This window comes from Salmo salar, chromosome 28 (genome assembly GCF_965601325.2).
Source record: "Salmo salar chromosome 28, fSalSal1, whole genome shotgun sequence".
Taxonomy (NCBI): Eukaryota; Metazoa; Chordata; class Actinopteri; order Salmoniformes; family Salmonidae; genus Salmo; species Salmo salar.
In genome coordinates, this window is record NC_138318.1 from 43,589,807 (window position 1) to 43,661,895 (window position 72,089).

Consider the following 72,089-nt stretch of genomic DNA (forward strand, 5'->3'; position numbering starts at 1 on the left):
GTGTTGAGGTCCATAAAAGAGGTTAGGAGCCCAATGGTTATAGGTTCAGAGTCCTAGAGTCCAGTACTTATAGGTTCAGAGCCCTTATAGCCCAGTGGTTATAGGTTCAGAGTCCTCAGAGTCCAGTGGTTATAGGTTCAGAGTCCAGTGTTGAGGTCCATAAAAGAGGTTAGGAGCCCAATGGTTATAGGTTCAGAGCCCTTATAGCCCAGTGGTTATAGGTTCAGAGCCCTTATAGCCCAGTGGTTATAGGTTCAGAGTCCTCAGAGCCCAGTGGTTATAGGTTCAGAGCCCTTATAGCCCAGTGGTTATAGGTTCAGAGTCCTCAGAGTCCAGTGGTTATAGGTTCAGAGTCCTCAGAGTCCAGTGGTTATAGGTTCAGAGTCCTCAGAGTCCAGTGGTTATAGGTTCAGAGTCCTCAGAGTCCAGTGGTTATAGGTTCAGAGTCCTTATAGCCCAGTGGTTATAGGTTCAGAGCCCTTATAGCCCAGTGGTTATAGGTTCAGAGTCCTTATAGCCCAGTGGTTATAGGTTCAGAGTCCTCAGAGTCCAGTGGTTATAGGTTCAGAGTTCTCAGAGCCCAGTGGTTATAGGTTCAGAGTCCTTATAGCCCAGTGGTTATAGGTTCAGAGCCCTTATAGCCCAGTGGTTATAGGTTCAGAGTCCTCAGAGTCCAGTGGTTATAGGTTCAGAGTCCAGTGTTGAGGTCCATAAAAGAGGTTAGGAGCCCAATGGTTATAGGTTCAGAGCCCTTATAGCCCAGTGGTTATAGGTTCAGAGTCCTCAGAGTCCAGTGGTTATAGGTTCAGAGTCCTCAGAGCCCAGTGGTTATAGGTTCAGAGTCCTTATAGCCCAGTGGTTATAGGTTCAGAGTCCTCAGAGTCCAGTGGTTATAGGTTCAGAGTCCTCAGAGCCCAGTGGTTATAGGTTCAGAGCCCTCAGAGTCCAGTGGTTATAGGTTCAGAGCCCTTAGAGCCCAGCTATAATCCATCAGAGACCCGAGAGCTGCTTCTCTCTCATGTTAATAATCCAACAGTCGTGGATATGTCTTTAAGCTGGTGAGAAATACCTAAATATCCCAGTGATGATCCACATAGCAGTCAGACTGAATCAGAGATGGTGTCTTAATGGTCAGAGCCTTTAGTCAGACGCCATTTTATCCTTGTTTGAAGCTCCACTCACGACCACATCAAAAGAAAAGCTATTCCTGGTGAAAAACAAGTCCCAACGGATTGTTGTCATCCTCTAAAAAATATAGTTCTCCCCGAAAAGCCAATCATATTGTGTGTGTGTCTCCCTCTGTCTGTCTGTCTGTCTGTCTGTCTGTCTGTCTGTCTGTCTGTCTGTCTGTCTGTCTGTCTGTCTGTCTGTCTGTCTGTCTGTCTGTCTGTCTGTCTGTCTGTCTGTCTGTCTGTCTGTCTGTCTGTCTGTCTGTCTGTCTGTCTGTCTGTCTGTCTGTCTGTCTGTCTGTCTGTGGTGGGTTGTAGGGAATCCTTTGAATGCAGCGAGTGTCCTCCTCAGATCCGCGGGCCGGTGTGTTTGTAATAGAAAAGGTGTGTGTGTTTTCTGTGTGTGTGTGTGTCTCTCAGCTGTCTAGGTGGCTGTTTCTCACTGAGTCTCTCTGCCCCCAGGTAGTTTCATGGTCGCGGTGCCGCTCTCTCTCCTCCTGTCAGGATGTTACAACGGACCGGTAGCTCCTCTGTCTTCTAAGTCCTCAGCATAGTCTGGACTGTCTGCCACATCTCTGCTAGACTGCCTCTCCTCTCTATCTGCTCTGACTGACTCCTTTGGTTGTTTGTCCTTCTCTTCCTTTTCTTTCTCCTGCTGCTGCTCCTATAAAGGCACAAGCTGAGTGACGCTGACACCCGGTAGACCACAGCTGCAGAAAGAGAGGGAAGGAGGGAGGAGAGAGAGACTGAACACGTATCCAGGAGCAGGGAGGGAAGAAGAACCAGCATTGTGCAGCTTCAGTGAATGGTGCTCTCTCTCTCTTTCTCAGATAAAATTGAATAAAATGGTATTTGTCACATCCACCGACTACAACAGGTGTAGACTTTACTGTGAAATGCTTGCTTACAAGCGCTTCCCAACGACCAGAGTTAAAAATAACAATATAAAGACAAATAGTAAACATGAGGAATAAAATACACAAGAATGGAACTATTTACACACCAGGAAGTACCAGAGCACTATGGAGATATATACAGGGAGTACCAGATCAATGTGGAGCTATATACAGGGAGTACCAGTACCAGAGCACTATGGAGCACTATGGAGATATATACAGGAAGTACCAGATCAATGTGGAGCTATATACAGGGAGTACCAGTACCAGAGCACTATGGAGCACTATGGAGATATATACAGGAAGTACCAGAGCACTATGGAGATATATACAGGAAGTACCAGAACACTATGGAGCACGTATATACAGGAAGTACCAGATCACTATGGAGATATATACAGGAAGTACCAGATCACTATGGAGCTACTGAATATACAGGAAGTACCAGATCACTGTGGAGCTACTGAATATACAGGGAGTACCAGATCAATGTGGAGCTATATACAGGGAGTACCAGATCAATATGGAGCTATATACAGGGAGTACCAGATCAATATGGAGCTATATACAGGGAGTACCAGATCAATATGGAGATATATACAGGGAGTACCAGTACCAGATCAATATGGAGCTATATACAGGGAGTATCAGATCAATGTGGAGCTATATACAGGGAGTACCAAATCAATATGGAGCTATATACAGGGAGTACCAGATCAATATGGAGCTATATACAGGGAGTACCAGATCAATATGGAGCTATATACAGGGAGTACCAGATCAATGTGGAGCTATATACAGGGAGTACCAGATCAATGTGGAGCTATATACAGGGAGTACCAGATCAATGTGGAGCTATATACAGGAAGTACCAGTACCAGATCAATGTGGAGCTATATACACGGAGTACCAGATCAATGTGGCGCTATATACAGGGAGTACCAGATCAATGTGGAGCTATATACAGGAAGTACCAGAACAATGTGGAGCTATATACAGGGAGTACCAGATCAATGTGGAGCTATATACAGGAAGTACCAGTACCAGATCAATGTGGAGCTATATACAGGAAGTACTATATCAATGTGGCGCTATATACAGGGAGTACCAGTACCAGATCAATGTGGAGCTATATACAGGAAGTACCAGATCAATGTGGAGCTATATACAGGGAGTACCAGATCAATGTGGCGCTATATACAGGAAGTACCAGTACCATATCAATGTAGAGCTATCTACAGTACAGGAAGTACTATATCAATGTGGAGCTATCTACAGTAAAGTAAATACCAGATCAATGAGAAGCTACAATGTATACTGTATACAGGAAGTAACATATCAATGTGGAACTATATACATGAATTACCAGGTCAATATGGAGCAATATACAGAAAGTACCAGATCAATGTGGATGTATATACACAGGAAGTACCAGTTCCAGGGCAACGGGGAGCTCTATACAGTGTGTACCAGCACCAGATCACTATGGAGTTATAGACTGAAAGTACCAGTACCAGATCAATGGAGCGCTATCTACAGTACAGGAAGTACCAGATCAATGTGGCACTATTTACAGGAAGTACTAGTACCAGATCAATGTGGCGCTATCTACAGTACAGGAAGTACAGATCAATGTGGCGCTATCTACAGTACAGGAAGTACCAGATCAATATGGAGATATATACAGGGAGTACCAGTACCAGATCAATATGGAGCTATATACAGGGAGTACCAGATCAATGTGGAGCTATATACAGGGAGTATCAGATCAATGTGGAGCTATATACAGGGAGTACCAAATCAATATGGAGCTATATACAGGGAGTACCAGATCAATATGGAGCTATATACAGGGAGTACCAGATCAATATGGAGCTATATACAGGGAGTACCAGATCAATGTGGAGCTATATACAGGGAGTACCAGATCAATGTGGAGCTATATACAGGAAGTACCAGTACCAGATCAATGTGGAGCTATATACAGGGAGTACCAGATCAATGTGGCGCTATATACAGGGAGTACCAGTACCAGATCAATGTGGAGCTATATACAGGAAGTACCAGATCAATGTGGAGCTATATACAGGGAGTACCAGATCAATGTGGAGCTATATACAGGAAGTACCAGTACCAGATCAATGTGGAGCTATATACAGGAAGTACTATATCAATGTGGCGCTATATACAGGGAGTACCAGTACCAGATCAATGTGGAGCTATATACAGGAAGTACCAGATCAATGTGGAGCTATATACAGGGAGTACCAGATCAATGTGGCGCTATATACAGGAAGTACCAGTACCATATCAATGTAGAGCTATCTACAGCACAGGAAGTACTATATCAATGTGGAGCTATCTACAGTAAAGTAAATACCAGATCAATGAGAAGCTACAATGTATACTGTATACAGGAAGTAACATATCAATGTGGAACTATATACAGGAATTACCAGGTCAATATGGAGCAATATACAGAAAGTACCAGATCAATGTGGATGTATATACACAGGAAGTACCAGTTCCAGGGCAACGGGGAGCTCTATACAGTGTGTACCAGCACCAGATCACTATGGAGTTATAGACTGAAAGTACCAGTACCAGATCAATGGAGCGCTATCTACAGTACAGGAAGTACCAGATCAATGTGGCACTATTTACAGGAAGTACTAGTACCAGATCAATGTGGCGCTATCTACAGTACAGGAAGTACAGATCAATGTGGCGCTATCTACAGTACAGGAAGTACGCAGGGCGCCAGTCGGAAGTCCCGCTGGAGCTATCTACAGTACAGGAAGTACCAGATCAATGTGTAGCTACAGTGTACACTGTATACAGGAAGTAACATATCATTGTGGAACAATATACAGGAATTACCAGGTCAATATGCTGCTATATACAGGAAGTACCAGATCAATGTGGCATTATTTACAGGAAGTACTAGTACCAGATCAATGTGGATGTATATACACAGGAAGTACCAGTTCCAGAGCAACGGGGAGCTCTATACAGTGAGTACCAGTACCAGATCAATGTGGAGCTATAAACAGGAAGTACCAGATCAATGTAGAGCCATACACAGGAAATACCAGTACCAGATCAATGTGGAGGTACAGCGTATACTGTATACAGGAAGTACCATATCCATGTGGAACTATACTATAACCTTTGAAACTGGAGCAGCAGCACGGCCAGGTGGACTGGGGACAGCAAGGAGTCATCAAGCCAGGTAGTCCTGAGGCATGGTCCTAGGGCTCAGGTCCTCCGAGAGAAAGACAGAAAGAGAGAAAGAGAGAATTAGAGAGAGCATATTTAAATTCACACAGGACACTGGATAAGACAAGAGAAATACTCCAGATGTAACAGACTGACCCTAGCCCCCCGACACATAAACTACTGCAGCATAAATACTGGAGGCTGAGACAGGAGGGATCAGAAGACACTGTGGCCCCATCCGGTGATACCCCCGGACAGGGCCAAACAGGCAGGATATAACCCCTCCCACCCCACCCATATAGCCCATCTGTAAATGGCCCATCCAACTACCTCATCACCATACAGTATTTATTTATTTATCTTGCTCCTTTGCACCCAATATCTCTACTTACGCATTCATCTTCTGCACATTTTCCTGTTTAATTGCTATATTGTAATTACTTTGCCACCATGGCCTATTTATTGCCTTACCTCCCTTATCTTACCACATTTGCACATATGTATTTTTTTCATACTGTATTATTGACTGTATGTTTTGTTTATTCCATGTGTAACTGTGTGTTGTTGTATGTGTCGAACTGCTTTGCTTTATCTTGGCCAGGTTGCAGTTGTAATGAGAACTTGTTCTCAACTAGCCTACCTGTTTAAATCAAGGACTTGTACTCAACTAGCCTACCTGGTTAAATAAAGGACTTGTCTCACTAGCCTCCTGGTTAAATAAAGACTTGTCTCAACTAGCCTACCTGGTTAAATAAAGGACTTGTTCTCAACTAGCCTACCTGGTGTAATAAATAAAAAATCATCAAATTTGTCAACAAGTCTGCCATGTGTTGGATCTTTGTCTACAACAATATTAGCATCTTAGATCTTATTGTGCCCCTCCACCCACGTTTTAAGTGAGAATAGGCATTGATCTGAACCTGTAAAATAAAGCAAATTCACATGAGCATCACAATGCCTACTCCACCCATGCTCTACCAAGGTTTCAAATCAAATCAAAGTTTATTTGTCACGTGCGCCGAATACAAGAGGTGTAGACTTTACAGTGAAGCTGAATACAACAGGCTCTAACCAATAGTGCAAAAAAGGTGTTAGGGGAACAATAGGTAGGTAAAGAAATAAAACAACAGTAAAAAGACAGGCTATATACAGTAGAGAGGCTATATACAGTAGAGAGGCTATATACAGTAGAGAGGCTATATACAGTAGAGAGGGTATATACAGTAGAGAGGTTATATACAGTAGAGAGGCTATATACAGTAGAGAGGCTATTTACAGTAGAGGGGCTATATACAGTAGAGGCTATATACAGTAGGGGTTATATACAGTAGAGAGGCTATATACAGTAGAGAGGCTATATACAGTAGAGGGGCTATATACAGTAGAGGCTATATACAGTAGAGAGGCTATATACAGTAGAGGCTATATACAGTAGAGAGGCTATATATAGTAGAGAGGCTATATACAGTAGAGAGGCTATATATACAGTAGAGAGGCTATATACAGTAGAGGCTATATACAGTAGAGAGGCTATATACAGTAGCAAGGCTATATACAGTAGAGAGGCTATATACAGTAGTGAGGCTATATACAGTAGAGAGGCTATATACAGTAGAGAGGCTATATATACAGTAGAGAGGCTATATACAGTAGAGAGACTATAACAGTAGAGAGACTATATACAGTAGAGAGGCTATATACAGTAGAGAGGCTATATAAAGTAGCGAGGCTACATACAGACACCGGTTAGTCAGGCTGATTGAGGTAGTATGTACATGTAGATATGGTTAAAGTGACTATGCATATATGATGAACAGAGAGTAGCAGTAGCGTAAAAGAGGGGTTGGCGGGTGGTGGGACACAATGCAGATAGCCCGGTTAGCCAATGTGCGGAAGCACTGGTTGGTCGGGCCAATTGAGGTAGTATGTACATGAATGTATAGTTAAAGTGACTATGCATATAAGATAAACAGAGAGTAGCAGCAGCATAAAAAGAGGGGTTGGGGGGCACACAATGCAAATAGTCTGGGTAACCATTTGGTGACCAACCATTTGGTTACCTGTTCAGGAGTCTTATGGCTTGGGGGTAAAAACTGTTGAGAAGCCTTTTTGTCCTAGACTTGGCACTTTGGTACCGCTTGCCATGCGGTAGTAGAGAGAACAGTCCATGACTGGGGTGGCTGGGGTCTTTGACAATTTTTAGGGCCTTCCTCTGACACCGCCTGGTGTAGAGGTCCTGGATGCAGGCATCTTAGCCCCAGTGATGTACTGGGCCGTACGCACTACCCTCTGAAGTGCCTTGCGGTCAGAGGCCGAGCAGTTGCCATACCAGGCAGTGATGCAACCAGTCAGGATGCTCTCGATGTTGCAGCTGTAGACCTTTTTGAGGATCTGGGGACCCATGCCAAATCTATTATAGTTTCCTGAGGGGGGAAAGGCTTTGTCGTGCCCTCTTCACAACTGTCTTGGTGTGTTTGGACCATTCTAGTTTGCTGTTGATGTGGACACCAAGGAACTTGAAGCTCTCAACCTGCTCCACTACAGCCCAGTCGATGAGAATGGGGCATGCTTGGTCCTCCTTTTCCTGTAGTCCACAATCATCTCCTTAGTCTTGTTACGTTGAGGGACAGCATGTTATTCTAGCACCACAATGCCTACTCCACCCATGCTCTACCAAGGTTTTCCAGAACACAGCTTTGACCTACAACAGTGGCTACTGTAATCAAATCAAATCAAATTGAATTGGTCACATACACATGGTTAGCAGATGTTACTGCTAGTGTAGCGAAATGCTTGTAATGCTTGTAGCTTCCCTGTGGCTCATTTGGTAGAGCATGGTGTTTGCAACGCCAGCATGGTGTTTGCAATGCCAGGGTTGTGGGTTCGATTCCCATGGGGGGCCAGTATGAGAAAAAATATATATAATGTATGAAATGTATGCATTCACTACTGTAAGTTGCTCTGGATAAGAGTGTCTGCTAAATGACTGAAATGTAAAATATGCTGCATGTTGGTATTGTACTTCAGACTATGTGTGGGCAGGTTGCTTAGGATTCAAACCTTCTCGAACAGCCTGTCTAGTAGTGACTAGGCATCAGGACAGATAACAATAAGTGTAAATTAACAAACAGAGGAGCAAATGATGTGTGTGTCTTTTCACTGTACCCTGCAATCACACCTGCAGCCCAGTACATGTGACTATAAACACTGACTCTGAATGTGTGAGTGATTTGTGTGGCAGTGTAGTATGTATATTATGTCTAGTGAGTATGCGTAGGGTCAGTGCACATAGTTTGGGTACCATTAATTGACTATTTAGCAGTCTTATTGCTGTCTCAGAACCTGCTGTCTCAGAGCCTCCAGTACTATTTCTCCCCACCCTGCCCTTGCTCTGCTTCCCCCTTTCTCCCCCTTCTTCCCCTGTGTTTCATCACCACCTTCCCCTGCATCTCTCTGCTTCCCCCTTTCTCCCCCTTCTTCCCCTGTGTTTCATCACCACCTTCCCCTGCATCTCTCTGCTTCCCCCTTTCTCCCCCTTCTTCCCCTGTGTTTCATCACCACCTTCCCCTGCATCTCTCTGCTTCCCCCTTTCTCCCCCTTCTTCCCCTGTGTTTCATCACCACCTTCCCCTGCATCTCTCTGCTTCCCCCTTTCTCCCCCTTCTTCCCCTGTGTTTCATCACCACCTTCCCCTGCATCTCTCTGCTTCCCCCTTTCTCCCCCTTCTTCCCCTGTGTTTCATCACCACCTTCCCCTGCATCTCTCTGCTTCCCCCTTTCTCCCCCTTCTTCCCCTGTGTTTCATCACCACCTTCCCCTGCATCTCTCTGCTTCCCCCTTTCTCCCCCTTCTTCCCCTGTGTTTCATCACCACCTTCCCCTGCATCTCTCTGCTTCCCCCTTTCTCCCCCTTCTTCCCCTGTGTTTCATCACCACCTTCCCCTGCATCTCTCTGCTTCCCCCTTTCTCCCCCTTCTTCCCCTGTGTTTCATCACCACCTTCCCCTGCATCTCTCTGCTTCCCCCTTTCTCCCCCTTCTTCCCCTGTGTTTCATCACCACCTTCCCCTGCATCTCTCTGCTTCCCCCTTTCTCCCCCTTCTTCCCCTGTGTTTCATCACCACCTTCCCCTGCATCTCTCTGCTTCCCCCTTTCTCCCCCTTCTTCCCCTGTGTTTCATCACCACCTTCCCCTGCATCTCTCTGCCTCCACCTTTTCTCCCCCTTCTTCCCCTGTGTTTCATCACCACCTTCCCCTGCATCTCTCTGCTTCCCCCTTTCTCCCCCTTCTTCCCCTGTGTTTCATCACCACCTTCCCCTGCATCTCTCTGCCTCCACCTTTTCTCCCCCTTCTTCCCCTGTGTTTCATCACCACCTTCCCCTGCATCTCTCTGCCTCCACCTTTTCTCCCCTTCCTCCCCCTCCCCTCTAATCCCTCTTCCCCTCATTGTGTATTATGAAGCCAAGCTCAATGATATAAAGAATAATGGAAAACATTTTTGGAGTACTTTAAATGGATTTATCGGCAGAAAGACACATTCAACTCTATCTTTCATCAAATCAGATGGCTTATTCATCATAAACCCATTTAATGTTGCCAATTATTTTAATGATTACTTCATTGGCAAAGTGGGCAAACTCAGGCAGGAAATGTCAACAACGAACAGTGTATTCATGCATAAAAAAAAATTATGAAAGAAAAGCATAGCAAGTTTGAATTTTGTGAAGTTAATGTGGGAGAGGTGGGGAAATTATTGTTATTGATCAACAATGACAAACCTCCTGGCATTGACAACTTAGATGGAGAGCTACTGAGGATGGTATCTGACTCTATAGCCACTCCTATCTGTCATATCTTTAATCTGAGCCTAGAGGAAAGTCTTTGTCCACCGGCCTGGAGGGAAGCCAAAGTCATTCTGCTACCCAAGAGTGGTAAAGAGGCCTTTACTGGTTCTAACAGCAGGCCTATCAGCTTGTTACCAGCTCTTAGCAAACTGTTGGAAAAAATCGTGTTTGACAAAATACAATGCTATTTCTCTGTAAACAAATTAACAACAGACTTTCAGCATGCTTATAAAGAAGGGGACTCAACATGTACTGCACTGACGCAAATGACTGATGATTGGTTGAAATAAATTGATAGTAAGATCAAGATTGTGGGAGCTGTACTGTTAGATTTCAGTGCAGCCTTTGATATTATTGACCATAACCTGTTGTTGAAAAAATGTATGTGTTATGGCTTTTCAACCTCTGCCATATCGTGGATTCAGAGCTAACTATCTAATAGAATTCAAAGGGTTTTCTTTAATGGAAGCTTCTCCAATGTCAAACATGTAAAGTGTGGTGCACCTCAGGGCAGCTCTCTAGGTCCTCTATTTTTAACAAAGACCTGCCATTGGCATTAAACAAAGCATGTTTGTTCATGTATGCTGATGATTCATCCATATACGCATCAGCAACCACAGCTAATGAAGTCACTCAAACCCTTAACAAAGGGTTGCAGTCTGTTTTAGAATGGGTGGCCAGTAATAAACTAGTCCTGAACATCTCTAAAACTAAGAGCATTGTATTTGGCAGAAATCATTCTGTAAGTTCTAGGCCTCAGGTGAATCTGGTAATGAACGGTGGGGCTGTTGAACAAGTTGAACGAAATGCTCTTCAACCGATCGCTGCCCACACCTGCCCACCCGTCCAGCATCACAACTCTGGACGCATCTGACTTAGACTATGTGGACAACTGTTGAACAAGTTGAGGAGACTAAATTACTTGGCGTTACCTTAGATTGTAAACTGTCATGGTCAAAACATATAGATTCAGTGGTTGTGAAGATGGGGAGAGGTCTGGCCGTAAGAGATGCTCTGCTTTTTTGACACCACACTCCAAAAAGAAAGTGCTGCAGGCTCTAGTTTTGTCTTATCTGTCCAGTTGTGTGGTCAAGTGCTGCAAGGAAAGACCTAGTTAAGCTGCAGCTGGTCCAGAACAGAGCGGCACGTCTTGCTCTTCATTGTAATTGGCTGATATAAATACTATGCATGCCAGTCTCTCTTGGCTAAGAGTTGAGGAGAAACTGACTGTATCACTTCTTCTTTGTTTGCATAGTCAACCTACACACAACTCTGACACAAACACTTACCCCACCAGACATGCCACCAGGGTTCTTTTCATGGTCCCCAAATCCAGAACAAATTCAAGAAAGTGTACAGTATTATATAGAGCCATTATTGCATGGGACTCCGTTCCATCTCTTATTGCTAAAATGAACAGCAAACCTGGTTTAAAAAAACTGAAAGCAACACCTCATGGCATAACGCCTCTCCCTTATTTTATGTAACCTTTATTTAACTAGGCAAGCCAGTTAAGAACAAATTCTTATTTACAATGACGTCCTACCCAGGCTCAGGGTCTGTCAAGACGCCTCTAGCACTGAGATGCAGTGTCTTAGACCGCTGTGCCACTCAGGAGCCCTATTTGACCTCGATAGTTTGTGTGAATTGTAGCAGGCTCAAGGGTTTCCACGTCACCAAGTTCAATAACCAAACACACACAGGGAGCGCAACTAGAATGCAAATGGGGAATTTATTAGGGATATTTGCACACGGTGGGGAAGGGGGGGATCCAGCAACCAGTTCACAAGGGGTAATCGTACAGATAATTTTCCCGCTTCTCACACTCTCCATAACACGCGTTTCCCTCTCGGTCCTCTCCCCCTTTGTGCAGTCCGCTTCCTCTTTTATTCTTCAAAGGGGGAGACACTCCAGACCCAAACTGCTACAGACCTATATCTATCCTACCCTGCCTTTCTAAGGTCTTCGAAAGCCAAGTAAACAAACAGATCGCCGACCATTTGGAATCCCACCGTACCTTTTCCGCTATGCAATATGGTTTCCGAGCTGGTCATGGGTGCACCTCAGCCGAGCTCAAGGTCCTAAACGATATCATAACCGCCATCGATAAGAGACAATACTGTGCAGCTGTATTCATTGACCTGGCCAAGGCTTTCGACTCTTGTCAATCACCATATTCTTATCAGCAGACTCAACAGCCTTGGTTTCTCAAATTACTGCCTCGCCTGGTTCACCAACTACTTCTCTGACAGAGTTCAGTGTGTCAAATCGGAGGGCCTGTTGTCCGGACCTCTGGCAGTCTCTATGGGGTGCCACAGGGTTCAATCCTCGGGCTGACTCTTTTCTCTGTATATATCAATGATGTCGCTCTTGCTGCTGGTGATTCTCTGATCCACCTCTACGCAGACAACACCATTCTGAATACTTCTGGCCCTTCTTTGGACACTGTGTTAACTAACCTCCAGACGAGCTTCAATGCCATACAACTCTCCTTCCGTGGCCTCCAACTGCTCTTAAATAAAGCAAAATGAAATGCATGCTCTTCAACCAATCGCTGCACGCACCTGCCCGCCCGTCCAGCATCACTACTCTGGACGGTTCTGACTTAGAATATGTGGACAACTACAAATACCTAGGTGTCTGGTTAGACTGTAAACTCTCCTTCCAGACTCACATTAAGCATCTCCAATCCAAAATTAAATCTAGAATCGGCATCCTATTTCGCAACAAAGAATCCTTCACTCATGCTGCCAAACATACCCTCGTAAAACTGACTATCCTACCGATCCTTGACTTCAGCGATGTAATTTACAAAATAGCCTCCAACACTCTACTCAGCAAATTGGATGCAGTCTATCACAGTGCCATCCGTTTTGTCACCAAAGCCCCATATACAGTCTTGGACAAAAGTTTTGAGCATGACACAAATTGTAATTTCCACAAAGTTTGCTGCTTCAGTGTCTTTAGATATTGTTGTCAGATGTTACTATGGAATAGTGAAGTATAATTACAAGCATTTCATAAGTGTCAAAGGCTTTTATTGACAATTACATGAAGTTGATGCAAAGAGTCAATATTTGCAGTGTTGACTCTTCTTTTTCAAGACCTCTGCAATCCGCCCTGGCAGGCTGTCAATTAACTTCTGGGCCACATCCTGACTGATGGCAGCCCATTCTTGCATAATCAATGCTTGGAGTTTGTCAGAATTTGTGGGTTTTTGTCTGTCCACCCGCCTCTTGAGGATTGACCACAAGTTCTCAATGGGATTAAGGTCTGGGGAGTTTCCTGGCCATGGAACCAAAATATAGATGTTTTGTTCCCCGAGCCACTTAGTTATCACTTTGGCCTTATGGCAAGGTGCTCTGTCATGCTGGAAAAGGCATTGTTCATCACCAAACTGTTCCTGGATGGTTGGGAGAAGTTGCTCTCGGAGGATGTGTTGGTACCATTCTTTATTCATGGCTGTGTTCTTAGGCAAAATTGTGAGTGAGCCCACTCCCTTGGCTGAGAAGCAACCCCACACATGAATGGTCTCAGGATGCTTTACTGTTGGCATGACACAGGACTGATGGTAGAGCTCACCTTGTCTTCTCCGGACAAGCTTTTTTCCGGATGCCCCAAACAATCAGAAAGGGGATTCATCAGAGAAAATGACTTTACCCCAGTCCTCAGCAGTCCAATCCCTGTACCTTTTGCAGAATATCAGTCTGTCCCTGATGTTTTTCCTGGAGAGAAGTGGCTTCTTTGCTGCCCTTCTTGACACCAGGCCATCCTCCAAAAGTCTTCGCCTCACTGTGCATGCAGATGCACTCACACCTGCCTGCTGCCATTCCTGAGCAAGCTCTGTACTGGTGGTGCCCCGATCCCGCAGCTGAATCAACTTTAGGAGACGGTCTTGGCGCTTGCTGGACTTTCTTGGGCGCCCTGAAGCCTTCTTCACAACAATTTATCTGCTCTCCTTGAAGTTCTTGATGATCCGATAAATGGTTGATTTTACTGGCAGAAATAACCTTGCCTGTGAAGCCCTTTTTGTGCAAAGCAATGATGACGGCACATGTTTCCTTGCAGGTAACCATGGTTGACAGAGGAAGAACAATGATTCCAAGCGCCACCGTCCTTTTGAAGCTTCCAGTCTGTTATTCAAACTCAATCAGCATGACAGAGTGATCACCAGCCTTGTCCTCATCATCACTCACACCTGTGTTAACGAGAGAATCACTGACATGTCAGCTTGTCTTTTTGTGGCAGGGCTGAAATGTAGTGGAAATGTTTTTGGGGGATTCAGTTTATTTGCATGGCAAAGAGGGACTTTGCAATTCATTGCAACTCATCTGATCACTCTTCATAACATTCTGGAGTATATGCAAATTGCCATCATACAAACTGAGGCAGCAGACTGTGAAAATTAATATTTGTGTCATTCTCAAAACTTTTGGCCACGACTGTACTACCCACCACTGCAACCTGTATGCTCTCGTTGGCTGGTCCTTGCTTCATATTTGTCGTCAAACCCACTGGCTCCAGGTCATCTATAAGTCGTTGCTAGGTAAAGCCCCGCCTTATCTCAGCTCACTGGTCACCATAGCAGCACCCACCCGTAGCACTCGCTCCAGCAGATATATTTCACTGGTCACCCCCAAAGCCAATTCCTCCTTCGGCCGCCTTTCCTTCCAGTTCTCTGCTGCCAATGACTGGAACGAACTGCAAAAATCCCTGAAGCTGGAGACCCATATCTCCCTCAGTAGCTTTAAGCACCAGCTGTCAGAACAGCTCACAGATCACTGCACCTGTACATAGCCAATCTGTAAACAGCCCATCCAACTACCTCATCACCATATTGTTATTTGTTTTATTTATTTTTGCTCCTTTGCACCCCAGTATCTCTACTTGCACATTCATCTTCTGCACATCTATCACCCCAGTGTTTAATTTGCCATACAATTTTGCCACTATGGCCTATTTATTGCCTCACCCCCCTTATCCTACCTCATTTGCACACACTTTATATAGACTTTCTTTATTGTATTATTGACTGTATGTTTGTTTATTCCATGTGTAACTCTGTGTTGTTTGTGTCGCACTGCTTTGCTTTATCTTGGCCAGGTCGCAGTTGTAAATGAGAACTTGTTCTCATCTAGCCTACCTGGTTAAATAAAGGTGAAATATATATATATATATATATAATATATATATATATATATATATATATAATATATACTGCTCAAAAAAATAAAGGGAACACTTAAACAACACATCCTAGATCTGAATGGAATAAATAATCTTATTAAATACTTTTTTATTTACATAGTTGAATGTGCTGACAACAAAATCACACAAAAATAATCAATGGAAATCCAATTTAACAACCCATGGAGGTCTGGATTTGGAGTCACACTCAAAATTAAAGTGGAAAACCACACTACAGGCTGATCCAACTTTGATGGAATGTCCTTAAAACAAGTCAAAATGAGGCTCAGTAGTGTGTGTGGTCTCCACGTGCCTGTATGACCTCCCTACAACGCCTGGGCATGCTCCTGAGGAGGTGGCGGATGGTCTCCTGAGGGATCTCCTCCCAGACCTGGACTAAAGCATCCGCCAACTCCTGGACAGTCTGTGGTGCAACGTGGCGTTGGTGGATGGAGCGAGACATGATGTCCCAGATGTGCTCAACTGGATTCAGGTCTGGGGAACGGGCGGGCCAGTCCATAGCATCAATGCCTTCCTCTTGCAGGAACTGCTGACACACTCCAGCCACATGAGGTCTAGCATTGTCTTGCATTAGGAGGAACCCAGGGCCAACCGCACCAGCATATGGTCTCACAAGGGGTCTGAGGATCTCATCTCGGTACCTAATGGCAGTCAGGCTACCTCTGGCGAGCACATGGAGGGCTGTGCGGCTCCCCAAAGAAATGCCACCCCACACCATGACTGACCCACCGCCAAACCGGTCATGCTGGAGGATGTTGCAGGCAGCAGAACGTTCTCCACGGCGTCTCCAGACTCTGTCACATCTGTCACATGTGCTCAGTGTGAACCTGCTTTCATCTGTGAAGAGCACAGGGCGCCCGTGGCGAATTTGCCAATGTTGGTGTTCTCTGGCAAATGCCAAACGTCCTGCACGGTGTTGGGCTGTAAGCACAACCCCCACCTGTGGACGTCGGGCCCTCATACCACCCTCATGGAGTCTGTTTCTGACGGTTTGAGCAGACACATGCACATTTGTGGCCTGCTGGAGGTCATTAATCGGGGCTCCGGCAGTGCTTCTCCTGCTCCTCCTTGCACAAAGGCGGAGGTAGCGGTCCTGCTGCTGGGTTGTTGCCCTCCTACGGCCTCCTCCACGTCTCCTGATGTACTGGCCTGTCTCCTGGTAGCGCCTCCATGCTCTGGACACTTCGCTGACAGACACAGCAAACCTTCTTGCCACAGCTCACATTGATGTGCCATCCTGGATGAGCTGCACTACCTGAGCCACTTGTGTGGGTTGTAGACTCCGTCTCATGCTACCACTAGAGTGAAAGCACCGGCAGCATTCAAAAGTGACCAAAACATCAGCCAGGAAGCATAGGAACTGAGAAGTGGTCTGTGGTCCCCACCTGCAGCACCACTCCTTTATTGGGGGTGTCTTGCTAATTGCCTATAATTTCCACCTGTTGTCTATTCCATTTGCACAACAGCATGTGAAATGTATTGTCAATCAGTGTTGCTTCCTAAGTGGACAGTTTGATTTCACAGAAGTGTGATTGACTTGGAGTTACATTGTGCTGTTTAAGTGTTCACTTTATTTTTTTGAGCAGTGTATATATTTTTTTTAAATCCCAAAGCACTCAATGGCTTAATGATCCACCGGCTTGCCTCGTTGGGGCAGGAAGTCCATATAAGGCTCGGGGGTGGAGCCAACGGACTGCAAGATATCTTCCTTCAATCACCACTCCCCTCATCTCTCCCTGCCATCTGCCACAGTGTATGTATTGATATGTAGGCTATGTGTGCCTTTAAACATATTTTTATGTAGTTCTGATCTTGAGCTGTTGTTGTCTGTTAATGTTCTGTATTATGTCTCATGTCTCATGGAAGAGTAGCTGCTGCTTTTGCAACAGCTAATGGGGATCCTAATAAAATACCAAATACCATCAACTCCTTGGTGAACCTACATCACAGCCACTGACAAAGCACATGCCTGTAATTTCTACATTGTAGAGCAGCAAGAGAGAGTGGTTGCATCACTGTATCACATTCAAAGATCAATTTATAGCCATTAATCTAAAATAATTAATAGATTTTAAACAAAAAACACTTTCGTTTGTCATAGACAGACAAATCAAATCAAATGTATTTATATAGCCCCTATTACATCAGCTGATATATCAAAGTGCTTATACAGAAAGCCAGCCTAAAACCCCAAACAGCAAACAATGCAGGTGTAGAAGCACGGTGGCTAAGAAAAACTCCCTAGAAATGCCAAAACCTCGGAAGAAACCTAGAGAGGAACCAGGCTATGAGGGGTGGAGATTATAACAGAACATGGCCAAGATGTTCAAATGTTCATAAATGACCAGCATGGTCAAATAATAGTAATCACAGTGAACATGTCAGGGTTCCATAGCCGCAGGCAGAACAGTTGAAACTGGAGCATCAGCACGGCCAGGTGGACTGGGGACAACAAGGAGTCATCATACCAGGTAGTCCTGAGGCATGGTCCTAGGGCTCAGGTCCTCCGAGAGAAAGACAGAAAGAGAGAAAGAGAGAATTAGAGAGAGCATATTTAAATTCACACAGGACACCGGATAAGACAGGAGAAATACTCCAGATGTAACAGACTGACCCTAGCCCCCCGACACATAAACTACTGCAGCATAAATACTGGAGGCTGAGACAGGAGGGGTCAGGAGACACTGTGGCCCCATCCGATGATACCCCCGGACAGGGCCAAACAGGCAGGATATAACCCCACCCACTTTGCCAATGCACAGCCCCCACACCATTAGAGGGATATCTTCAACCCCCAACTTCATCCACCAACTGTTATATCTGGAGTATTTCTCCTGTCTTATCCGGTGTCCTGTATGAATTTAAGTATGCTCTCTCTAGTTTTCTCTTTCTTTCTCTCTCTCGGAGGACCTGAGCCCTAGGACCATGCCTCAGGACTACCTGGCATGATGACTGGTCCCGTCTGGCTCAGTTGGTAGAGCATGGTGTTTGCAATGCCAGGGTTGTGGGTTTGATTCCCATGGGGGACCAGTACGGAGAAAAAAATTATGAAATGTATGCATTCACTACTGTAAGTCGCTCTGGATAAGAGCGTCTGCTAAATGACTTAAATGTAAATGTAAACTTACCATCCTGAGACAAGGCTGACTATAGCGCACAAAGATCTCTGCCAGTTGTTTAGATAGACTGCTCAGTGCATTCAACATGTCAATACCTCTCATAAATAAAAGTAGTGATGAAGTCAATCTCTCCTCCACTTTGAACCAGGAGAGATTGACATGCATATTATGAATATTAGCTCTCTGTGTACAAGGGCCAGCAGCCATGCTGCCCTGTTCTGATCCAATTGCAAGTCTTTTTTTTTGTGGCACCTGACCACATGACTGAACAGTAGTCCAGGTGCTACAAAACTAGGGCCTGTAGGACCTGCCTTGTTGATAGTGTTGTTAAGAAGGCAGAGTAGCGCTTTATTATGGACATACTTCTCCCCATCTTAGCTACTATTGTATCAATATGTTTTGACCATGACAGTTTACAATCCAGGGTTACTCCAAGCAGTTTAGTCATCTCAACTTGCTCAATTTCCACATTATTTATTAGAAGGTGTAGTTGAGGTTTAGGGTTTAGTGAATGATTTGTCCCAAATACAATGCTTTTAGTTTAGAAATATTTAGGGCTAACCTATTCCTTGCCACCCACTCTGAAACTAACTGCAGATCTTTGTTAAGTGTTGCAGTCATTTCAGTCGCTGTAGTAGCTGACGTGTATAGTGTTGGGTCATCCTCATACATAGACACTCTGGCTTTACTCAAAGCCAGTTGCATGTGGTTAGTAAAAATTGAAAAAAGCAAGGGCCTAAACAAGGAATTCCTGATTCTACCTGGATTATGTTGTAGAGGCTTCCATTGAAGAACACCATCTGTGTTCTGTTAGACAAGTAACTCTTTATCCACATTATAGCAGGGGGTGTAAAGCCATAACACAGATGTTTTTTCAGCAGCAGACTGTGATCGATAATGTCAAAAGCTGCACTGAAGTCTAACAAGACAGCCCCCACAAGCATTTATCATCAATTTCTCTCAGCCTATCATCAGTAATTTGTGTAAGTGCTGTGCTTGTTGAGTATTCTTCCCTATTAGCATGTTGAAAGTCTTCTGACAATATGTTTACTGTGAAATAGCATTGTATCTGGTCAAACACAATTTTTTCCAGAAGTTTACTAAGGGTTGGTAACAGGCTGATTGGTGGGCTATTTGAGCCAGTAAAGGGAGCTCCACTATTCTTAGCTAGTGGAATGACTTTAGCTTCCCTCCAGGCCTGAGGGTCTAGTAGGCTTAAGTGGAAGATGTGGCACTATCGTCTGCTATTATCCTCAGTAATTTTCCATCCAGATTGTCAGACCCTGGTGGCTTGTCATTATTGATACACAACAATAATTCTTTCACCTCTTCCACCCTGACTTTACGTAATTCAAAAGTATAATTCTTGTCTTTCCTAATTTGGTCAGATCTACTTGGATGTGTAGTGTCAGTGTTTGTTGCTGGCATGTCATCCCCAAGTTTTCTTATCTTGCCAATGAAAAAGTCATTAAAGTAGTTTGCAATACCAGTGTGCTTTGTGATGAGTGAGCCATCTGATTCAATGAATGATGGAGCCCAGTTGGCTTTTTTACCCAAAATTCCATTTCAAGCTTTTTACTATCATTCTTTATATAATTTATCTTTGATTCATAGTATAGTTACTTTTTATTTTTATTTAGTTTAGTCACATGATTTCTGAATTTGCAGTACGTTTGCCCTCAACCATACAATTAATCAATTCCTCATCAATCCAAGGGGCTTTAACAGTTTTTAAAGTCATTTTCTTAATGGGCGCTTATTAGTAACTGGAATAAGTAGTTTCATAAATGCGTCTGGTTGCTCCTCATTACACACCACAGACCAGCAAATATTCTTTACATAATCAACATAAGAATCACTACAAAACGTACTGTATGACCTCTTATACACTATATTAGGCCCAGCCTTTGGAACTTGGGTTTTCCTAGATATGGCTACTATATTGTGATCACTACATCCTATGTATTTGGATACTGCTTTAAAGCAAATATTTGCAGCGTTAGTAAAAATATGATTAATACATGTTGATGATTTAATTCCAGCGCTGTTTGTAACTACCCTGGTAGGTTGACTGATAACCTGAACCAGGTTCCAGGCACTGCTTACAGTTTGAAGTGTTTTCCTGAGTGGGCAGCTTGATGAAAGCCAGTCAATATTTAAATCACCCAGAAAATATTGATATCACATACATTATCAAGCATTTCACACATGTTATCCAGATACTGACTGTTAGCACTTGGTGGTCTATAGCAGCTTCCCACCAGAATGGGCTTTAGGTGAGGCAGATGAACCTGTAGCCATATTACTTCAACAATATTTAACATTAGATCGTCTCTAAGCTTGACAGGAATGTGGTTCTGAATATAGACCATAACACCGCCTCCGTTGGCATTTCTTTTCTGTAGATGTTATAACCATGTATTGCTACCACTGTATCATCAAAGGTATTATCTAAGTGAGTTTCAGAGATATTCAGAATATGAATGTCATCTGTTACAAGCAAGTTATTGACTTCATGGACCTTGTTTCTCTGGCTGCATATGTTAATATGGGCAATTTTTTAGCACTTTTCTGGGTTGCTTGATTGTTTTTAATGCTTTACTGGGAAGCTTATCAGAGGTAAACTTACTCATGTTATTTACATTGGAGCTGATAGTGCAGGGTGAGCTGCATAAAGTGGTCTTCCTACTATTGCACACTGCCTCAGTGCAAACAGTGTAACTCTGGTTTATAGGCTCATGTTTACTGCTTACAATATCTGTAGGATAAACAGATGTATTCAGTGTAATTAGGGGTACATCAATTAAATTACTTACAGGAGGAACTACTGTAGCCTAGTGGTTAGAGCGTTGGGCCAGTAACTGAAAGGTTGCTGGATTGAATCCCCGAGCTGACAAGGTAAAGATCTGTTGTTCTGGTCCTGAACAAGGAAGTTAACCCACTGTTCCCCGGTAGGCCGTCATTGTAAATAAGAATTTGTTCTTAACTGACTTGCCCAGTTAAATAAAATAAAAATTAAGTGACCTCCTCAGCAATTTATATCTATTTTTACCAGAAAGATAAAAGATTTTAACCTTGAACAAGCAGTATTTCTAATCAGTATTTGTATCTTCCATGATGGTAAGGTTTATTGATACACCATCCAAAGTGTAATTAATAACTTCACCATGCTCAAAGGGATATTCCGTGTCTGTTTTTTTTTGCCTCTACCAATAGGTGCCCTTCTTTGAGAGGCATTGGAAATCCTCCCTGGTCTTTGTGGCCGGAAAAACCTCCCTGGTCTTTGTGGCCGGAAAAACCTGCCAGAAATGGTCGCCTCGCTTCAAGTCATTATGAAACTATGCAGTATTTTGTTTTTTAATGTATTATTTCTTACATTGTTACATTACGACCAGGAGTACGACTTTCCCGAAGCGGATCCTCTATTTGGACCACCACGCAGGGCAATGGATCTAATCCCAGAAGCTGATCCAAAACAATGGCGCCGCAGAAGGTTGCAGAAAGAGCAGCCTCCTGGTCAAGCTCCATAGACGTGCATTCTAGTTTCTGGGCAGGAGTAGTAACCAGATTAAATCGGGTACGTTTTTTATCCGGCCGTGAAAATACTGCCCCCTATCCCAAAGAAGTTAAGTCATTTAGCAGACGCTCTTATCCAGAGCGACTTACAGTAGTGAATGCATACATTTCATACATAAAAAAAAAAAAATGCACTGGCCCCCCCATGGGAATCAAACCCACAAACCTGGCGTTGCACACACCATGCTGGCTTTGCAAACACCATGCTCTAACAACTGAGCCACAGGGAAGACTAGTTTGGATAGGCAATCACTTGAAAAACTACAAACCACTTCCTGGTTGGATTTTTTTCTCCGGTTTTTGCCTGCCATATGAGTTCTGTAATACTCACAGACATCATTCAAACAGAGTATTTTCTATCCAAATCTACTAATAATATGCATATCTTACCTTCTGGGCCCGAGTAGCAGGCAGTTTAATTTGGGCACGTTATTCATCTGAATTTCCGAATACTGCCCCCTGTCACCAAGAAGTTAATAAACAGATCACTGACCATTTAGAATCCCACCGTACCTTCTCCGCTGTGCAATCCGGTTTCCGAGCTGGTCACGGGTGTACCTCAGCCACGCTCAAGGTACTAAACGATATCATAACCGCCATCGATAAAAGCCAGTACTGTGCAGCCGTCTTCATCGACCTGGCCAAGGCTTTCGACTCTGTCAATCACCGTATCCTTATCGGCAGACTCAACAGCCTTGGTTTCTCAAACAACTGCCTCGCCTGGCTCACCAACTACTTCTCAGACAGAGTTCAGTGTGTCAAATCGGAGGGCCTGTTGTCCGGACCTCTGGCAGTCTCTATGGGGGTGCCACAGGGTTCAATTCTCGGGCCGACTCTCTTCTCTGTATACATCAATGATGTTGCTCTTGCTGCTGGTGATTCTCTGATCCACCTCTACGCAGACAACACCATTCTGTATACATCTGGCCCTTCTTTGGACACTGTGTTAACTAACCTCCAAACGAGCTTCAATGCCATACAACACTCCTTCCGTGGCCTGCAACTGCTTTTAAACGCTAGTAAAATCAAATGTATGCTTTTCAACCATTCGCGGCCCGCTCCCGCCTGCCCGACTAGCATCACTACTCTGGATGGTTCTGACTTACAATATGTGGACAACTACAAATACCTAGGTGTCTGGTTAGACTGTAAACTCCCCTTCCAGACTCACATTAAGCATCTCCAATCCAAAATTAAATCTAGAATCGGCTTCCTATTTCGCAACAAAGCCTCCTTCACTCACGCTGCCAAACATAAAAAATATCTTCCAATACTCTACTCATCAAACTGGATGCAGTCTATCACAGTGCCATCCATTTTGTCACCAAAGCCCCTCATACCACACACCACTGCGACCTGTATTCTCTAGTCGGCTGGCCCTTCCTACATATTTGTCGCCAGACCCACTGGCTCCAGGTCATCTATAAGTCTATGCTAGGTAAAGCTCCGCCTTATCTCAGCTCACTGGTCACCATAACAACACCCACCCGTAGCACGCGCTCCAGCAGCTATGTCTCACTGGTCGTCCCCAAAGCCATCCCCATATTGTTTTAATTTACTTTCTGCTCTTTTGCACACCAGTATTTCTACTTGCAGATCATCATTTGCTCATCTATCACTCCAGTGTTAATTTGCTAAACTGTAATTACTTTGTTACTATGGCCTATCTATTGCCTTACCTCCTCATGCAATTTGCACACACTGTATATAGATTTTATTGTATTATTGACTGTACGCTTCATGTGTAACTCTGTGTTGTTGTTTGTGTCACACTGCTTTGCTTTATCTTGGCCAGGTCACAGTTTTAAATGAGAACTTGTTCTCTACTAGCTTACCTGGTTAAATAAAGGTGAAATAAAATATATATTTTTTATTTATTTCAGGAGCCTGTAAAATAGCCGCTTTCGATGCAGAGCCATTCTACAATCCCTAAGTAATCCATATCAAATCAAATCAAATGTATTTATATAGCCCTTCTTACATCAGCTGATATCTCAAAGTGCTGTACAGAAACCCAGCCTAAAACCCCAAACAGCAAGCAATACAGGTGTAGAAGCACGGTGGCTAGGAAAAACTCAATAGAAAGGCCAAAACCTAGGAAGAAACCTAGAGAGGAACCAGGCTATGAGGGGTGGCCAGTCCTCTTCTGGCTGTGCCGGGTGGAGATTATAACAGCACATGGCCTAGATGTTCAAATGTTCATGAATGACCAGCATGGTCAAATAATAATAATCATAGTAGTTGTCGAGGGTGCAACAAGTCAGTATCACAAGAGTAAGTGTCAGTTGGCTTTTTCATAGCCGATCTTTGAGAGTATCTCTACCGCTCCTGCTGTCTCTAGAGAGTTGAAAACAGCAGGTCTGGACAGGTAGCACGTCCGGTGAACAGGTCAGGGTTCCAGCAGGTCTGGGACAGCAGGTCTGGGACAGGTAGCACGTCCGGTGAACAGGTCAGGGTTCCAGCAGGTCTGGGACAGCAGGTCTGGGACAGGTAGCGTACACAGCTGTTTACAATGCTGTTCTGTTGTTCTATTGGACAGTAGATTCTGTCTATTTGACAGTAGAAGCTGTGATCATGCTGGTATGCTCTGATTATTCAGTTGTGAATAAATGTTTTGGAACTAAAAACTGTGTGTGTGTGCATGCGTGCGTGTGTGTGTGCATGCGTGCGTGTGTGTGTGCGTGTCTTGTTTGTGATTCAATGTGTATGTATAGCTTGGTAAAACTGAAGAGACGTTCTGGACGGGGTATTTGAGTCGTATTTACTGTTCCAGCCCTGCCTCAAACAAATACTGCTTCCCTGCTGTTCAGAGATTGATAGATATAAGAGTTATGGGGAAATGAACTCTGTATATACAGCTTTGGGGAGAGCAGGTGTACTCTAGCTGTGTGTACAAGCTTTTATAAAGACATTGGGAGGGCTATTATGACTACAGGTGTACTCTAGCAGTGTACACTATCTTACATAGGTTTTCAGCATGTTTTTTATTTATTTCTGTACAACAACAAAAAATGTACAATGGGGATCAATGGTAAAGAATGTTTGTTTTCCCCAAATTGTGGGCGTGATCGAGGGGAATTTCTTCTTATGACAAGAATACTGACTCGGAATGTAGCAGCAAATAGGGTTCCGCTATCGTTAGAACCCTCTTTAATGAATCTCAAAGGTTCAACAAAGAACCTTTTCGAAGAACCTAAAGGGTTTATTATTATGATTAGGGGTAACTGACAAGTTGAAGCAGGTGTGGTAGCTCTGGAACGGCTGGTGGGTCCTGAGGAGAGAATTGAGAACAGTTAGACAACAGTTCTCATTTGACATAAGGCCACATGTAAGTCTTTCCCAAGGCACCGTTACTGGCCATAACCATATTTATTTCACATGCAATGGCATAACACAAAAAATTAGATCCATTAAACCGGAACGACACTAAATCACAACAGATTAAGTTACACACACAGCGGAGAGAAAGAGAGAGCTACATATCTGACGAATGAACAGATACAGTTGAAGTCGGAAGCTTACATACACCTTAGTCAAATACATTTAATCTCAGTTTTTCACAATTCCTGACATTTAATCCTAGTAAAAATTCCCTGTTTTAAGTCAGTTAGGATCACCACTTTATTTTTAGAATGTGAAATGTCAGAATAATAGCAGAGAGAATGATTTATTTCAGCATTTATTTATTTCATCACACTCCCAGTGGGTCAGAAGTTTAAATACACTCAATTAGTATTTGGTAGCATTGCCTTTAAATTGTTTAACTTGGGTCAAACGTTTCGGGTTGCCTTCCACAAGCTTCCCACAATAAGTTGGGTGAATTTGGGCCCATTCCTCCTGATAGAGCTGGTGTAACTGAGTCAGGTTTGTAGGCCTCCTTGCTCGCACACACTTTTTCAGTTCTGCCCACAAATTTTCTATGGGATTGAGGTCAGGGCTTGTGATGGCCACTCCAATACCTTGACTTTGTTGTCCTTAAGCCATTTTGCCACAACTTTGGAAGTATGCTTGGGGTCATTGTCCATTTGGAAGACCCATTTGCGACCAAGCTTTAACTTCCTGACTGATGTATTGAGATGTTGCTTCAATATATCCACATAATTTTCCTCCCTCATGATGCCATCTATTTTGTGAAGTGCACCAGTCCCTCCTGCAGCAAAGCACCCCCACAACATGATGCTGCCACCCCCGTGCTTCACGGTTCGGATGGTGTTCTTTGGCATGCGGCTTGTTTCATCAGACCAGAGGACATTTCTCCAAAAAGTACGATCTTTGTCCCCATGTGCAGTTGCAACCCGTAGTCTGGCTTTTTTATGGCGGTTTTGGAGCAGTGGCTTCTTCCTTGCTGAGCGGCCTTTCAGGTTATGTCGATATAGGTCTCGTTTTACTGTGGATATAGATACTTTTGCACCTGTTTCCTCCAGCATCTTCACAAGGTCCTTTGCTGTTGTTCTGGGATTGATTTGCACTTTTCGCACCAAAGTGCGTTCATCTCTAGGAGACAGAACGCGTCTCCTTCCTGAGCGGTATGACGGCTGCGTGGTCCCATGGTGTTTATACTTGCTTACTATTGTTTGTACAGATGAACATGGTAATTGCTTCCAAGGATGAACCAGACTTGTGGAGGTCTACAATTTTTGTTCTGATGTCTTGGCTGATTTCTTTTGATTTTCCTATGATGTCAAGCAAAGAGGCACTGAGTTTGAAGGAAGGCCTTGAAATACATCCACAGGTGCACCTCCAATTGACTCAAATGATGTCAATTAGCCTATCAGAAGCTTCTAAAGCCATGACATCATTTTCTGGAATTTTCCAAGCAGTTTAAATGCACAGTCAACTTAGTGTATGTAAACCTCTGACCTACTGGAATTGTGATACAGTGAATTATATGTGAAATAATCTGTCTGTAAACAATTGTTGGAAAAATGACTTGTGTCATGCACAAAGTAGATGTCCTAACTGACTTGCCAAAACTATAGTTTGTTAACAAGAAATTTGTGGAGTGGTTGAAACACGAGTTTTAACCTCTCTAGGGCCGGCGGGACGAAATCGTCCCACCTACGTAACAGCCAGTGGAATCCTGTGGCGCGTTATTCAAATACCTTAGAAATGCTATTACTTCAATTTCTCAAACATATGACTATTTTACAGCATTTTAAAGACAAGACTCTCGTTAATCTAACCACACTGTCCGATTTCAAAAAGGCTTTACAACGAAAGCAAAACATTAGATTATGTCAGCAGAGTACCCAGCCAGAAATAATCAGACACCCATTTTTCAAGCTAGCATATAATGTCACAAAAACCCAGAAGACAGCTAAATGCAGCACTAACCTTTGATGATCTTCATCAGATGACACACCTAGGACATTATGTTATACAATACATGCATGTTTTGTTCAATCAAGTTCATATTTATATCAAAAACCAGCTTTTGACATTAGCATGTGACCTTCAGAACTAGCATACCCCCCGCAAACTTCCGGTGAATTTACTAAGAATTTACTAAATTACTCACGATAAACGTTCACAAAAAACTTAACAATTATTTTAAGAATTATAGATACAGAACTCCTCTATGCACTCGATATGTCCGATTTTAAAATAGCTTTTCGGTGAAAGCACATTTTGCAATATTCTCAGTAGATAGCCCGGCATCACAGGGCTAGCTATTTAGACACCCAGCAAGTTTAGCACTCACCAAAGTCAGATTTACTATAAGAAAAATGTTATTACCTTTGGTGTTCTTCGTCAGAATGCACTCCCAGGACTTCTACTTCAATAACAAATGTTGGTTTCGTCCCAAATAATCCATTGTTATATCCAAACAGCGGCGTTTTGTTCGTGCGTTCAAGACACTATCTGAAAGGGTAAAGAAGGGTGACGAGCACGGCGCATTTCGTGACAAAAAAATTCTAAATATTCCATTACCGTACTTCGAAGCATGTCAACCGCTGTTTAAAATCAATTTTTATGCAATTTTTCTCGTAAAAAAAGCGATAATATTCCGACCGGGAATCTGCATTTAGGTAAAAAGAGGAAAGAAAATAAAGTACGGGATCAACTCGTGCACGCGCCTAAGCCCATTGTCCTCTGATCGGCCACTTGCCAAAAGCGTAAATGTGTTTCAGCCTGGGGCTGCCTCGATATCATTCAGCTTTTTCCCGGGCTCTGAGAGCCTATGGGAGCCGTAGGAAGTGTCACGTTACAGCAAAGATCCTCAGTCTTCAATAAAAAGAGCCAAGATGAACAACAACTTGTCAGACAGGCCACTTCCTGTTCAGAATCTTCTCTGGTTTTTACCTGCCATATGAGTTCTGTTATACTCACAGACACCATTCAAACAGTTTTAGAAACTTTAGGGTGTTTTCTATCCATATCTAATAAGTATATGCATATTCTAGTTACTGGGCAGGAGTAGTAACCAGATTAAAATCGGGTATGTTTTTTATCCGGCCGTGTCAATACTGCCCCCTACCCCCAACAGGTTAATGACTCTGACCTAAGTGTATTTAACTTCCGACTTCAACTGTATATGTCCTTCACCTCCAATGCATTCAAGTAGAAGTCCTCGTCCAAGTTGAGGTTAGTGATAACTGTTATGATGTCCAGAAGCTCTTTTCGGCCATAGGAAAAGATGGAGAGCCATTCTACAATACCTAAGTAATCCATGTCCTGTTTCAATACTGTTCTGTTATTCTACTGGACAGTGTGTGTGTGCGTGTGTGTGTGTGTGTGTGTGTGTGTTTGTGAGTGTGCGTGTGTGCATGCGTGCGCGCGGTGTGTGTGTGTGTGTGTGTGTGTGTGTGTGTGTGTGTGTGTGTGTGTGTGTGTGTGTGTGTGTGTGTGTGTGTCTTTCTTGTGGGTGAATGTGTATGTATAGCTAGGTATGTGTTTCTACCTCTCTTGTATATACAGACACTTTCTCAACTGTGCAAAAGTTCATCAGTAAAAACTGAAGAGACGTGGCCATTCTGCTATGCTCTGATTATTCAGTTGTGAATAAATGTTTTGGAACTAAAAACTGTGTGTGTGTGCATGCGTGCGTGTGTGTGTGCATGCGTGCGTGTGTGTGTGCGTGTCTTGTTTGTGATTCAATGTGTATGTATAGCTTGGTAAAACTGAAGAGACGTTCTGGACGGGGTATTTGAGTCATATTTACTGTTCCAGCCCTGCCTTAAACAAATACTGTTTCCCTGTTGTTCAGAGATTGATAGATATAAGAGTTATGGGTAAATTCGCTATGCATATAGAGCTTTGGGGAGAGCAGGTGTACTCTAGCTGTGTGTACAAACTTATATAAAGACATTGGGAGGGGTGTTATGACTACTACTACCTAACCCTAACCCTAAAGACATTGGGAGGGGTGTTAATGTCTTATATAAAGCTGTGAACGGGGAGATATAAAACACTTGAACTTACATTTTGACAAGAAGACTTCTGTGAGCATGGTACGTACCCTAACCCACATAGTAGGGCATCTCTGTTTTGTGATTAGAAGTTGTTGAAGTTGTTGAATTGGCTTTATTATTTCATAGTAGGGACCCTAGAGTAGGGCATCTCTGTTTTGTGATTAGAAGTTGTTGAAGTTGTTGAATTGGCTTTATTATTTCAACTTTAATATCAGACATTTATTAATAAGTATTTAATAAGTATTTAATAAGTAAATATGTGAGCGATGTGTGTGAATCTGTGTTGAGTCTGTCAGTGAATGCTGAGGGCCTATTGAAACAAGCATTGGCCAGTGTACTAACGAGCTAAAATCACACGCACGGCTGATCATTAAAAAACGGTCACATCTTATGCTTCACGGATTCGTGGCTGAACGACGACAACATCAACATACAGCTGGCTGGTTATACGCTGTACCGGCAGAACAGTGGTGTCTGGTAAGACAAGGGGCGGCGGTCTATGTATTTTTGTAAACAACAGCTGGTGAGCAATATCTAAGGAAGTAGCTAAATCTTATTTTTTTGTTTCCAATTTATCCATCTACAAAAATAAAGTTTTCAAAACAAATATGGTAATTTCTAGATTCAAGATTGGGAGAACGTATCCCCGGACTGTCCACTTTTGAAATGTGTAACTAAGGGCCGAAGTATCGCGGAAAATCAGGTCAACTTTTTAAGGTAATATCCGATTGAGCCGACATATGCAGCATGACTGCAGTCTCTGCAACCACAAGAACATTGTTTTTAACTGTCAATCGTGCTGTAACGCTGAATTTCCATGATACGGAAGGAATAGAGCGCTAGATCAAGTCAATCGTAATATTTAGATCATCTATATTTATTTTTATAAGGCTAGTCTAATAAAGTTATTTAAAATAGCACGTGTTATATTATTTTGACATATATGCCTACTGCTTCTATATTCTTATACTCTTAAGTATTTTTACATTCGTCTGCCTTACGGTTTCCAATGCTCCTGATAGGTAGATATTTCATTTGAGGCGTGAGTTGGGAATCTAGATGCAGCTGTCTGGTATCATAATCAACGAGACCAACTGATCTGTTCATTTATTCTTGTGGGAGTGTTTTAACATGTAATCTCCCGTCAGTAGCGTTTTAAAGGGATAATTCGGGATTTTGGCAATGAAGCCCTTTATCTACTTCCCCAGAGTCAGATGAAGCCCTTTCTCTACAGTACCAGTCAAAAGTTTGGACAAACCTACTCATTCCAGGGTTGTTCTTTATTATTTAATATTTTCTACATTGTAGAATAATGTTGAAGACATCAAACTATGAAATAATATGGAATATTATATAGTAACCAAAAAAGTGTTAAACAAATCAAAAAATAGATTCTAGATTTTAGATTCTTCAAAGTAGCCACCCTTTGCCTTGATGACAGCTTTGCACACTCTTGGCATTCTCTCAACCAGCTTCATGAAAAATGCTTTTCCAACAGTCTTGAAGGAGTTCCCACATTTGCTGAGCATTTGTTGGGTGCTTTCCTTCACTCTGCGGTCCAACTCATCTCAAACCATCTCAATTGGGTTGATGTCGGGTGATTGGTGAGGCCAGGTCATCTGATGCAGCATTCCATCACCCTCCTTCTTGGTCAAATAGCCCTTACACAGCCTGGAGGTGTGTTGGGTCACTGTCCTGTTGAAAAACAAATGATAGTCCCACTAAGCCCAGACCAGATGGGATGGCGTATCGCTGCAGAATGCTGTGGTAGCCATGCTGGTTAAGTGTGCCTTGGATTTTAAATAAATCAAAGGCAGTGTCACCAGCAAATTACCCCAACACCTTCACACCTCCTCCTCCGTGCTTCATGGTGGGAACTACACATGCGGAGATCATCCGTTCATCTACTCTGCAACCCGAACCCAAAAATCTCAAATCTGGACTCATCAGACCAAAGGACAAATTTCCGCCTGTCAAAAGTCCATTGCTTGTGTTACTTGGAAGTCAAAGCAAGTCTCTACTTCTTATTGGTAGTAGTGGTTTCTTTGTAGCAATTCGACCATGAAGGCCTGATTCACGCAGTCTCTTCTGAAAAGTTGATGTTGAGATGTGTCTGTTACTTGAACTCTATGAAGCATTTATTTGGGCTACAATCTAACTTATCCTCTGCAGCAGAGGTAACTCTGGGTCTTCCTTTCCTGTGACTGTCCTCATGAGAGCCACTTTCATCTAGCACTTAATGGTTTTTGCAACTGCATTTGAAGAAACTTTAAAAGTTCCTGACGGTCTGTAATTTCTTTTTGCTTATTTGAACTGTTCTTGACATAATATGGACTTGGTCTTTTACCAAATAGGGCTATCTTCTGTGTACCACCCCTACCTTGTCACAACACAATTCCACAAATGAACTTTTAACAAGGCACACCTGTTAATTGAAATGCATTCCAGGTGACTACCTCATGAAACTGGTTGAGAGAATGCCAAGAGTGTGCAAAGCTGTCATCAAGGTAAAGGGTGGCTACTTTGAAGAATCTCCTATATAAAGTACTTTTTGATTTGTTTAACACTTTTTTGGTTACTACATGATTCCATATGTGTTATTTCATAGTGATAATGTCTTCACTATTATTCTACAATGTGTTTCTATTTGTATTTATTATGAATCCCCATTAGCTGCTGCCTTCCTGGGGTCCAGCAAAATGAAGGCAGTATATGCAATTAAAAACATTACAAAACATTCAGATTTCACAACACACTGTGTGCCCTCAGGCCCCTACTCCACCACTACCACACATCTACAGTACTAAATCCATGTGTGTATAGTGCGTGTCTGTGTGTGTGTGTGTGTGTGTGTGTGTGTGTGTGTGTGTGTGTGTGTGTGTGTGTGTGTGTGTGTGTGTGTGTGTGTGTGTGTGTGTGTGTGTGTGTGTGTGTGTGTGTGTGTGTGTGTTGCTTCACAGTCCCCGCTGTTCCATAAGGTGTATTTTATCTGTTTTTTAAATCTGATTCTACTGCTACATCGGTTACTTGATGTGGAATAGAGTTCCATGTAGTCATGGCTCTATGTAGTACTGTGCGCCTCCTATAGTCTGTTCTGGACTTGGGGACTGTGAAGAGACCTCTGGTGGCATTTCTTGTGGGGTAGTCATGGGTGTCCAAGCTGTGGGCCAGTATTTTACATAGACTGCTCAGTGCATTCAACATGTCAATACCTCTCATAAATAAAAGTAGTGATGAAGTCAATCTCTCCTCCACTTTGAACCAGGAGAGATTGACATGCATATTATGAATATTAGCTCTCTGTGTACATCCAAGAGCCAGCAGCCATGCTGCCCTGTTCTGATCCAATTGCAATTTTCCTAAGTCCTTTTTTGTGGCACCTGACCACACGACTGAACAGTAGTCCAGGTGCGACAAAACTAGGGCCTGTAGGACCTGCCTTGTTGATAGTGTTGTTAAGAAGGCAGAGCAGCGCTTTATTATGGACAGACTTCTCCCCATCTTAGCTACTGTTGTATCAATATGTTTTGACCAGGACAGTTTACAATCCAGGGTTACTCCAAGCAGTTTAGTCATCTCAACTTGCTCAATTTCCACATTATTAAATGTTTTACATAATTTATTACAGGATTTAGAAAATCGTAAAAATAAATAAAAACCCTTGAATGAGTTGTTGTGTCCAAACTTTTGACTGGTCGTGGTCCTGGTCTTGGTTCTGGTCCTGGTCCTGGTCCTGGTCCTGGTCCTTGTCCTGGTCTTGGTTCTGGTTCTAGTTCTGGTTCTGGTCCTGGTCCTGGTCCTGGTCCTTGTCCTGGTCTTGGTTCTGGTCCTAGTTCTGGTTCTGGTCCTGGTCCTGGTCCTGGTCCGGGTCCTGGTCCTGGCCCTGGTCCTGGTCCGGGTCCTGGCCCTGGTCCTGGTCCTGGTCCTGGTCCTAGTTCTTGTCCTGGTCTTGGTCCTGGTTCTGGTCCTGGTCCGGGTCCTGGCCCTGGTCCTGGTCCTGGTCCTGGTCCTAGTTCTTGTCCTGGTCTTGGTCCTGGTTCTGGTCCTGGTCCGGGTCCTGGCCCTGGTCCTGGTCTTGGTTCTGGTTCTGGTTCTAGTTCTGGTTCTGGTCCTGGTCCTGGTTCTGGTCCTGGTCCTGGTCCTGGTCCTGGTCCTAGTTCTTGTCCTGGTCTTGGTCCTGGTTCTGGTCCTGGTCCTGGTCCTGGTCCTGTATTTTCCCAGTGTGAGCTCGTGGATATTCCACCCCTTTTATTGTTGGCACAAAACTACCTCCATACTTCAATGATTTAAAAAAAACGTTACCAGTTACATTCAGACATGTCCCATGACACTTGTGTAAATGGAGTACACCATCGTGTTTGTGAGAATCTCCCCTTTCCATAGCGAGGTCATATTAGTTTTGTAGGCAAAACCGTTCGGACGCTACAGACGTTTTTAGGATGTCTCATGGTCTGACAAACACTGCTGTACCTTGTCCACCTTTCACCGCAGATGCGGAAAGCTGATGGAATGAGACGCAGACATCTCTAGTTTACTGACGGATTTTGATGGGGATGTTTTGTATGTTACTTAGCGCTGGATAAAGAAATCCAGCGTTAACCTGCAGGTGTGTGTAAAATGATTTAGTGTTCGTTACAATTGATCAATCGTGTGTATGTTACAGGGTTCTCTCGTCCGTGTGGTAGTGTGTGTGCTGGCGTTGGTGGTTGTGTGCCGAGCTCAATGCTTCTTCCAGGGGCTGGAGACCAAAGACCCCAAGACTCCAAAAAAGGGTGAGTCTAGTACTATACTGCGATATTTCTACAATACTATTATGATACTACTACAATACTGTTACAATTTTAATTAGACAGTGAAGTTAGCACTGTAACCAGGATAAGGAGGGTGTGATGCTGTATGCATTTGGTAATGTGGCTTAAACAGGTTGTGTGTGTGTGTGTGTGTGTGTGTGTGTGTGTGTGTGTGTGTGTGTGTGTGTGTGTGTGTGTGTGTGTGTGTGTGTGTGTGTGTGTGTGTGTGTGTGTGTGTGTGTGTGTGTGTGTGTGTGTGTGTGTGTGTGTGTTTGTGTGTAGGGTGTGTGGATAAGGAGGGAAAGCAGCATGTGTTCGGTTCTTCATGGGTGAAGGACTGCTACGACTGTTCCTGCTCCACGGAAGGCATCAGCTGCTGCAACAAGTAACACCAGATTTCTCTATCAAATTCAAATAAGCTTTATTGGCATGAGTATAACCCTATCTATCTACCTCTCTATGAGAGATGCACTAGTTATATTGAGAGATTAAAACCAGCAAACAAGAGCCTGATTTGACCCCCCCTCTCTCTCCCCCCTCCTCCTTTCTTTCTCCCTTTCTCTCTCTATTTGTCTCCACCCCCTTCTCTCCCCCTCTCCCTCCTATCTTCCTCTCCTTCTCTCTGCCTTGATCTGTCTCCACCCCTTCTCTCCCCCTCTCCCTCCTCTCTTCCTCCCCTTCTCTCCCCCTCTCCCTCGTCTCTTCCTCTCCTTCTCTCTGCCTCAAACTGTCTCCACCCCCTCTCTTTCTCCCCCTCTCCCTTCTACCTCTCCCTCTCGATCTATCTCCACCCCCCATTCCTTCCCAACCATCAATCTATATCCATCCCCCTCTCTATCTCTCTCTTTCTCCCCCCTCTCTCTCTCCCTCTCCCTCTGACCATTGATCTGTCTCCACCCCTCTCTCTCTCTCTCTCTCTCTCTCTCTCTCTCTCCTCTCTCTCTCTCTCTCTCTCTCCCCTCTCCCTTCTAACTCTCTCTCCCCTCTCCCTTCTCCCTCTCTCTGTCACCACCCCCTCTCTCCCTCACACCCTTGTCCTCTCCCTCTCTCCCCCTCTTCCTTCTACCTCCAACTCTCCCTTCTACCTATCCCACTCTCCCTTCTACCTCTCCCTCTCTACCCCTTCTTCCGTCTCCGTCTCTCCGTCTCAGGATCCCAAAGGTGGTGGATCTCCCAGCAGAGTGTGAGCTGGTGGTGGACAGAAAAGCCTGCTCATCCAGACTGGTGATGAAGTCAGACAAGACCAAGGACTGTAACAGACCCATCAGTATGGTCTTATAAAAATGTCTACATGTACACACCAACATGTATAGAAGGAACTTACATCAAATAAAACAAGGCAACAGTGAACATGTCAATGTAAATTTGTTTATTTGGATCCCCATTAGCTTTTTCAGAAGCAGCAGCTACTCTTCCTGGGGTCCACAAAAAAACAGAAAACATGACAAGTATCAAACACTGATACACTGATAAATAAGGACAGTCAGACAAATGTAAAATATAATGATATACAAACAATGCAGCTAAAAAATACAAACAGTACAACAAAAATGTTGTGTTAGTGTGTTTGTGTGTCCCCTTATTGTCCCTTCCGTTCCATGAGTTGGTTTTTAATCTGTTTTTTAAAGGTCATTTTGCTGTTTGCTTGAGTAATTGGCAATGGAAGGGAGTTCAATGCCATCATGGCGCGGAATAAAACTGCCTTGCAGCGAATTCGTTGAGGAAAATGTTGGTTCCACTGATATTGCAAACTACTTTAATGATTTTTTCATTGGCAAGATTAGCAAATTTAGGCATGACATGCTAGCAACAAACGCTGACACTACACATCCAAGTATAACTGACCAAATTATGAAAGACAAGCATTGTCATTTTCTAATTGTGGATGTGGAAGAGGTGAAACAATTATTGTTGACTATTTTGTATTTGTATTTATTATGGATCACAATTAGCTGCTGCCAAGGCAGCAGCTATTCTTCCTTGGGTCCAGCAAAATTAAGGCAGTATATGCAATTTTAAAAACATTACAATACATTCACAGATGTCACAACACACTGTGTGCCCTCAGGCCCCTACTCCACCACTACCACATATCTGCAGTACTAAATCCATGTGTGTATAGTGTGTGTGTGTGTGTGTGTGTGTGTGTGTGTGTGTGTGTGTGTGTGTGTGTGTGTGTGTGTGTGTGTGTGTGTGTGTGTGTGTGTGTGTGTGTGTGTGTGTGTGTGTATGCATGTGTCTGTGCCAAAGTTTGTGTCTCTTCACAGTCCCCGCTGTTCCATAAGGTGTATTTTTAATCTGTTTTTTAAATCAAATTTTACTGCTTGCATCAGTTACTTGATGTGGAATAGAATTCCATGTAGTTATGGCTCTATGTAGTACTGTGCACCTCCCATAGTCTGTTCTAGATTTGGGGACTGTGAAGAGACCTCTGGTGGCATGTCTTGTGGGGTATGGATGGGTGTCTGAGCTGTGTGCCAGTAGTTTAAACAGACCTCTGGTGGCATGTCTTGTGGGGTATGCATGGGTGTCCAAGCTGTGTGCCAGTTGTTTAGACAGACAGCTCGGTGCACTCACCTCTCATAAATAAAAGTAAAAGTTAATAATTTCTCTATCAACAATGACAAGCCACCAGGGTCTAACAACTTAGATAGAAATTGAATGAGGATAATAGCGGACGATATTGCCACTCCTATTTGCAATGTTTTCAATCTACCCTACTAGAAAGTGTGTTCCCTCAGGCCTGGAGGGAAGCTAAAGTCATTCCGCTACCCAAGAATGGTAAGGCCCACTGTGCTGGCTCAAATAGCCGACCAATCAGCCTGTTACCAACACAGGAAATGTGTTCACCAGATACAGTGCTATTTTACAGTTTATTTTTTACATTTATTTTCATTTCACCTTTATTTAACCAGGTAGGCTAGTTGAGAACAAGTTCTCATTTACAACTACGACCTGGCCAAGATAAAGCAAAGCAACACAGAGTTACACATGGAGTAACAAACATACAGTCAACAATACAATAGAAACATTCTATATACATGTGTGCAAATGAGGTAGGATAAGGGAGGTAAGGCAATGAATAAGCCATAGTGGCTAAATAATTACAATATAGCAATTAAACACTGGAGGAGACGCAGAAGATGAATGTGCAAGTAGAGATACTGGGGTGCAAAGGAGCAAAAATAAATTAAATAAATAAATAACAGTATGGGGATGAGGTAGTTGGATGGGCTATTACAGATGGGCTATGTACAGGTGCAGTGATCTGTGAGCTGCTCTGACAGCTGGTGATTAAAGCTGGTGAGGGAAATATGAGTCTCCAGCTTCAGGGATTTTTGCAGTTTGTTCCAGTCATTGGAAACAGAGAACTGTAAGGAAAGGCAGCCAAAGGAGGAATTGGCTTTGGGGGTGACCAGTGAAATATACCTGCTGGAGTGCGTGCTACGGGTGGGTGCTGCTATGGTGACCAGTGAGCTGAGATAAGGCGGGGCTTTACCAAGCAGAGACTTGTAGATGACCTGGAGCCAGTGGGTTAGGCGATGAGTATGAAGCAAGGGCCAGCCAACGAGAGCATAGAGGTCGCAGTGGTGGGTAGAATATGGGGCTTTGGTGACAAAACGGATGGCACTGTGATAGACTGCATCCAATTTGTTGAGTAGCGTGTTGGAGGCTATTTTGTAAATGACATCGCCGAAGTCGAGGATCGGCAAGATAGTCAGTTTTACGAGGGTGTGTTTGGCAACATGAGGGTAGGATGCTTTGTTGCGAAATAGGAAGCCGATTCTAGATTTAATTTTGTCTGGAAGGAGAGTTTACAGTCTAACCAGACACCTAGGTATTTGTAGTTGTCAGAGCCGTCTAGAGTAGTGATGCTGGACGGGCAGGCAGGTGTGGGCAGCGATCGGTTGAAGAGCATGCATTTAGTTTTACTTGCATTTAAAAGCAGTTGGAGGCCACGGAAGGAGAGTTGTATGGCATTGAAGCTCGTCTGGAGGTTAGTTAACACAGTGTCCAAAGAAGGGCCAGAAGTATACAGAATGGTGTTGTCTGCGTAGAGGTGGATCAGAGACTCACCAGCAGCAAGAGTGACATCATTGATGAATACAGAGAAAAGAGTTGGCCCGACAATTGAACCCTGTGGCACCCCCATAGAGACTGCCAGAGGTCCAAACAACAGGCTCTCCGATTTGACACACTGAACTCTTTCAGAGAAGTAGTTGGTGAACCAGACGAGGCAGTCATTTGAAAAACCAAGGCTGTTGAGTCTGCCGATAAGAATGTGGTGATTGACAGAGTCAAAAGCCTTGGCCAGGTCGATGAATACAGCTGTTATCAATGGTGGTTATGATATCGTTTAGGACCTTGAGCGTGGCTGAGGTGCACCCACGACCAGCTCAGAAACCATATTGCATAGCGGAGAAGGTACGGTGGGATTCAAAATGGTTGGTGATCTGTTTGTTAACTTGGCTTTCGAAGACCTTAGAAAGGCAGGGCAGGATAGATATACGTCTATAACAGTTTGGGTCTAGAGCGTCTCCCCCTTTGAAGAAGGGGATGACCGAGGAAGCTTTCCAATCTTTGGGGATCTCAGACGATACGAAAGAGAGGTTGAACAGGCTAGTAATAGGGGTTGCAACAATTATGGTGGATCATTTTAGAAAGAGAGGGTCCAGATTGTCTAGCCCAGCTGATTTGTAGGGGTCCAGATTTTGCAGCTCTTTCAGAACATCAGCTATCTGGATTTGGGTGAAGGAGAAATGGGGGAGACTTGGGCAAGTTGCTGTGGGGGGCGCAGGCCTCTTGACCAGGGTAGGGGTTGCCAGGTGGAAAGCATGGCCAGCTGTAACAAAATGATTATTGAAATTCTCAATTATTGCAGATTTATCGGTGGTGACAGTGTTTCCTAGCCTCAGTGCAGTGGGCAGCTGGGAGGAGGTGCTCTTTTTCTCCATGGACTTTACAGTGTCCCAGAACTTTTTGGAGTTTGTGCTACAGGATGCAAATTTCTGCTTGAAAAAGCTAGCCTTTGCTTTCCTAACTGCCTGTGTATATTGGTTCCTAACTTCTCTGAAAGTTTCATATCATGGGGGCTATTCGATGCTAGTGCAATACGCCACAGAATGTTTTTTTGCTGGTCAAGGGCAGTCAGGTCTGGAGTGAAGCAAGGGCTATATCTGTACCTTGTTCAAATTTTTTGAATTTGGCATGCTTATTTAAGATTGTGAGGAAAGCACTTTTAAAGAATAACCAGGCATCCTCTACTGACGGAATGAGGTCAAAATCCTTCCAGGATACCCGGGCCAGGTCGATTAGAAAGGCCTGCTCGCTGAAGTGTTTTAGGGAGCGTTTGACAGTGATGAGGGGTGGTTGTTTGACGGCAGACCCATTACAGATGCAGGCAATGAGGCAGTGATCGCTGAGATCCTGGTTGAACACAGCAGAGGTGTATTTGGAGGGCAGGCTGGTTAGGATGATATCTATGAGGGTGCCCATGTTTACGGATTTGAGGTTGTACCTGGTGGGTTCATTGATCATTTGTGTGAGATTGAGGGCATCAAGCTTAGATTGTAGGAAGGCCAGGGTGTTAAGCATGTCCCGGTATAGGTCACCTAACAGTACGAGCTCTGAAGATAGATGGGGGGCAATCAATTCACATATGGTGTCCACGTCACAGCTGGGGGCAGAAGGTGGGCTATAGCAAGCGGCAACGGTGAGAGACTTGTTTCTGGAAAGGTGGATTTTTAAAAGTAGAATCTCAAATTGTTTGGGCACAGACCTGGATAGTAAGACAGAACTCTGCAGGCTATCTCTGCAGTGGATTGCAACTCCGCCCCCTTTGGCAGTTCTATCTTGTCGGAAAATGTTATAGTTAGGGATGGACATTTCAGGGTTTTTGGTGGTCTTCCTAAGCCAGGATTCAGACAGGGCTAGGACATCCGGTTTGGCAGAGTGTGCTAAGGAAGTGAATAATACAAACTTAGGGAGGAGGCTTCTAATGTTAACATGCAAGAAACCAAGGCTTTTACGGATACAGAAGTCAACAAATGAAAGCGCCTGGGGAATGGGAGTGGAGCTAGGCACTGCAGGGCCTGGATTAACCTCTATACCACCAGAGGATCAGAGGAAGACTAGGATAAGGGGTATGGCTAAAGGCTATAAGAACTGGTCGTCTAGTACGTTCGGAACAGAGAGTAAAAGGAGCAGGTTTCTGGGCACGGTAGAATAGATTCAAGGCATAATGTACAGACAAAGGTATGGTAGGATGAGAATACATTTGAGGTAAACCTATACATTGAGTGACGATGAGAGAGATATTGTCTCCAGAAACATAATTTAAACCAGGTGAGGTCACTGCATGTGTGGGAGGTGGAACTAAAGGGTTAACTAAGGCGTATTGAGCAGGGCTGGAGGCTCTACAGTGAAGTAAGGCAATAATTACTAACCAAAACAGCGATGGACAAGGGATATTGACATTAGGGAGAGGCATGCGTAGCCAGGTGATCATAGGGGTCCAGTGAGTGGCTTGGCGATTCAGGCAGCTAGCGGGCTGGTGCTAGCAGAAGGGGGAGAGGGACGTCGCGAGGGAAGTCACAACGGAAGAAGTCAGTTGTAACCCCCTCGTGTTGTTACGTCGGCAGACCAGTCGTCGTGGATCAGCAGGGCTCCGTGTGGTAAAAGTATGCAGGTCAATTGGCAAAATAGGTTTAGTGGCCAAAGAATTTGTCCGATGGGTCTCTTAAGCTAACAGTCCGATATGCTCTCGACAGCTAGTGGGCCGCGGCTAGCAGGCTAGCGGGTGGGCATTCAGGGGATGTCGCGACGGAGGAGCCAGTTGAAAAAACCCCTCGGGCGAATTACGTTGGTAGTCCAGTCGTGATGGGTCGGCGGGGGTCCAGGCCAATTGGCAAAATACATATGTAGCCCAAGGAGTGGCTGATGGACCTCTTCGGCTAGCCGGGAGATGGGCCTAGCAAAGGCTAGCTCCAGGCTTATTGGTTCTTGCTTCGGGACAGAGACGTTAGCCAGGAGTGGCCACTCAGATAGCAGCTAGCTAGCTGCGTTGATCCAGGTGAAAAGGTTCAGAGCTTGCGATAGGAATCTGGAGATATGGAGAAAAATACATTTGATTTGCTCTGGTTTGAGTGGCGCTGTGCGGACTAGCGAGACTTGTCCGGGCTAAAGGTAGCTGATGACCGCTAGCAGTGGCTAGCTGACTACTAGCTAGTAGCTAGTTAGCTGGCTAGCTTCTGTTGGGGGTTCCGGTTCTGAAGTAAACAAAATAACAGATCCGTACCACATTGGGTGAGGTGGATTGCAGGAGAGTATGTTGAAGTTGAGGTTAAGAAAAAAAAATATATATATATATATGCGAAGAAAAAATATATTAAAAGATATATACACGATATAAACACGGGACAGTAAACATGTTGACAACAGACTTTTAGCATGCTTATACACAAATTACTGAAGATTGGCTTAGAGAAATTGTTGATAGGAATATTGTGGGGGCTGTTTTGTTAGATTTCAGTGTGGTTTTTGACATTATCGATCATAGTCAACTGCTGAAAAAACATATGTGTTATGGCTTTACACCCCCTGCTATAATGTGGATAAAGAGTTACCTGTCTAACAGAACACAGAGGGTGTTCTTTAATGGAAGCCTCTCCAACATAGTCCAGCTAGAATCAGGAATTCCCCAGAGCAGATGTCTAGGCCCCTTGCTTTTTTCAATCTTTACTAACATTCCACTGGCTTTGAGTAAAGCCAGTGTGTCTAGGTATATGGATGACTCAACACTATACACGTCAGCTACTACAGCGACTGGAATGACTGCAACACTTAACAAAGAGCTGCAGTTAGTTTCAGAATGGGTGGCAAGAAATAAGTTAGTCCTAAATACTCCAAAAACGAAAAACATTGTATTTGGGACAAATCATTCACTAAACCTCAACTAAATCTTGTAATGAATAATGTGCAAGTTGAGGTGACTAAACTGCTTAGAGTAACCCTGGTTGGCCCTGTACACACATACACATGGATTTTGTATTGTAGTTATGTGGTAGTAGTGGCCTGAGGGAACACATTTAATGTGTTGTGAAAAGTGTTATGAAATGTATTGTCATATAATATTTGTAATTGTATATAACTTCTTTAATGTTGCTGGACCCCAGGAATGTTGCTGGACACCTAGGCAGCAGCTAATGGGGATCTATAACAAATCCCAGGAAGAGTAGCTGCTGCCTTGACAGGAACTAATGGGGATCCTTAATAAATGCAAATACAAATAAGGGTACTCTAAAATGTGCAGTTTTGTCACAAAACATAATGCCACAGATGTTTCAAGTTTTGAATCAGCGTGCAATTGACATTCTGACTGCAGAAATGTCCACCAGAGCTGTTGCCAGGGAATTGAATGTTAATTTCTCTACCATAAGCCACCTCCAATGTCTGAGACAAGCCACCCGGACAGCTGATGAAACTGTGGGTTTGCACAACCAAAGCATTTCTGCACAAACTGTCATAAAACGTCTCAGGGAAGCTCATCTGCATGCTCGTCGTCCTCACCAGGGTCTTGACCTGACTGCAATTCGGCATGGTAACCGACTTCAGTGGGCAAACGCTCACCTTCAATGGCTACCAGCATGCTGGAGAAGTGTGCTCATCACAGATGAATCCTGGTTTCAACTGTACCGGGCAGGTGGCAGACAGTGTGACGCCGTATGGATGAGCGGTTTGTGGATGTCAATGTTGTGAACAGAGTGCCAAATGGTGGTGGTGGGGTTATTTAAAAAAATATATATTTCACCTTTATTTAACCAGGTAGGCCAGTTGAGAACAAGTTCTCATTTACAACTGTGACCTGGCCAAGATAAAGAAAGCAGTGTGACACAAACAACAACACAGTTACACATGGAATAAACAAACATACACTCAATAATACAATAAAGAAAGTCTATATACAGTGTGTGCAAATTATGGTATGGGCAGGCATAAGTTAGGACAACGAACACAATTGCATTTTAGCGATGGCAATTTGAATGCACAGAGATACCGTGAAGAGATCCTGAGGCCCGTTGTCGTGCCATTCATCCCCCGCCATCACCTCATGTTTCAACATGATAATGCATGGCCCCATGTCGCAAGGATCTGTACACAATTCCTGGAAGCTGAAAAGGTCCCACTTGTTCCATGGCCTGCATACTCACCAGACATGTCACCCATTGAGCATGTTTGGGATGCTCTGGATCGACGTATACGGCAACGTGTTCCAGTTTCCACCAATATCCAGTAACTTCGCACAGCCATTGAAGAGGAGTCGGACAACATTCCACAGGCCACAATCAACAGCCTGATCAACTCTAGAAGATGTATCATGCTGCATGAGGCAAATGGGGGTCACACCAGATACTGACTGGAGTGTGGTGTCAGGAAAATAACCTCACACTCAATGTCAACGAAACAAAGGAGATGATCGTGGACTTCAGGAAACAGCAGAGGGAGCAGCCCCCTATCTACATTGACGGGACAGTAGTGGAGAAGGTGGAAAATGTTAAGTTCCTGGGCGTACACATCACGGACAATTAAATGTAATTATGATGATGTAATTAAATGTATCACTAGCCACTTTCTACAATGCCACTTTATATAATGTTTACATACCCTACATTACTCATCTCATATGTATATACTGTACCCTATACCATCTACTGCAACTTGCCTATGCCGTTCGGCCATCACTCATTTATATATTTTTATGTACATCTTCGTATTCATTCCTTTACACTTGTGTGTATAAGGTAGTTGTGAAATTGTTAGGTTATATTACTTGCTAGATATTACTGCATGTTCGGAACTAGAAGCACAAGCATTTCGCTACACTTGCAATAACACCTGCTAACCATGTGTATGTGACAAATAACATCTGCTAACCAGGTGTATGGACCAATAACACCTGCTAACCATGTGTATGGACCAATAACACCTGCTAACCATGTGTATGTGACCAATAACACCTGCTAACCAGGTGTATGGACCAATAACACCTGCTAACCATGTGTATGGACCAATAACACCTGCTAACCATGTGTATGGACCAATAACACCTGCTAACCATGTGTATGGACCAATAACACCTGCTAACCAGGTGTATGGACCAATAACACCTGCTAACCAGGTGTATGGACCAGTAACACCTGCTAACCAGGTGTATGGACCAATAACACCTGCTAACCATGTGTATGGACCAATAACACCTGCTAACCAGGTGTATGGACCAATAACACCTGCTAACCAGGTGTATGGACCAATAACACCTGCTAACCATGTGTATGGACCAATAACACCTGCTAACCAGGTGTATGGACCAATAACACCTGCTAACCATGTGTATGGACAATAACACCTGCTAACCAGGTGTATGGACCAATAACACCTGCTAACCAGGTGTATGTGACAAATACATGTGATTTTATTTGATTTTATTTTGATCCATGCCTCTACCTTTTTTTTAAGGTATCTGTGATCAACAGATGCATATCTGTATTCCCAGTCATGTGAAATCCATAGGTTAGGGCCTAATTCATTTATTTCAATTGACCGATTTCATTATATGTGTCACGCCCTGATCTGTTTCACCTGTCTTTGTGCTTGTCTCCACCCCCCTCCAGGTGTCGCCCATCTTCCCCATTATTCGCTGTGCCTCTCTGTCTCTCTCTCCCTGTGTTTTCTGTTTGTCAGTTGCCAGTTCGTCTTGTTTGTCAAGTTAACAGCGTTTGTCCTGTCAGCTCCTGTCTTTTCCCAGACTCTCTTTTTCTCGCCCTCCTGGTTTTTGACCCTTGCTTGTCCTGACCCTGCCTGCCGTCCTGTACCTTTGCCCCTATCTGGATTTCCGACCTCTGCCTGACCTGACCCTGAACCTGCCTGCCCTCCTTGCCACTGTTGCTGTAGTAAACATTGTTACTTCGACACAGTCTGCATCTGGGTCTTACCTTATCCTAATAATATGAACAGTAACTCAGGTAAAAACTTTGAAATTGTTGCATGTTGCATTTATATTTTTGTTGGGTGTATTGTGGCAGACCAGTGGGTTGGGTCAAGACGTTTACACGAATCAGACACGGACAGAGTATGATTAGCTCGGTTTCAAGGGTGTTTATTAAATAATAAATCAAAAGAAAAGGATAGGTCTCCCCCATGAGACCCTCTCCGGGATACCGTCTTCTGGGCTCCGGGTCTTGCTGTATCCTGTCGGGGACACAAACTCCCTCGCCTTAGCTTGGACACCATCTCCAACTACACGGAAGTCACCTTTCTTCCCCCAGTCCTCTCCTATGTGCTGCCCTTCTGGCAGCTTTATGGGGCTTGTACAGCTGGTGAGCAATCAGCCCTTAATTACTCACCAACTCCCCAATCAGCTCTAATTAGTCCTGGCTGGAGAGCCCGTCGAGACCTGGCACGTCCAGCAGATGGAGCCATCGCCTCGTGATGTATACTCTGTCTGTCACCAGGCCTCAACAAGTCTCCCTCTGGTGGCTGACCTGCTGTACGCCACAGTGTATATATATAGAGTATTCACACCCCTTGACTTTTTCCACATTTTGTTGTTACAGCCTGAATTGAAAATGTATTAAATTGAAATGTTGTTTTGCTGGCTTCATTTTACATTTACATTTTAGTCATTTAACAGACTCTCTTATCCAGAGCGACTTACAGTAGTGAATGCATACGTTTCATACATTTTTTTTTCTGTACTGGTCCCCCATGGGAATCAAACCCACAATCCTGGCGTTGCAAACACCATGCTCTACCAACTGAGCCACACGGGACCCACATGGGGCTTCCACACAATACCCTATAATGTCAAAATGGAATTATGTTTTTAGACATTTTTACAAATGAATTAAAAATGAAAAGCTGAAATGTACTCAACCCCTTTGTTATAGCAAGCATAAATAAGTTCAGGTGTAACAATGTGGGTAACAAGTCACATAATGGACTAACACTGTGTTCAATAATAGTGTTTAACATGAGTTTTGAATGATTACCTCATCTCTGTACCCCACACATACAGTGCAATTATTTGTAAGGTCCCTCAGTGGTGCAGTGAATTTCAAACAGATTCAACCACAAAGACCAGGGAGGTTTTTCAATGCCTCACAAAGAAGGGCACCTATTGGTAGATGGGTAAAAATTTAAAAAAGCAGACATTGAATATCCCTTTTAGCATTGTGAAGTTATTAACTACACTTTGGTGTATCAATACACTACAAATATACAGGCATCCTTCCTAACTCAGTTGCCAGAGAGGAAGGAAACCGCTGAAGAATTTCACTATGAGGCCAATGGTGACTTTAAAACAGTTACAGAGTTGAATAGCTGTGATAGGAGAACACTGAGGATGGATCAACAACGTTGTAGTTACTCCACAATACAAACCTAAATGACAGAGTGAAAAGAAGGAAGCCTGTACATAATAAAAACTATTCCAAAACATGCATCCTGTTTGCAACAAGGCACTTAAGTAATACTGCAAAAACAAAATGTGGCAAAGAAATTTACTTTTTGTCCTGAATACAAAGCATTAAGTTTTGGGCAAATCCAACACAACACATCACTGAGTACCACTCTCCATATTTTCAAGCTTGGTGGTGGTTGCATCATGTTTTGTTTTTTTACCCCCTTTTCTCCCCAATTTCATGTCCCATCGCTGCAACTCCCCTACGGACTTGGGAGAGGCGAAGGTGAACAGCCATGCGTCCTCCGAAACACGACCCTGCCAAGCCGCACCGCTTCTTGACACACTGCTCGCTTAACCTGGAAGCCAGCCGCACCAATGTGTTGGAGGAAACACTGTCCAGCTGGCAACCGTTGTCAGCTTGCAGGTGCGCGGCCCGCCACAAGGAGTCGCTAGAGCGAGGTGGCTCACATCCTGGGATCGAACCCGGGGAGGCCTGGCTGCATCATGTTATGGGTATGCTTGTCATCGGGCAAGAACTAAGGAGTTTTTTTTGATAAAAATAAATGAAATAAAGCAAAAGCAAAATCCAAGAGATAAACCTGGTTCAGTGTGCTTTCTGGGAGACTAATTAACCTTTCAGCAGGACAATAACTGTCACGACTTCCGCCGAAGTTGGTGCCTCTCCTTGTTCGGGCGGCGTTCGGCGGTCGTCGTCACCGGTTTTCTAGCTGCTACCAATCCACGTTCCTTTTTCCATTTGTTATGTCTTGATTGTTCACACCATGTTATTATTATTTCCCTATTTAACCCTCTGGTTCTCATTATGTCTTGTGCGTGATTGTTTCTATGTTTGTGTTAGTCAGTTGTGTTCGTGTTGTTACCCCTGCGTGGATTTTTGGATTATTATTTTTTCAGAGTAAATTATGTTATTTTAGTCAGTTCTGTGTCCTGCGCCTGACTCCATCCTCACCTCCACACAACTGACAATAACCTAAAAAGGCAAAATCTACACTGGTTGACGTTGAATGTTCCTGAATGGCCTAGCCTACACTGGATGACGTTGAATGTTCCTGAATGGCCTAGCCTGTGTCTCAGACATAAGGAAGTGGATGGCTGCAAACTTTCTACTCTTAAACTCGGACAAAACAGAGATGCTTGTTCTAGGTCCCAAGAAACAAAGAGATCTTCTGTTGAATCTGACAATTATTCTGGATGGTTGTACAGTCGTCTCAAATAAAACTGTGAAGGACCTCGGCGTTACTCTGGACCCTGATCTCTCTTTTGAAGAACATATCAAGACTGTTTCAAGGACAGCTTTTTTCCATCTACGTAACATTGCAAAAATCTGAAACTTTCTGTCCAAAAATGACTCGGAAAAATTTATCCATGCCTTTGTTACTTCTAGGTTGGACTACTGCAATGCTCTACTTTCCGGCTACCCGGATAAAGCACTAAATAAACTTCAGTTAGTGCTAAATACCTCCCTACACTAAATACATCCCTACACTGGCTTCCTGTTAAGGCAAGGGCTGATTTCAAGGTTTTACTGCTAACCTACAAAGCATTACATGGCCTTGCTCCTACCTATCTTTCCGATTTGGTCCTGCCGTACATACCTACACGTACGCTACGGTCACAAGACGCGGCCTCCTAATTGTTCCTAGAATTTCTAAGCAAACAGCTGGAGAAAGGACTTTCTCCTATAGAGCTCCATTTTTATGGAATAGTCTGCCTACCCATGTGAGAGACGCAGACTCAGTCTCAACCTTTAAGTCTTTATTGAAGACTCATCTCTTCAGTAGGTCCTATGATTAAGTGTAGTCTGGCCCAGGGGTGTGAAGGTGAACGGAAAGGCTGGAGCAACGAACCGCCCTTGCTTTCTCTGCCTGGCCGGTTTCCCCTCTTTCCACTGGGATTCTCTGCCTCTACCCCTTTTACGGGGACTGAGTCACTGGCTTACTGGTGTTCTTCCATGCCGTCCCTGGGAGGGGTGCGTCACTTGAGTGGTTTGAGTCACTGACGTGGTCTTCCTGTCTGGGTTGGCGCCCCCCCTTGGGTTGTGCCGTGGTGGAGATCTTTGTGGGCTATACTCGGCCTTGTCCCGGGATGGTATGTTGGTGGTTGGAGATATCCCTCCAGTGGTGTGGAGGCTGTGCTTTGGCAAAGTGGGTGGGGTTATATCCTACCTGTTTGGCCCTGTCTGGGGGTTTCATCGGATGGGGCCACAGTGTCTCCTGACCCCTCCTGTCTCAGCCTCCAGTATTTATGCTGCAGTAGTTTATGTGTCGGGGGGCTAGGGTCAGTCTGTCACATCTGGAGTATTTCTTTTGTCTTTTCCGGTGTCCTGTGTGAATTTAAACATGCTCTCTCTAATTCTCTCTTTCTCTTTCTTTCTTTTTCTCTCTCGGAGGACCTGAGCCCTAGGACCATGCCTCAGGACTACCTGGCTTGATGACTCCTTGCTGTCCCCAGTTCACCTGGCCGTGCTGCTGCTCCAGTTCCAACTGTTCTGCCTGCAGCTATGGAACCCTGACCTGTTCACCGGACGTGCTACCTGTCCCAGACCTGTTGTCCCAGACCTGCTGGAACCCTGACCTATTCACTGGACGTGCTACCTGTCCCAGACCGGCTGTTTTCAACTCTCTAGAGACAGCAGGAGCGGTAGAGATACTCTGAATGATCGGCTATGAAAAGGCCAACTGACACTTTCTCTTGTGTTACTGACTTGTTGCACCCTCGACAACTACTATGATTATTATTATTTGACAATGCTGGTCATTTATGAACATTTGAACATCTAGGCCATGTGCTGTTATAATCTCCACCCGGCACAGCCAGAAGAGGACTGGCCACCCCTCATAGCCTGGTTCCTCTCTAGGTTTCTTCCTAGGTTTTGGCCTTTCTAGGGAGTTTTTCCTAACCACCGTGCTTCTACACCTGCATTGCTTGCTGTTTGGGGTTTTAGGCTGGGTTTCTGTACAGCACTTTGTGATATCAGCTGATGTAAGAAGGGCTATATAAATACATTTGATTTGATTTAGTTACTTAAATCGGCTTGAAAATCTATGGCAAGACTTGAAAATGGCTGTCTAGCAATGATCAACTTGACAGAGCTTGAAGAATTTAAAAATTATAATGGGCAAATCATGTACAACCCAGGTATGCAAAACTTTTAGAGACTTACCCCAAAAAACTCAAAGCTGCAATCACCTCCAAAGGTGCTTCTTCAAAGTATTGACTCAGAGGTGTGAATAGTTATGTAAATGAGATATTTCTGTATTTCATTTTCAATAAATCAGTAAAAATGTCTAAAATCAGGCTTCCACTTTGTCAGTAAGTATTATTTTGTGTAGATGGATACTTTTTGTTTAAATTCAGACTAACTCAACAGAATGTGGAATAAATCAAGGCATATTAATACTTTCTGAAATATCTGTTCTGACTGTCCTCTGTGACTTAATGCTGTCTTCCCAGAACAATTATTAGCAGCTTGACTTTTTTTATCATGAGTCTTGTCCTGTAGGCAGAACAGATTGATTTCCGCTTAGATAGGCCAACTGCAAAGTCAAAATTGCTTATATTGTAAAATGCATTTAAAAAAATAAATAATGTAATGTTAGGGTTAGGGTTAGGGTTAGGGTTGGTAGTATGGTAAGGGTTAAGGTTAGGTTTAATGTCAGATTGTATGACTTTGTGGCTGTGCAAGTTAGTGACCACCCACTGGGCACAGATGTCAATTCAACGCCTATTCCACATTGGTCATTCTTATTCCACACGTCATTTTGTTGAAATGATGTGGAAACAATGTTGATTTAACTAGTGTGTACCCAGTGGGCACTTTGAAGAGCCTCCTCCAGAACAAGACTCATTAGGTATTAACTCTCTCTTCCTGTCTCTCTCTCCCTGTGTGTCTCTCTGTCTCTCTCTCCCTGTGTGTCTCTCTGTCTGTCTCTGTTTCTGTCTCTGTCTCTCACTCCCTGTGTCTCTCTCTCTCTCTCTCTCTTATTGGAATGGGAAACGTGTTTGCTGGAGGAAACAGGTACAAAAGTATCTATATCCACAGTAAAACGAGTCCTATATCGACATAACCCGAAAGGCTGCTCAGCAAGATAGAAGCCACTGCTCCAAAACCGCCATAAAAAAAGCCATTTGCAACTGCTTTTGTAACTGCACATGGGGACAAAGATCGTACTTTTTGGAGAAATGTCATCTGGTCTGATGAAACAAAAATGAAACTGTTTGACCATAATGACCATCGTTATGTTTGGGGGAAAAAGGGTGAGGCTTGCAAGCCGAAGAACACCATCCCAACCGTGAAGCACGGGGGTGGCAGCATCATATTGTGGGGGTGCTTTGCTGTAGGAGGGACTGGTGCACTTCACAAAATAGATAGCACATGAGGAGGGAAAATTATGTGGATATATTGAAGCAACATCTCAAGACATCAGTCAGAAGTTAAAGCTTGGTCACAAATGGGTCTTCCAAATGGACAATGACCCCAAGCATACTTCCAAGGTTGTGGCAAAATGTCTTAAGGACAACAAAGTCAAGTTATAAGAGTGGTCATCACAAAGCCCTGACCTCAATCCCATAGAAAATTTGTGGGCAGAACTGAAAAAGTGTGTGTGAGCAAGGAGGTGTCATGACGTTGGCCTGTTGGGGGAGGTTTATGACCCCCATAAATACCTTTCCCCTTTTCCCTCTCTACTACTCTATAGAGTTCACTCTTGTAAAGCCTTTGTGACATAGAGAGTCGTAACATCGAAAGGTGGGAAACGGAACCATATTTCGGTAATCCAACCAGTTGAAAATATGCATTGGTACTTAATGAATATGATGTCAGATCTGTTGTTGTCTGAGACATTACTACTAATGACAGGACAACACAAACTGTATCTTGGAAAGTCGACACATTCTAGTTATCAGATTCACATGGAATTGTTGTGCAATTTAAATGTTTAAATATGAAACTATTTGTGAAAAGATTAAATGTAATTTTAGCTTCTTAAATGAGAGAACGGTTTGTCATAGAGAAACTCTGCTCACTCAGAGGCCCAAGTGAACAGACATTGGTTGTAGACTATGAAACACCACTATATAAACCCGCTGACGAAAATTCAACTTCCTGTTCCGAGGATGTGAGGACGACGGTCCTACATTAAAAGGGCTCAGATAATAACCTAACGAAATTAGCAACGTGTTCAATGTGAAGGTGACGATCGACACGCCGAAAGGATACATTTCGACTATACCAGCCAGAATATAGCACGAGCTTAAAGTATGGCAAATTGGCATGAACTTTGAACTCTTATTCACTAAAGAAGTGATACCTCCTAGCCGTTGAGTTGGCAGCAGCCACTGTAAATGTGGGCTAGGAAAGGACGGACGACGTATCCAGTCTAACACACAACGATACTACAACGTATCCAGTTTACTACCAGAGACATTCTTCAGAGGACAAGAGATCCCTGCTGGGCAACCCGGCCTTCCATCTACGACCAACCTACCGAAGCGCAGCTCAGAGTAAATATTCCTTGCATTTTCCTTTTCCAAATGGGCGGTTATTTAGAATGCATAAGATTCTGTATTTACGATAGCATCGCTTCTCCAAAATCTTTTTGTTACTCAGTCTTCTGGCTCTTTCATTCAAAACCCAACCCCCTTTCTTTGTGTAACCAGCCGTCATACCTGTTCCGTCCGCTAGGGACGGTTTCCTTTATGACATAATCTGTAATCAATGTATGATCCATTCTGTGTAGATGTAATTCTGTGTGATTATTTAGGTATTTAGTAAATAAATAATTAAACCAAATTTTGTATTGCTGATTCAACTTGTTAGCCAGGGTTCGTGAAGATAACCAAGAATTTACAACTTTCAGATGAGACTGAATAAAGTGACGATTAAATATTGACTGCTACTGATGTAAAAGATTACTAGGTCTTTAAGAGTTTATTCGGAAGATAACAGCTCTATAAACATTATTTTGTGGTGCCCTGACTTTCTAGTTATTTACATTTACATGATTAGCTTAATCAGGTAATATTACAAATAAATTATTTTATAGAATAGCATGTCATATCACTTAATCCGGCATAGCCAAAGACACGACAGACGCCTACAAACCTGATTCAGTTACACCAGCTCTGTCAGGAGGAATGGGCCACAATTCACCCAACTTATTGTTGGAAGCTTGTGGAAGGCTACCCGAAACATTTGACCCAAGTTAAACAATTTAAAAGCAATGCTACCAAATACTAATTGAGTGTATTTAAACTTCTGACCCACTGGGAATGTGATGAAAGAAATAAAAGCTGACATTTCACATTCTTAAAATAAAGTGGTGATCCTAACTGACCTAAGACAGGGAATTTTTACTAGGATTAAATGTCAGGAATTGTGAAAAAGTGAGTTTAAATGTATTTGGCTAAGGTGTATGTAAACCTCCGACTTCAACTGTATATATCAGTGGAGGCTCCTCAGGGGAGGAAGGGGAGGGCCATCCTCATCAGTGAATTTCATAAAAATGAAATTGTAAAAACTGTAAAGTGATAATTTTTAGATAAAACTATACAACATATATTCACGTGACCAAATAACTGATTAAAACACACTGTTTTGCAAATGGTCTACAGTAGCCTCAACAGGGTAACACCATGGTGTAGCCGGAGGACAATTCCTTTGACCTTATGGCTTGGTTTTTGCTATAACAACGGTGGGACCTAATATAGACAGGTGTGTGCCTTTCAAAATCATGTCCAATCAATTGAATTTACCACATGTGAACTCCAATGAACTCCAATGAAGTTGTACAAACATCTTAAAAATGATCAATGAAAATAGGATGCACCTGAGCTCAATTTTGAGTCTCATAGCAAAGGGTCTGAATACTTACGTAAATGTCATATTTCCATTTTTATTTGTAATAAATTTGCACGCATTTCTAAAACCCTGTGTTTGCTTTGTCATTATGGGCTATTGTGTGTAGGTTGATGAGGGGAAAAAACAATTTAATCCATTTTAGAATAAGGCAGTAACGTAACCAAATGTGGGAAAAATCAATGGGTCTGAATTCTTTCTGAATGCACAATGTGTATATACACTGCAGTTCAAAAGTTTGGGGTCACTTAGAAATGACCTTGTTTTTGAAAGATTTTTTTTTTTAAGTCTGTTAAAATAACATCAAATTGATCAGAAATACAGTGTAGATTATACAGTGTAGATTATTATTGCTAATGTTGTAAATGACTATTGTAGCTGGAAACAGCTGATTTTTAATGCAATATCGACATAGGCTAATTGATCATTAGAAAACCCCTTTTGCAATTATGTTAGCACAGCTGAAAACTGTTGTCCTGATTTAAAGAAGCAATAAACTGGCCTTCTTTCGACTAGTTGAGTATCTGGAGAATCAGCATTTGTGGGTTCGATTACAGGCACAAAATGTCCAGAAACAAATAACTTTCATCTGAAACTCGTCATTCTATTCTTGTTCTGAGAAATTAAGGCTATTCCATGCGAGAAATTGCCAAGAAACTGAAGATCTCATACATCGCTGTGTACTATTCCCTTCACAGAACAGCGGAGTTGCCTCTTCACTGTTGACGTTGAGACTGGTGTTTTGCGGGTACTATTTATTGAAGCTGCCAGTTGAGGACTTGTGAGGTGTCTGTTTCTCAAACTAGACACTCTAATGTACTTGTCCTCTTGCACAGTTGTGCACCGGGGCCTCCCACTCCTCTTTCTATTCTGGTTAGAGCCTGTTTGGGTCTTTAAAGTGCAAACTTCTATTTTATTCAGCTGCATTCACAACGATTCCAATTTTCTCCAACCTCTTCTCCGCTTCTGCTGTTGTGGTGTTCATTGCAGTTGTCAATCAACTTTCTCACTGATCATTATTCACAATTCATTCAGGATTATCCTTAATCGTGGTACCATCCACATTAATGTAGAAGTGTTTAGAAACATATTCTATTCTTATTTACAATAGAAGTGACTCCAAAATGACACAATACATTGGGTCTTTGTGATTTCACAGCTGAGGCCGTGCAATGAATCCTGTCGGTGAATGTTCTGCCCCCATAGGCCCCTGTGTAGGGATGTATTTTGGACTTTAATTGAAGAAGTGGGATGGGTTTTATTTGTTGACATATCTATTTTTGTATTTTGTATGATGTTATTTTTACCCCTTTCCCGCAATATATTTTGTATTTGATCGTTCAATGTCCCGTCCAGCTGGCGGCGGTAATGCACCATTAACATTGAATGCCAACCGCCGTTTAGCCCCAAAGAAGCAGAAGAAGAACGAACACGACCGAAGAAGAAGAATCATCTTCAGACGTCAGTTATGTGCGACCCAGCGTGTTAGCTGAAGGACAAGCAGAATCGAGTGGAGGCACGAAATAACTTCAGGTGGCTATGTATCTAAAATTACTGAAACATGTAGCTCATGAAATTCACGACTTTCAGCAATGAATGCCACAATGAGTACTGTATTTACATCGACACTACGGGCTATGTGGTGCTATTTCTGTCTAGTGTTGTAACGTCGTTAGCTACGAGATGCACACAGTGTCATCACAAGCAGCCAGCCCATTTGGTTCATTATTAGGTAGCTACGATATCAAATTAGCTAGACATAACTTGATACATATATTGTTTAAACGTGAATAGCTTGTTTATGAGTTGAACATGTATACTGTAGGTTACTGCACAGAACGTCGTATCAGTTTGCTAGCTAGCTTACTAGCCGTGTCTAAGCTAACTAGCTAGTGATTTACAGCAGGGTTTCCCAAAATCGGTTCTTGCCCAGTGTTCTCTAGCCCATAAGCAGCATGTTGCTACTCTGTCATTCAACCTGGTTATTTTACTGACACATGATTAAGTCATTCAACCTAGTAACATGACTGGTATTGTTGTAGGTAGTTAACATTCATTCAACCTAGTAACATGACTGGTATTGTTGTAGGTAGTTAACATATTTATTCAAGTGAATAAATGACAGGTTGTAGTTACAGGTCCGGCCCGCCCATTAGGCAGGATTAGGGCAGCAGAGTGAGGTCGGTATTTAAAGACCTAAACTGACCAAGACGCACCTCCAACTAGGGGTCGAATATCGAATGAATTAAAACAAATGTTTATGCGCAATATTCCAAATGCCAGTTTTGCAGAAGCAAGTTTTTTTTTTTTTTATTCGTTTTTATGAGCGTTTGTCTGCTTGTTCTCATGTTGTCTCGTTCGCTCCTTCTGTTCTGTGCACCTTCCCATTTACACTGGAGATCTGTTTATAGTGATGAGATGGTCATGTCTCTGTCCTAACGATGGGAGTCTTTGTCCAAAATGCAGGAATACAGCCGACAAGCTTAGATTTAAAATACGCTCATAGAAACGCATTGGGCTTATTTAGGCCAGACTAAAACCTTTGCCTCTTTCTCCCAAGCCCCTACCACTCACAATAACAAAGATGAGAGATCACTTCTTCCTCTCTGACAAGCGGTTTCAACTCGCTATTTGCATTTGAGGTTTGGTCCAACAGAATTGGTAATATGGAGACATTCTTTTTCTGTAATAGAAGTTAGCCTTTTGAACCATCCCCTGTTTGTTTCAACTCCTCACATTTCGAGCAGAGCAGACACTACTAAAACGGATGTACCAATGAACATTAATGCTCAGTTTGTCACGAGCGCGTTATGTTACCATGTATCGCTAGCAGCAATTTAGTCAAATATTGTTATGCTAGCTGTTTAGTCTGTGATTTATACATGTGCAATACGCATAAAACAAGTTTATAAGCAATTGGCAACTCTTCTCATTCTGAGAAATAAGGTAAGCCACTTGATTTCAACATATGAACAAAGTGGACAGGCTAGCATGCTGTTCAAACAGTTGGAGACAGACAGAAGGTTTGTTCATAACAATAAACCTGATATGTCTTGTTAGCTATATTCAGAGCTAGTGAAATTATATCTAGATCCAAGTTGGCTAAACTTGAAACATAAATATTAGCTGGCTACTCACTAGCACGTGGGCTTTAGAGATTATGAGACTGGTGTTCATTTTCTATAATGCCTGCTACATTATTGGTTAATGTGCATTATGCATTGTTCTGGTTAAATTTGTTACAAAAAGGTTATTTTTTGTAGACAGAGCTGAATGCCAGATCAATGATTATTGGGGGGAAAAAAGCAGGTACAACTATTTTGATAAAATTATTAGTGGGTCTTATGGTTATGGAAGACTATATTCAACCTCGGTATAATTTACCAAGCTCTGAATTCATTGGGTTAGGGGTTGGGGTTAAATGCAGTGTATTTGACCTTTAATTGTTCAACAAAGCTTATTTAAAAAATCGAGATGCATATTGTGAATTGCCCATAAGTTTGAAAAAAATCAACATATGACTTTTAGCCCATATCGCCCATCCCTGGCTCCAACACGTAACACCTCACAATTCTGCCCAAAGACAATGAAGACTTCTCTGACCTAGTGGTATATGGGCTATTTACGCTGATGCCTCCCATGATAAGCAGTGCCTACTTTGCCAAAGTCGGGCGCAAAATATTTATCTTGTTATTGTTTCCTCCCGCATGTTGTTGGACGATCAAATAAGTCAAAGTAATATAAAGATTGGGACAAACAAGTGATGCTTAATGATAATCATAAATGGATTTAATGTGAGCATTTTCTCCAATAAACAAATGACTAGCATGAACATGTTAATTTAACATTTGGAAATGTGAAACCAACCAGACCAAATGTAGAAAGAAAATACAATATAACAAATAATCAAATCCCGATTCCAACTATAGCTCAGAACTTGGTGAAAATTCCCTAAACATGTTAACAAACACCATATCCTAAAAACAGGAGAAGTCAAAATAAAATGTACAGTATTTAATGAAATTAGGCTACTAAGTTTCCCCTCCTTCTCCGTGGGCTTTGTCATGAGTCAGTACTACAGGCTAATAAAGACTATGCAACTGCCTGTTTTACAAACGCTACCACATCGATGGGTATTCATACAATTGCATTGTGGTCTGACACCAGGCTACACTACCTTTGATGGGTAGTATGTTTTACTTTTTGACTCGCCTAGGGCGGCAGAACTGCCAGGACAGGGCCAGTGTAGCTAGCTAACAGTATTCATTCAACCCAGTTTAGGATTCAACCTAATGATGTGACTGAGACCTTAGTGAATGTTATTCATTCATTCAACCTAATGATGTGGCTGAGACCTTAGTGAATGTTATTCATTCATTTATCCATCAGGGTTTCCTCTGGAGATTGTCGTCATGGCGGTGGCATCTTTATCCCGGGCTCTGCGCTCGCTGTCCCTCTCCTGGCCGGCTCTATTACCAACCCAGGTAGGCTCTAGTCTCCATATCTAATCAAACAGCATCATGGTAGACAGTGTGGATATCTATAATAGCTATGTATTGTTTTGTGCTATATACATGATATGTATTGACCAGCTGACTCCTATGAATGTTTAGACAGCAGGACAGAGCATGGTCAGGCAGGACTAAGGCCAGATAGATAGATAAAGTTGAAGTCGGAAGTTTACATTCACTTAGTTTGGCGTCATTAAAACTTGTTTTTCAACCACTTTGGTGCGAAAAGTGCAAATAAATCCCAGAACAGCAGCAAAGGACCTTGTGAAGATGCTGGAGGAAACGGGTATAAAAGTATCTATATCCACAGTAAAACGAGTCCAAATCGACATAACCTGAAAGGCCGCTCAGCAAGGAGGAAGCCACTGCTCAAAAACCGCCATAAAAAAGCCAGACTACGGTTTGCAACTGCACATGGGGACAAAGATTGTACTTTTTAGAGAAATCTCCTCTGGTCTGATGAAACAAAAATTGAACTGTTTGGTCATAATGACCATCGTTATGTTTGGAGGAAAAATGGGGAGGCTTGCAAGCCGAAGAACACCATCCCAACCGTGAAGCACGGGGGTGGCAGCATCATTTTGTGGGGGTGCTTTGCTGCAGGAGGGACTGGTGCACTTCACAAAATAGATGGCATCATGAGAGAGGGAAATTATTTAACATTTACATTTTAGTCATTTAGCAGACGCTCTTATCCAGAGCGACTTACAGTAGTGAATGCATACATTTCATACAATTTTATACATTTCATACATTTTTTTTCTGTGGATATATTGAAGGAACATCTCAAGACATCAGTCAGGAAGTTAAATCTTGGTCACAAATGGGTCTTCTAAATGGACAATGACCCCAAGCAAAATGGCTTAAGGACAACAAAGTAAAAGGTATTGGAGTGGCCATCACAAGCCCTGACCTCATTCCTATAGAACATTTGTGGGCAGAACTGAGAAAGCGTGTGCGAGCAAGGAGGCCTACAAACCTAACTCAGTTACACCAGCTCTGTCAGGAGGAATGGGCCCAAATTCACCCATCTTATTGTGGGAAGCTTGTGGAAGGCTACCTGCAACGTTTGACCCAAGTTAAACAATTTAAAGGCAATGCCACCATATGCTATTTTAGTGTATGTAAACTTATGAACCACTGGGAATGTGATGAAAGAAATAAAAGCTGAAATAAATAATTCTCTCTACTATTATTCTGACATTTCACATTTTTAAAATAAAGTGGTGATCCTAACTGACCTAAAACAGGGAATTTTTACTAGGATTAAATGTCAGGAATTGTGAAACTGAGTTTAAATGTATTTGGCTAAGGTGTATGTAAACTTCTGACATCAACTGTATGTGGGAACTCCTTCAAGACATTCCAGGTGAAGCTCGATGAGAGAGTGTAGATATACAGTCGTGGCCAAATGTTTTGAATGATACATATTATTTTCCACAATTTTTGCTGCTTCAGTGTCTAGATATTTTTGTCAGATGTTACTATTTCATTCTTAGGGAGGAGGCTTCTAATGTTAACATGCATGAAACCAAGGCTTTTACGGTTACAGAAGTCAACAAATGAGAGCGCCTGGGGACACACAGGGCCTGGGTTAACCTCTACATAACCTACTCCTCCTCTGTTCCTCTGGTGAAGGTTACGGCTAAAGGCTAAAAGAACTGGCCATCTAGTACGGTAGAACAGAGAGTAAAAGGAGCAGATCCCTGGGCACGGTAGAATAGATTCAATGCATAATGTACAGACAAAGGTATGGTAGGATGTGAATACAGTGGCGGTAAACCTGTGCATAGAGTGACGAGGAAAGAGCTATCGTCTCTAGAAACATCATTTAGACCAGGTGAGGTCACTGCATGTGTGGGAGGTGGAACTAAAGGGTTAGCTAAGGCGTATTGAGCAGGGCTGGAGGCTCTACAGTGAAATAAGACAATAATTACTAACCAAAACAGCAATGGACAAGGCATATTGACGTTAGGGAGAGGCATGCGTAGCCAAGTGATCATAGGAGTCCAGGGAGTGGCTTCAGGCAGCTAGCGGGCCGGGGATAGTAAGCTAGCAGAAGGGCCTTTGAGGGGTTTCGCGATGGAAGAAAGTCTGTTGTGGCCACCTCGTGCTGTGACGTCGTCAGACACATCAGCAGGGCTCCGTGTGGTAAATCAGGCCAATTGGCAAAATAGGTATTGTGGCCAAAGAATTTGTCCGATGGGCCTCTTAAGCTAACAGTCTGATGTGCTGTAGACAGCTAGCGGGCTGTGGCTAGCAGGCTAGCGGGTGGGCATTCAGGGGACGTTGCGACAGAGGAGTCAGTTGAGAAAAACCCTCGGTCCAGGTATTGTAGCCCAAGGACTGGCTGATGGGCCTCTTCAGCTTGCCAGGAGATGGGCCTAGCAATGGCTAACTGACTACTACCTAGTTGCCAGTTAGCTGGCTTGCGTTTGATGGTTCTTAAGTATTAAAAATAGCAGATCCGTACTACATTGGGTGAGGAAGGGTTGCAGGAGAGTATATTCAGTCCGTAGATGGAAAGTGATATTAAAAAAAATATATATATTAAGAAAAAAAATATTTACACAAAATTTTCCAATTTAGATGGTTTGGGCTGAGTTGGACCGCAGAGTGAAGGAAAAGCAGCCAACAAGTGCTCAGCATATGTGGGAACTTCTTCAAGACTGTTGGAAAAACTGCTTTGTTGGTTAAAAGCTTGTAAGCAAGCATTTCACTGAAAGGTCTACACCTGTTGTATTTGGCGCATGTGACAAACAAGATTTGATTTGATAAGCATTCCAGGTGAAGTTGGTTGAGTGTAAAGCTGTCATCAAGGCAAAGGTGTTTAACACTTTTTTTGGTTACTACATGATTTCATATGTGTTATTTAATAGTTTGTCTTAACTATTATTCTACAATGTAGAAAATAGTAAAAATAGAGAAATCCTTGTCCAAACTGTGTGTGTGTGTGTGTGTGTGTGTGTGTGTGTGTGTGTGTGTGTGTGTGTGTGTGTGTGTGTGTGTGTGTGTGTGTGTGTGTGAGAGAGAGGTGAGTGAATTTGGAAAGTATTCAGACCCCTTGACTTTATCTACTTTTTTTTACATTACAGCCTTATTCTAAAATTGTATTAAATTGTTTTTCCCCCTCATCAATCTACACACAATACCCCATAATGAAAAGCCAAAACAGGTTTAGACATTTTTGCAAATGTATTACAAATAAAAACATATCACATTTACTTAAGTATTCAGACCCTTTACTCAGTACTTTGTTGAAGCACCTTTGGCAGTGATTACAGCCTTGAGTCTTCTTGGGTATGACGCTACAAGCTTGGCACACCTGTATTTGGGGAGTTTCTCCCATTCTTCTCTGCAGATCCTCTCAAGCTCTGTCAGGTTGGATGTGGAGCGTCGCTGCACAGCTATTTTCAGGTCTCTCCAGATATGTTAGATCGGGTTCAAGTCCGGTCTCTGGATGGGCAACTCAAGGACATTCAGAGACTTGTCCCAAAGCCATTCCTGCATTGTCTTGGGTGTGTGCTTAGGGTTGTTGTCGTATTGGAAGGTGAACCTTCACCCCAGTCTGAAGTCCTGAGCGCTCTGGAGAAGGTTTTCATCAAGGATCTCTTCATACTTTGCTCCATTCATCTTTCCCTCAATCCAAACTATTCTGCCAGTCCCTGCCACTGTAGAACATCCACACATCATGATGCTGCCACCACCATGCTTCATCGTAGGGATGGTGCCAGGTTTCCTCCAGACGTGACGCTTGGCTTTCAGGCCAAAGAGTTAAATCTTGGTTTCATCAAACCAGAGAATCTTGTATCTCATGGTCTGAGATTCTACGTGCCTTTTGGCAAACTCCAAGTGGACTGTCATTTGCTGTTTACTGAGGAGTGGCTTCCGTCTGGCCACTCTACCATAAAGGCCTGATTGGTGGAGTGCTGCAGAGATGGTTGTCCTTCTGGAAGGTTCTCCCATCTCCACAGAGGAACTCTAGAGCTCTGTCAGAGTGACCATCAGGTTCTTGGTCACCTCCCTTACCAAGGCCCTTCTCCCCAGATTGCTCAGTTTGGCCGGGCGGCCAGCTCAAGGAAGAGTCTTGGTGGTTCCAAACTTCTTCCATTTAAGAATGTTGGGAGGCCAGTGTGTTCTTAGAGACCTTCAATGCTGCAGAAATGTTTTGGTACCCTTCCCCACATCTGTGCCTCGACACAATCCTGTTTTGGAGCTCTACGGACAATTCCTTCGACCTCATGGCTTGGTTTTTGCTCTGACATGCACTGTCAAGTGTGGGACCTTATATAGACAGGTGTGAGCCTTTCCAAATCATGTCCAATCAATTGAATTTACCACAGGTGGACTCCAATCAAGTTGTAGAAACATCTCAAGGATGATCAATGGAAACAGGATGCACCTGAGCTCAATTTCGAGTCTCATAGTAAAGGAGCTGAATACTTTATGTAAATAAGGTATTCTGTTTATTTTTAATACATTTGCAAACATTTCTATAAAACAGTTTTTGCTTTGTCATTATGGGTTGTGTAGATTGATGAAAAACATGTTATTTTCTCCATTTTTAGAATTAGGCTGTAACTTAACAAGATGTAGAAAAAGTCAAGGGGTACGAATACTTTCCAAATGTTTGTTGTTCATAGACAGCAGGACAGACGGTGCGCCAGGCCCAGACCAGCTCCATGTTTCCCCCTCTAACCTGCTCTGGGTGGAGAGGCTTCATGACTACAGCCTGTCTGGAGCAGAACAGAAACGCATGGAAACAGAGGGAGAAATACACCATTAGACCTATAGGCATGAAGAAGACTGGAGGCAGAGATCACTCTGGTAACCATAATACACCATCAGACAGACTAACCCCTACCTACATCCTATGTATAGTACACCATCAGACAGTGAGACTGACTGGGACAGACATACCATTGGTTGAGCTATATTTCCCTCCTAACCAATAGGGAGGGTTCGTACACATGGCATTGGAGGAGGCCATAAACAGAGATACCGTTGGATTGACTTCCAGCGTCTCCGCTATGAACCAGGCAGAGAGGAGCAGACCTTCGAGGAGAGGGTGATGGAGGTCCGGTATGACCCCTGCAGGTACGAGAATTACTCTTAACCTAACCCCTGTTGGTGGCCCCCACCCCTGTTGGCACTATCAACAAGGCAGGTCCTACAGGCCCTAGTGTTGGCGCACCTGGACTACTGTTCAGTAGTGTGGTCAGGTGCCACAAAGAGGGACTTAAGAAAATTGCAATTGTCTCAGAACAGGGCAGCACAGCTGGCCCTTGGATGTATGCAGAGAGAAAACAATAATATACATGTCAATCTCTCCTGGCTCAAAGTGGAGGAGAGATTGACTTCATCACTACTTGTATATGTCAGAGGTATTGACATGTTGAATGTACCGAGCTGTCTGTTTAAACTACTGGCACACAGCTCTGACACCCATGCATACCCCACAAGACATGCCACCAGAGGTCTCTTCACAGTCCCCAAGTCCAGAACAGACTATGGGAGGAGCACAGTACTACATAGAGCCATGACTACATGGAACTCTATTCCACATCAGGTAACTGATGCAGCAGTAGAATCAGATTTAAAAAGCAGGTAAAAATACACCTTATGGAACAGCGGGGACTGTGAAGCAACGCAAACACACACAGTAGCATATGCACTATGCACACACACAGTAGCATATGCACTATTCACAGACACACACATGGATTTTGTGTTGTAGAGTAGTGGCCACTTCATTTGGTGTGAAATCTGTTGTGAATGTATTGTCATGTTTTTGTGTAACTGCCTTAATTTTGCTGGACCCCAGGAAGAATAGCTGCTGCCTTGGCAGGAACTAATGGGGATCCACAATGTATACAAAAACCCTACCCTGTTTTTGGCCCTACCCCGTCGTCGGCCCCCACCCACCCTACCCTGATGTCGCCCATTCCTCCTGACAGAGCTGGTGTTTTCTATGGGATTGAGGTCAGGGCTTTGTGATCACCACTCCAGTAACTTGACTTTGTTGTCCTTAAGCAATTTTGCCACAACTTTGGAAGTATGCTTGGGGTCATTGTCCATTTGGAAGACCCATTTGCGACCAAGCTTTAACCTCTATGGGCTAGGTGGGACGCTTGCGTCCCACCTACGTAACAGCCACTGGCAGCCTGTGGCGCGATTTTCAAAACGTAAAAAATCCTATTACTTCAATTTCTCAAACATATGACTATTTTACAGCTATTTAAAGACAAGACTCTCGTTAATCTAACCACACTGTCCGATTTCAAATAAAGGAATCTCTCAGGTTTTGACCTGCCATTTGAGTTCTGCTATACTCACAGACACCATTCAAACAGTTTTAGAAAATTTAGGGTGTTTTCTATCCATATGTAATAAGTATATGCATATTCTAGTTAATGGGTAGGAGTGGTAACCAGATTAAATCGGGTATGTTTTTTATCCAGCCGTGTCAATACTGCCCCCTAGCCCTAACAGGTTAACTTCCTGACTGATGTCTTGAGATGTTGCTTCAATATATCCACATAATTTTCCTCCCTCATGATGCCATCTATTTTGTGAAGTGCACCAGTCCCTCCTGCAGCAAAGCACCCCCACAACATGATGCTGCCACCTCCGTGCTTCACGGTTGGGATGGTGTTCTTCGGGTTGCAAGCCTCCCCCTTTTTCCTCCAAACATAACGATTGTTTCATCAGACCAGAGGACATTTCTCCAAGTATGATCTTTGTCCTCATGTGCAGTTGCAAACCGTAGTCTGGCTTTTTTATGGAGGTTTTGGAGCAGTGGCTTCTTCCTTGCTGAGCGGCCTTTCAGGTTATGTCGATTTGGACTCGTTTTACTGTGGATATAGATACTTTTGTACCCGTTTCCTCCAGCATCTTCACAAGGTCCTTTGCTGTTGTTCTGGGATTGATTTGCGCTTTTCGCACCAAAGTACGTTCATCTCTAGGAGACAGAACACGTCTCTTTCCTGAGCGGTATGACGGCTGCGTGGTCCCATGGTGTTTACGCTTGCGTACTATTGTTTGTACAGATGAACGTGGTACCTTCAGGCGTTTGGAAATTGCTCCCAAGGATGAACCAGACTTGTGGAGGTCTACAATCTTTTTCTGATGTCTTTTGATTTTCCCATGATGTCAAGCAAAGAGGCACTGAGTTTGAAGGTAGGCCTTGAAATACATCCACAGGTACACCTCCAATTGACTCAAATGATGTCAATTAGCCTATCAGAAGCTTCTAAAGCCATGACATCGTTTTTCTGTTTAAAGGCACAGTCAACTTAGTGTATGTAAACTTCTGACCCACTGGAATTGTGATTAAGTGAAATAATCTGTCTGTAAACAATTGTTGTAAAAATTACTTGTGTCAGGCACAAAGTAGATGTCCTAACCGATTTGCAACAACTTTAGTTTGCTAACAAGAAATTTGTCGAGTGTTTGAAAAACGAGTTTTAATGACTTCAACCGAAGTGTTTGTAAACTTCCGACTTCAACTGTACATATTTATACTGTGTGTACTAAGGGACACACATCTGTGCAACATCACGTACCACCAAGATCACACATTGACCCGTGCCTACTAGACACAAAGGATATCAGTTGTCCAGCTGCTTTTGTATGTTGGCCGTCTGGCATGCTTAGAGGTCAGCCAGCGGTCCACGGCAGGAGTGGGATCGAACTCCTCGACTGAAGGCTCCTCCAGGCTGATCCTGATCTGGTCTTCGGTGGTGGAGACCCCAAGGCAGCAGCTTGTTGAATTCTTAATCCGGTTCTGCGCAGAGAAGCCTCGCTCACACTGGGCGGCTGAAATGGGCAGCACCAGCATAAGCTGCAGTATGTTGTAGGGAAAATATATCTTTCAATTTTATTTAAACTCTTACTATTAATTTATCAAAACCAACCATATAAGGATACCATGCATAATCACTCAGGACTGTTAGTCTACCTTGTAATCGTGCCTGTAGGGGTCCTTTGTCAACATGGTCTCCCAGAGGCCACTGTAGGACTTGTCCTTGAAATTGTGGCTGACCAGGATTTTCAGCCCTCATCCTGGATTGCAGCCATGTTGCACCCCGATCTGCAGGATTGAACAGAGCAAGTGAGTTTGCAAACATAACATTGTCTCATATGGCAATGCAGTGTCAAATAAATTCTTACCTCTCTAGAGGCTCCTTGAAATGCCTCATCAGGTCTGCCATCATCACCAGAGGTGGGAAGGCTGGCCTGGTCTTCTGGCCATGTGTCAGGGTTTAGTACTCTGAAAGACTCCACTGGGGTCTGGACACCCTCATCCTTCACCAAACCACCATACATTGATTCTCACACTGAGAATCTGTCTTAATCATCGATTTCTTTTACATCCTAACAAGCTCTCATCCTAACACACCTGGAATCTCCTCTCATCAACCTGCTGCTGAGCAAGCATGGTCTGGATCTTCTCCAGCATGCCTCCTGCCTTTGCACTAAGCTTTAGTGCTTCCAGTCTGGTCACTGTCTTCCTCAACTCTGACGTGGCTTGGGGGAGGATCAGGTCATTCCTTTGCAGGGTGAGGATAGCTCCTCAAACATGTCTGAGAGAAAATGGCAGAATACACAAGTGCATTCTCCATTTCCCCCTTTCTTTAAGTAGTGAGTAAATAAACTTGTCAGTTACTTGATTCTGAAAGTTAATTTGAGTCTTGAACCTATTTTTTAACAACTAGTGTGGTATTACATTTCCTGTGTAAAACTGACCTTCTTTGCCCGCCCTTGAACTTCTGCTGTTGTTGATGCTACGGCCAGGTGCTGCAGAACGGAGTACTGGTCTTCATCAGTGGCATGGTCCTTGTCTTGTCCATGCCGCATGAACACTGAGGGCTCTGTGGACATGAGGGATCCAACGAGTTCCCTTGACGCTAGACGCTGTGCAAATATCCACACCGAGCTCTTGCCCGAGTACGTAAAGCTCTCGTTTGGATTTTCCGCTGACGTGATACGTCTTCCATATCAGATTCAGAAGATCGTACACGACAGACACCTTTTGGCTCTTTCTTCTGAATGGTCAGTATTGCCAGCTCTAGCCTGTGAAAGTCCCCCTTGTCTCTTGTGTCAACAGAAAACAATAATTCTGTGGTCCATTCCAACACTTAGCACACACACACAGTGTTGTTTAACATTCTCTGTTAGCAAATAAAACTAAATCATAGAGAATTTATTAGTTACAAACCTATGTGGCATACAGTGAATTGGGATTATATGCCCCCCTGCCTCTCTCTGCAGGTGGTGCAATCACTCTCCCATGATGGCCCATGTTCACGGAGGCACCATCTGCCCCGAAGGAGATGCACTTCATCCATGACAGTCCTCCTCTTGGCAAATAGCATGAAATGTGGCCTTGGTGGCATCCAAAACACCTCGAATGACAACACAAAAAAACAATTATACAAAAGCATTTCTGACAAACTAAATTCTATCTCCATTACGAATAATGATTCAACTTCACACAAGAATAAAGCCTATAAAGAGAAACAACTCACCAATGGCATGGGAATGCTCAAGGGTCTGTTGTCCGACCAGGAGATTGACTGGCTTCCCATCCTCCAACAAGCGTACGTAGACAATCTCGCGTTCGGTGTTGGATATATCAGTGTCTCTCCGTCTATTAGAACAGCAAGATGCTTCGCTGACAGGCTCTCTCTCATTATGCCAGCAATTTGACGGATCATCTCCGCACTTCTTACAACATTGTCGTATGTGGGATTAATGTCAACTCCATTTTTCTGGTGGAGTCTGATAAGCGGCCCAAATTTGACAAAAGGTTCTTCTTTCACAATGAAGTATGCAATGTTTATCTTCATTTTCAGCTGCCTCTTCTCCTCCGACAGCCGCACTTGCCTCCTCAAGGCTGCTGACACTGATGGTTTCACCTGTCTCAACAGGTACAGATCTCTGCACTGCCGCCACGAGATGTTATGTTTCGCTACGCTATCTCTTTTCAGATGCGGGTTTCCTGACACGAAGGATGAGTTGCCCGCCTGTTTCTGCCCTTGATATAATATTTGCAGAACATGACGTTGTTTTCGAACTCTAGCCATGGGAACATTTTGACCCAATTCGCATTGAATCTATATGTTCACCCTCCCCCCGGCTACAGTGGCCATTGAAGTGACAGCGGGGGTCACGGTAGCTTCGCTAACGTTGTTCTCAGCAGCTTCGCCAACGTTCTCAGTGGCTTCGCTATCGTTGTTCTCAGTGGCTTCGCCAACGTTCTCAGCGGCTTCGCTATCGTTGTTCTCAGCGGCTTCGCTATCGTTGTTCTCAGCAGCTTCGCCAACGTTCTCAGTGGCTTCGCTATCGTTGTTCTCAGTGGCTTCGCCAACGTTCTCAGCGGCTTCGCTATCGTTGTTCTCAGCGGCTTCGCTATCGTTGTTCTCAGCGGCTTCGCTACCGTTGTTCTCAGCGGCTTCGCTACCGTTGTTCTCAGCGGCTTCGCTACCGTTGTTCTCAGCGGCTTCGCTACCGTTGTTCTCAGCGGCTTCGCCAACGTTGTTCTCAGCGGCTTCGCCAACGTTGTGAAGAGGCTTCGTTAGTTGAAACTTGCGAATCCCCCTCACCAGATTCCTCTTTCTCATCAATTTTATCGCTTAAAGTTAAATTGAATGGGCTTCATTTTTAGCGATGTTGCACGTTAACTTATAGCCTATACCGATACTTTTTTCCAGTGTTCACCTTTCTCTCACTCTGACTGGACTGCGTCATCACAGAAAACTCTATGGTTGGCGCATGCCGCTTGTGGAATGTGGGACTTGTAGTTTTTAAACAATTAGCAGCGGGGAAAAAATAGATTACGGTAGGTTAATCTTTACTCGCACACTGTGCTCGTAAATTATTTTTACGGTTTGCACATATCTATTTTTAGGGGCAAATGCGAGTGAAATACTCGCGCTGTAGAGCCCTGTGTTGTCGGCCGCCCCTACCCTGTTGTTTTACCCCAACCCGTTGCAAGCTGTATCTACTGGTCTCTTTCTCTGGTAAACTGGATGTCTGCTGTCTGTGATATACAGTGCATTCAGAAAGTATTCAGGCCCCTTCACTTTATCAAAATGTTGTTACGTTTCAGCCTTATTCTAAAATGTATACATTTATTTTTTTCCCCCATCAGTCTACACACAATACCCCATAATGACAGTGAAAACAGGTTTTTAGAAATGTTTGCAAATTTTAAAATAAAAATATATTTACATAAGTATTCGGACCCTTTGCTATGAGACTCGAAATTGAGCTCAGGTGCATCCTGTTTCCATTGATCATTCTTGATCCGTAGAGCTCTGAGTCGGATTGTGTCTAGGCACAGATCTGGGGGAAGGGTACCAGAATATTACTGCAGCATTGAAGGTCCCCAAGAACACAGTGGCCTCCATCATTCTTAAATGGAAGAAATTTGGTACCACCAAGACTCTTCCTAGAGCTGGCCGCCCGGCCAAACTGAGCAATCGGGGGAGAAGGGCTTTGGTCAGGGAGGTGACAAAGAACCCGATGGTCACTCTGACAGCTCCAGAGTTTCTCAGTGGCGATTGAAGATCTTCCCGGAAGGACAACCATCTCTGCAGCACTCCACCAATCAGGCCTTTATGGTAGTGGCCAGACGGAAGACACTCCTGTGTCTGTATGAGGATGACTTAACACTATACAAGTCAGCTACTACAGCAACTGAAATGACTGCAACACATAAAGAGCTGCAGTTAGTTTCAGAATGGCTGCCAAAGAATAAGTTAGGACTAACTATTTAAACTTAAAGCATTGTATTTGGGACAAATCATTCACTAAACCTCAACTAAATCTTGTAATAAATAGTGTGGAAGTTGAGCAAGTTGAAGTGACTAAACTGCTTGGAGTAAACCTGGATTGTTCCAAGATATTTATATGAGGTTACAACCTCAATCTCCTTGCCCTGACAGGTAGTAATAGGTGAAAGGTTCAGGGGTCTATTTCTTGCTTTAGAAAACACCAGTAGTTTTGTCAGTATTGAGGATAAGCTTCAATTGAGACAAGGTATGTTGAACAGTATTAAAAGCAGTTTGCAAGTTCTGGAAAGCTTTTGTAAGAGATGAAGCACAACAGTAAATAACAGTATCATCAGTATAAAAATGAAGTTGTGCATTTTGGATATTTTTGTCTAAATTATTTATATAAATAGTGAATAAGAGAGGACCAAGTACAGAGCCTTGGGGCACACCATTTAAGACAGACAATTTAACAGACCTAAGCCCATCAAATTGAGTTCACGGAGTTCTATCAGACAGATAGTTAACAAACCATGCAACTGCATGCTCCGAAAGACCTACACTCTGCAATCTCTGCCTTTAGTATCGCATGATCAACTGTATCAAAAGCCTAGGCTGAGAGAGGCTGGACTGAGGGCTTGTAGGCATGTTGTAAGGCAGGTCCTCACCAGACATCACCGGCAACAACGTTTTGTCTCACCAGGGGTGATGGTCGGATTCGCATTTATCGTCGAAGGAATGAGCGTTACATCGAGGCCTGTACTCTGGAGCGGGATCAGTTTGGAGGTGGAGGGTCCGTCATGGTCTGGGGCGGTGTGTCACAGCATCATCGGACTGAGCCTGTTGTCATTGCAGATAATCTCAACGCTGTGCGTTACAGGGAAGACATCCTCCTCCCTCATGTGGTACCCTTCCTGCAGGCTCATCCTGACATGACCCTCCAGCATGACAATGCCACCAGCCATACTGCTCGTTCTGTGCGTGATTCCCTGCAAGACAGGAATGTCAGTGTTCTGCCATGGCCAGAGAAGAGCCGGATCTCAATCCCATTGAGCACGTCTGGGACCTGTTGGATCGGAGGGTGAGGGCTAGGGCCATTCCCCCCCAGAAATCTCCGGGAACTTGCAGGTGCCTTGGTGGAAGAGTGGGGTAACATCTCACAGCAAGAACTGACAAATCTGATGCAGTCCATGAGGAGGAGATGCACTGCAGTACTTAATGCAGCTGGTGGCTACACCAGATACTGACTGACTTTTGATTTTGACCCCCCAGACCCTTTGTTCAGGGACACATTATTCAATTTCTGTTAGTCACATGTCTGTGGAACTTGTTCAGTTTGTCTTTTGTTGAATCTTGTTATGGTCATACAAATATTTGCACGTTAAATTTGCTGAAAATAAATTCAGTTGACAGTGAGAAGACGTTTCTTTTTTTGCTGAGTTTAGGAAAAATAAAGAAAAACCCTTGAATGAGTAGGTTTTCTCAAACTTTTGACCTGTAGTGTATCTACTGGTCTTTTTCTATGTGAATCTAGAAGACGTTCGCTGTCTAAGTGATCTATTGGTCTTTCGTAACAGATCTGCAGAAATAGCTCTGGTGGCAGGAGGCAAGAGGAAGCGTTGGATTATTGCTACAGAGAACATGCAAGTTGGAGACCTCATTAAAACCTCTGGGACTATCGGCCGCATGGCAGGTAAGACCTCCATCCAAACCCTAGCTGCTGCACTGTGTGGAAGCTTCAGTCAAGCCTCCTGCCTTTTTGTATTTGTTTTATTTTATCCTTAATTTGCGAGGTAAGTTGACTGACCACATTCTCATTTACAGCAACAACGGGAGAATAGTTACAGGGGAGAGGAAGGGGGATGAATGAGCCAATTCTAAGCTAGGGAAGATTTGGTGGCCATGATGGCCAGATTGGGAATTTAGCCCGTGCTAGACCCACCTGTCCTCTCCACAAGATAATGGAGCTGTTTCTAACCCACATGTCCTCCATAGGATAATGGAGCTGTTTCTAACCCACCTGTCCTCTCCATAAGATAATGGAGCTGTTTCTAACCCACCGGTCCTCTCCATAAGATAATGGAGCTGTTTCTAAACCACCTGTCCTCTCCATAAGATAATGGAGCTGTTTCTAACCCACCTGTCCTCACAAGATAATGGAGCTGTTTCTAAACCACCTGTCCTCTCCATAAGATAATGGAGCTGTTTCTAACCCACCTGTCCTCACAAGATAATG

The 72,089-nt window shown here is 43.5% G+C and overlaps 2 protein-coding genes across 3 annotated transcripts in view; both read left to right on the plus strand.

Annotated features, from left to right (window-relative positions):
• Positions 1–29,436: 29,436 nt before the first annotated feature.
• msmb (microseminoprotein beta) lies at positions 29,437–35,771 on the plus strand. Of its 2 annotated transcripts, none has more exon segments than NM_001141100.2 (4): positions 29,437–29,477; positions 34,102–34,210; positions 34,511–34,613; positions 35,380–35,771. In NM_001141100.2, coding segments are annotated over 4 exon segments (345 nt in total). In that variant the 5' UTR covers positions 29,437–29,474; the 3' UTR covers positions 35,510–35,771.
• A 19,213-nt stretch (positions 35,772–54,984) lies between these two features.
• Positions 54,985–72,089, plus strand: part of mrpl2 (mitochondrial ribosomal protein L2) — a 19,944-nt gene continuing 2,839 nt past the window's right edge. Inside the window, exons 1-5 of the mRNA XM_045710220.2 lie at positions 54,985–55,098; positions 57,955–58,049; positions 62,720–62,903; positions 63,032–63,173; positions 71,431–71,546. Coding sequence (XP_045566176.1) covers positions 57,978–58,049; positions 62,720–62,903; positions 63,032–63,173; positions 71,431–71,546 — 514 coding nt within the window. The 5' untranslated portion in view covers positions 54,985–55,098; positions 57,955–57,977. The remainder of the gene's footprint in view (positions 55,099–57,954; positions 58,050–62,719; positions 62,904–63,031; positions 63,174–71,430; positions 71,547–72,089) is intronic.

Bases quoted from the DNA above. Each gene is read 5' to 3' on its own strand.
- msmb (XM_045709919.2), top strand. From the start codon at position 31,916: ATGCCAAGAGTGTGCAAAGCTGTCATCAAG. The intron at 34,211-34,510 runs GTGAGTCTAGTA...GTTTGTGTGTAG, and splicing joins CCCCAAGACTCCAAAAAAGG to GGTGTGTGGATAAGGAGGGA. The intron at 34,614-35,379 runs GTAACACCAGAT...TCTCCGTCTCAG, and splicing joins GGCATCAGCTGCTGCAACAA to GATCCCAAAGGTGGTGGATC.